The following is a 72,089-nucleotide window of genomic DNA, read 5'->3' as shown; positions in this document are numbered from 1 at the left end:
TGCTTTCATGTTCAACTTTCCAAAGTGTATCACTGCATACTTTTCCAAATTGAACTCAATCTGCCACATCTCAGCCCAGCTCTACACTGTAATCTACGAGAACCTTCTACACAATCCACACCACCAAACACTGTGTCATCTGTAAACACACTAACCCACCCATCTTCCTCCTCATCCAAGTCTTTTATAAAAATCACGAAGAGCAGGGGTCCCAGGACAGATCTCTGCAGAACACCACCGGTCACGGATCTCCAGGCAGAATATGCTCCATCTACTATGACCCTTTGCCTTCTATGGGCAAATACACAGAGCCGAGTTTCCCTGGATTCCAGGCCTGATTTTCTAAATGAGCCTACCATTTTGCATCTTGTTGAATGGCTTATTTAAAATCCATATACACCACATCCATTGCTATACCTTTATCAATTTGTTTCGTGACTTTCTTGAAGAGTTCAATCAGGTTCATGAGGCATTCCCTGCCTATCACAAAGACATGCTGACTAACCCTAATGAGACAATGCATCTCCAAATCTCGTAAATCCTGTTTTTAAGAGTCCTTTCCAATGGTTTCCCCACCACTAACTATAATTCCCAGGATTATTGCTATTAATTGTCTTGAACAAGAGAACAACATTTTCCACCCTCCAGTTCTTTTGTTTCTATCCCTGTGGCCAGTGAGGATGTAAAGTTCATCACCAAAGATTGGTGGCTTGATTGTCAGGATTGTTCAGTGAAGAAACCAGATTTGAAGAAATAACTTCTGACTATTCGGAAGCAGAAACATCTGCACAAGACTTTACATCAGGATAGTCTATACTTAGCCTGTTAAAGGGGACCTTATTCTTTGTTTTATAAACTTGTAACATTCTTTGAAACAGTTCACATTACTATATACATATATGATGGTCAATACTCAAGATCAGTATGCATACTTATCAATCATTACCAATTATTTACTAAATCATCTACCAATTATTTACTATCATTATTGAAGTTGTAACTTAACGGTTGCTCTAATATTGCAGTAACCCTATCCAAAACTTATCTCAATTTCCCAGTTAGAAGGAATTCTACTCGTGATTCCCATTGGAAATAGACACATGGCAATGTTGAGTAAAATGGATTGAACAGGTCTTTAATGTGTTTCTTTGAAGTTAAACCAGACTTTCTCAGCACTCAAACATGAAAAATAGCCACCTGAGTCACTATCAAGCCCAATACAAAATCCCTATGGAAATTGTCAAGAAAAGTATATATTGTTTCTAAATGGGCTAATATTCTTCTGTAATTACAACAGCATCAAGAGTCTGCAATATAAAATTGTTTCTAGCATTGGCAAAGAATTATTCTTGTTTTTAAAATTTGTACAGACTTGTAACCAGTGGGAGTGGCTCAGAATGAAATTTGATTAATATGCTTGATGGGACACAGAGAGATTAGAACATCTGGAGATTGTTGCTCATGTTTTATTCCAGACCTCGGCTCCCTGGCTTGAAAACAGAGTTAATATTGGTGGTACTGTTTTTTTTGGATGAGACAAAGTTTCATATATTTCACAAGTCGCTCGAAAATCCTTTAGGATTATTATGAAGAATATCAGGGGATTTATTGAATATCACTAAAATATTTTGGAAGCTCCTTTCAGGAAACTGCTATAGGACTATTCAAACAACTACTTCATGCCATTTTAAAAGTTTCTTCCCCCAGGCAGTTAATCTGATCAACCATTTTAGTTAGCATCCCCACACTCCTCTTCCTATTACCCCTATCACAGCACTGCACTGTAAACACCTTAAACCACGTTTTGTAATCTTCTTTACTGGCATTTATGTATTGATGTACATTTTATTCCATATCTGTACTTTACCCTTTAATTTTATCTTTTATGTAATTCCTTTTTCTTTATAATTGTTGAAAGCTGCTGTTTTTTGTTGCATGTTGCACCCTGACCGATACACTCAACAAATTCCTTAAACACATAAATGTATACAGTGAACAAAATTGATCCTTGATCCTTGAAATGGGTTATCTGGACAATATTAAGTTGCTTTTCTTTGGAGCTTGCTGTCAGTTTCTGTTGCTGAAGCTACACTTCAAGGTTTAGTACTGCCATATTTTGAAAGTACATTATTGACTGCAAAACACTTCCCAAATCTGAAATGAAAGCTGTTCAATAAATGAAAGTCATGTGTTCCTTATGTAATTGTTGTAATTTTAAAATCTAATTTTGCTTTGCTCATGAAAGAAAATAATGTTAACATTAATGGCACAAAATTTCCCCTAACCAGTAACTGCCAGAATCCTCTCAACTAATTCTGCTTTTATGTGGAGTTAGGTCCCTGTTGTGATCTAAGGGGAGGTGAATGAAGCTGAGTGATGGTGTGTATTTAATATTTCAGTAATATTGTAAATATATTATTTGATTAAACATTCGTGTTCATTTAAATAAATCTCTATGGGTTATATGTAAAAATGCGTGAAATGCACTTGTCGTGATGCTAACACATGATACGTGCACACCTTGCTAAAGTAAAAGGATGAACTAGGCTTCACAATTAAGTTAACATTTTTAAGTTACAAAACATAACATAACAAGTGACAGCAAGCTGAGTGAAGTTGAAGGATGTGCAGGACTTTCCAAGTGACATCTCCTCAAAATTCCTTTGACATTGACACCCATTTGGAAACTTTGAAAAATTATGTAAACTTAAATATACTGTCAAAAAAAATGGAAAAAATTAAAATTAAAACTTAGGGCTTTTGAAATTCATTAAAATAATTAAACCAATTTAAATGAAAGCAACTAAACAACGAAGAGAGTATATTTAATTTTGAATATATTTCTCCCTTGCAGCCATTCTTCTCCACACAAATGTTCCTATTACAAGATTTCATTGTTGATAAATATTCACATTCTACGCAATATTATAGCACAATTGGGAAACCCCAAATAGTCCCAAATTGCTGCAGAGGTTTCCTCAAGACTGTTGGCTTTTTAGCGGAAAGTTTAGTCCACTGTAAAAAACTTAAACCTCCTATCATCTTGCAATAAGGGGCCTATAATTTTGGCATCTGATCAAGAAACTATATTGTTTGTACCTCAGAATCAGGATTAATATTACTGGTATATGTTGTGAAATTTGTTGTTTTGTGGCAGCAGTACATTCCAATACATAATAATAAAAGACTATAAATTACAATAAGAACTATTTGTATATAAAAATTAAATTGAATAAGTAGTACAAATAGAGAGCAAAAAAATGTGCAGTAGTGTACATGGTTTCATTGCCCATTCAGAAATCCGATTGCAGAAGGAAACACTGTTCCTGAAATGTTGAGTGTGTTTCTTTCAGCTCCTGTACCTTCTTCTCAATGACAAAAATGAGAAGAGGGCATGTCCTGAGTGATGGGGGTCCTGAATGATGGAAAATATATATCCTGTATGTCAAAAATGATCTTGCACAAAGAATCTATGGGATTTGTCAAAAGATAAAGTCAATTCAATTTTCAGGCATTAAATCTGTGGTGAAATGGTTTCCTGTGCCTCTCCCCTATCATTTATGGCTGTTTGAACCTTGCAAGGTCATAGAGTTGGTCTCATTCATGTTAAAAATAGTCCCCAGGACACTGATATTTAAGCTGTGCTGAGAGTTAGTAATTGAATCACTTTACTTACATTAAAGCAAAAAGCAAAGGTAGGTAAATATCACCAAGACCAAGGAGATGGTGGTGGACTTTAGGAGATCTAGGCCTCATATGGAGCCAGTGATCATTAATGGAGAATGTGTGGAGCAGGTTAAGACCTACAAGTATCTGGGAGTGCAGTTAGACGAGAAGCTAGACTGGACTGCCAACACAGATGCCTTGTGCAGGACGACTGTTCCTTAGAAGGTTGGCGTCATTCAATGTCTGCAGTGAGATGCTGAAGATGTTCTATAGGTCAGTTGTTGAGAGCGCCCTCTTCTTTGTGGTGGCGTGTTGGCGAGGAAGCATTAAGAAGAGGGACGCCTCACGTCTTAATAAGCTGGTAAGGAAGGCGGGCTCTGTCGTGGGCAAAGTACTGGAGAGTTTAACATCGGTAGCTGAGCGAAGGGCGCTGAGTAGGCTACGGTCAATTATGGAAAACCCTGAACATCCTCTACATAGCACCATCCAGAGACAGAGAAGCAGTTTCAGCGACAGGTTACTGTCGATGCAATGCTCCTCAGACAGGATGAAGAGGTCAATACTCCCCAATGCCATTAGGCTTTACAATTCAACTGCCAGGACTTAAGAACTTTTTTAAAGCTATTATTAATGCTTTTTGAGTTAGTGATTTAGATGCATATCATATTATTACTGAGTTAAGTATTGTATGTAATGAGTTTTTGCTACAACAAGTGTATGGGACATTGGAAAAAATGTTGAATTTCCCCATGGGGATGAATAAAGTATCTATCTATCTATCTATCTAAAGCATGAAGATGCTTTAAGAGATGTTGAAACACATAGAGAAAGATTTTGATGGAAATCCCAAAGGCATGCTCGACTGGAAAATTAAAGATTATTACAATAATAGTAGCTTGGTTAATTGCAAGCCCTTTTATAGTCTATCATTTCATAGACTTTCAAATTAGAATAGACGAAAACCATATAATATTTGAAGTTCCACGTGACTAGTATTTCCCCCATTTTCCACCCTTCATCTGCATCACAGTTAATACAGGCACTTTCTCAAAGACACTCCCCTCCAATACCCCACAATGTTTTTCTGTTCCAGCTGTGCTTTATCCCTCCTTCTTTCAATTTATCCTGTTAGTTCAAGTTCTCCCCTGTCAGGTCTGCACAGGCAGGCACCTCCCAGTCTCCACCTGCCACTCATTTCTGCTGTTTTGTAACTTCGAAACTTTAAACTAATTCAAAGGAAGACATGGGAGTATAACTTTGAGTTTACTTTAAGCGAGGCGCACACGAATCACGTGGTAGTGTCGTGATGCATGCAATTCACGTATTTATGCATATAACCCATAATGAATTATTTAAATGAACAAGAACGTTTAATCAAACAATATAGATATATTTACAAGCCTACTCAAATATTATTGAACTATTAGATATACAACACTCCTCCCTGCTTAGTTATAAACTCCAACTCAATATAGAATGTATCTCAGCTATATATAATGCAACTACTTTACAGACGTTCAGAGTATAGTAAATTTTAAGTTGTCCCATTCATGCCTAAAGGTTTAATCACTTTTGAGGCTTTCCTACTCTTGTGGGATAACGTTCTTCTTGACAATGGAGGGTCACTCTGTTTGGCAGGTGAGACTTGTGACTGTGAAACAAGTTCTGTTTTTGGGGCATCCTTCCTGGTGGTCATAGGAGTTGTCTCTGGGACTGCGGGAGATGATTCTGACAGCAGTAGCCACCTTTCTTCTATTTCCTTTTTCTTCTTCCAGTTTGTGCATTATGACCTTGTGAAGGTCTATCTAGTTCACTGGAGTATTTTCTTATTAATCCTTCTACTGCTCCCTTTACGATCTGATCTCTCCTCTTGTTTTCCACATACACAACATTGTCTGACGAATCCTCGGTTTTTGTATCCCCATTGACTCTTTGCTATTTGGCCTTCCATTCATCTGCTGGGCTTTGGTCTTTGCGTCTACTTTTACAAGATGCTTTTTGTCTCTCACTTAATGTAAACAGAGTAGATCCTAGTTCTTTATATTCACAAAAGCCAAATGTTTGCAACTATCCTGAAGCTCCCTGAACTCTCTCCCAGCTTAAAACAAAGCCACATTTTGCAAGTAACACCCTAATTAACATACCAGAAGCTTTCTCAGATAGGTTGCCTACAAAAACTGTTGTAGTCAGACCACTGCTTTTGTCTCTTTCATGATTCTTCTGAGCAGCATAGTCCTTCCTTGGTCCAATATGCTTTCCGACCCGAGGCACAGGGGTTGGCACCAACACCTGTTTGTACTCTCTTGAGCAAATTTATGGTGTTTAGCATGGAGACCATTGTGGCATCATCCAGTACCTTCCTTAATTCGCTTTCAGTCACTCTATTGCAGGGATGGATCTCCAATCAAGTTGTAGCTGTCTTAGCCAAACATATCCCCACAATGCTGGTCCTCCTGTTTTTACGACATACAAACCCAAAGTTCCAAGTGCTCCTGCCACCTTTTGTCACCCTGCAACTTTACCCTTCAATCTCTTTGAATTATGGAGGACAGCATGTGTATAAATGTCTCTCTCCCGCAGACTTCATCATAATCATCATGACTCCAGTATTTCTACTATTTTTAACGTTTCTTAATTGTACATATTTTTTTTGTGTTCTGTCGCTGAGCAGCAGTGAACTGTCTGATTGGCCTATTAGTGTTCTCTTTGGGAACTAGTTGACTCGATCAGCATTTCCGATCTGGCTATTGTTCATGAATGCACTTAATAATAAAAAAAAAGTAGCTTGTTGGTTGTTGTATATCTCACAAGAATTATCTTTTCTCCAGTGTAAGTTCTTAGTTGGATATCTGCAGGCTTCAGTTTAGAGTCTTTGAAATACCATTCATACTTATTTTGTGAAATGACTGAGACAACTGAGCTACTGTCCAATTCCATTTTAATTAATTGCCATTTACTTCTGGCATCAGCAAGTTTGGTGAAGATCTGGGACACACGGGGTGTTTCAAATGCATTATCCATTAAGGGGAGGATGTAGCAGTTCTTAATGGTGATTTTATTGAGTTCATGGTAGTCCATACAGGGACAGAGATCCTCATCTTTCTTCTTGACAAGCAAAAATCCTGCACCGGCTGGGAACTGGGATGGTGGAATAAAGCTATACTGTGGTGCTTTGCTGATGTAGCCATTCACGGCTTGCGTCTCAGGAAGGGAGAGGGAGAACAGATGACATCAGGTAGGGGTGATGCCCAGGAGGAGGTCGATCGTGCAGTCATGGGGTTTGTAAGTTAGCAGGGTGCTGGCTCCCCTTTTACTGAAGGCTATGGCTAAGTTTTGGTATTCCTGTGGGAGTCTGGTGTGGTTGAGAGTTTCCTCTATTTCCTCGGATTTACGGAGTGAAGTCAACTGAGGTTGCGGGCGGGTGGTCCAGCAGGTCCTCAGTTCAGCTTTTCTATTGTTTTTCTATTGTTGCTTATTGCTTTTCTATTGTTAATTTTCACACTGTAAATTTCAAGGTCACACAGTCTGGTGTCATTCCCATTATTATCAGATTTTTCTTCAACAACATGACTTATTAGTTTTCTCACTTCCCTGAACAGTCCACTTATTTTTGTCTGACTGACATGTGTCCTACTTCGTTGCATTTTCTGCAAGTCTCACCTTTAAATCTGCATTGGTCTGGTGTACGTGAGCCGTGCGACAATGGGAACACAATTTGCTCAGTCAGGCTAGTTTCTATTTAAATGCTGCAATTTTTGCTCACTCTCACTTTCATTCCTGACTGCAACTCAACTGCATCTCTGTATGCAGTTTCTATAGGAACAGCAACTTCAACTGCTGTCGTAAATATGAGCTGTGCTTCAGTTTGGAGCTGTTTTTGATCACTTTCTTGTAAGGTTCCACAAACTAAATGATCTCTCAATGCATCATTAAGCCGATCACTGAACTGACAATATTCAGATAACCTGTTTAATTCAGCCACGTACGCTGAAATGGACTCCCCTTCTTTTTAATTCTGATTATGGAACCTAAGGTGTTCTGCAATCAACAACAACTTCAGTTCTAAATGTTCCTGCATTACTTAGACAATATCAGCAAAGCTCATATCTGCTGGTTTGGTTGGAGTAGTCAAACTTCAAAGCAAACTGTATGCCTTTGAACCCAACGAACTCAGCAAAGTTGGTACTTGATTCTCACTGGCTATTTCATTTGGTTCAAAATATTGCTGAATTAGCTCAGAATACATGAGCCACTTACCCGTTGTGTAATCAAACTGGTCACGCTTTCCGGTGTATCCAGCCATTTCTGATTTTTTAAAAATAATTATTATCACCCAATACTCGCTGTTTATTAACCCATGAATTCTTTAGTTTTCTGCCTTTTGTTTTATTAAAACTTGATCATGTCTTCATTTCCGAACAACACGTGCTGTGTTGCTTTTCTTTATCTCTACATTCTCTGCACCTGCTGGGCTGCGTTTTTTTAAAAAATTGACTTCTTCACTGTGCTGTTTTTTCAGTTCAAACATCTCACTGCACTTTGACAGGTCGATAACCAACTCGGTTTCATTTTAATAATACTTGGTCACCAATATTATATGTTGTAACTTCACAACATTAATCTAATTCAAAGGAAGACACAGGAGTCTGAAGTGTGGATCTAACTTTGAGTTTACTTTAAGCGAGGTGCACGCACATCACATGGTAGCATCCATTGAAATCTGGGAGGGTCAGAGTGTGCACACAGCCTGTGCACATGAGAATCAGAGAAGAGAGCACCACAAGTCCATCTAATTCCTTCTTATTGACTCACCCAACTCTCCTCTTTTCTTAGGTTACCCCTGGCTCTCCACTCACAACCCTAACTTCACCTCATCCTCTGATTCACTGCTGAACTGAGGACCTGCTGGACCACCTACCCGCACCCTCAGTTGACTTCACTCCATAAATCCGAGGAAATAGAGGAAACTCTCAACCACACCAGACTCCCACAGGAATACCAAAACTTAGCCATAGCCTTCAGTAAAAGGGGAGCCAGCACCCTGCTAACTTACAAACCCCATGACTGCACGATCGACCTCCTCCTGGGCATCACCCCTACCTGATGTCATCTGTTCTCCCTCTCCCTTCCTGAGACGCAAGCCGTGAATGGCTACATCAGCAAAGCACCACAGTATAGCTTTATTCCACCATCCCAGTTCCCAGCCGGTGCAGGATTTTTGCTTGTCAAGAAGAAAGATGAGGATCTCTGTCCCTGTATGGACTACCATGAACTCAATAAAATCACCATTAAGAACTGCTACACCCTCCCCTTGATGGATAATGCATTTGAAACACCCCGTGGGTCCCAGATCTTCACCAAACTGGATCTACAATCTAATATGCATTTGCCAGAGAGATGAATAGAAGATGGTGTTAACACTCACTGGCCACTACAAATACTTAGTGATGACTTTTGGACTTTCCAACAGCCCAGTCATTTTCCAAGCCTTCATAACTGAGATTCTTTCAGACATGTTGCACAGATATGTGTTTGTCTATCTTGATGACATCCTCATCTTCTCCGAAGACTATGTCTGTTCAATCCTTCATCATCTTCTTGAAAACCAACCATACTGCAAATTTGAGAAAGATCAGTTCCACACCATTTCCTCCCTGGTTTATATCCTTTCATCCCAAAGAATAACCATGGACCCAGCGAAAATGCATGTCATCATTGAATGTCCCTGACTGCATTCCCTCAAACAGCTACAGCACCTCTTAAGTTTCTCCAACTTCTACCGTTGTTTCATCAGAAACTGTAGTCAAATCGACTCTCCTCTCACCTTCCTCACTAGGTCACCTACCTCAACAGATAAACTGTCTGCAGTCACAGGGCAAACAGAGGAGGTCCTGTCTGCCAGTGCCTTGGTTCACCACAGCCGGCATATGTGAAAGAGGGCATGGAGGGCTATCCTAGCTCACCACTGTGCCCTACTGCTGCCACGCCAATTGCTGACCTGGGAACTGTGACAGGCTGACCATCTGAGATCTGCCCCTGCACACCCACTCCTGTAAGCTCTCACCTCAGTTCATTGGTCCCTTCAAGATTACCGTCGCATCAATCCAGTCACTTACTGTCTCCCAGCTGCCCCCACCCCTCAGGATCACACCTACCTGCCTCAAGCCCGCTGAGCTTCTCCAGGGTGGAGAAAGGTGGTCCAGTACACACGGTTCACCGGCTGATGGATTCATGTCATCATGGACGGGTTGAGCAGTACCTGACAGGCTGGAAATGGTAAGGCCCAGAGGAAAGGTCTTGGATACCCTCCAGTTTCACCTTGGATCCATCACACATCGAAGAGTTCAACCAGACCCATCCAGATTGTCCTAGGTTGTCAGGGACCCACCGTAGCGGAGGAAGTGGCTCCTCTCAGGCCTGCACAGGCAGGCACCTTCCAGTCTCCACCCAGCTAACTGGAGTCAGCTGCCACTTGTTTCCATCTTAGCGCTCATCCACAGTCTTTTTTCAGCCTTCAAACCAGCCAGCTTCTTCCAGCTGATTCTAGCCATCAGTTACCTTATTACCTGTGACATTTTGTGGACCCTCATGACTTGTTATGCTCCCAGTCTAGTATTAAATTTATCATTCACCACTGAGTCATCTCTGCTGCTCTGCTTTTGGGTCAATCCTCTTCTACATTTCCTAACATCTGCAACCAAGTTCCAGAGATTACTCTTCTGATCCTATTCACTTGGTTTCTTTCAGTCATTTTCAGCATTTCCTCTCAACATCCTTATACTAATCAGCTCTTTCACTAGCTCTCTTCCAGCATGTTAGAAATTTCGGTCATGCCCCATCACACCCATGGCTTTTCCATTTCTTCACACAAAAGTACTTCTGTTTTCCTTTATTTAACTTTCCATTTCCATTCTTGGCCATTTCTTTTTTTCATTATTCATTTTCTCTTTCTTCACTATTTAGTTCTCCTGCTCTTTCAATTCAGTCTATTTTTCAGTCATTCATCCTAATCCCTTTTATTTTGGTGCTGTAATATTATTGCTCATGAGTGTCATTCCAGATGCTCTGTAATCTATATTTCCTGCTCTTAGCAGAATTGCTTCCTGTAATGGATAGAACCGGGATTACCAAAATGATTCACAAACAGTACTGATCGTGGAAGTTGATGAGTCATCTAGATCTTTGTCAGCTGGAATCAATACGAAGCTGTTCCCCAAAATATTTCCAGTGCGAAATATGAACGAATAACTTGCCTACTTTATTAAATCATTGAATGTATTTCACCTAACAGTTATCATGCCCAGAAATGTGGAGCACATGATTTGAGTTTCAAAACTTTATTCTAAATTTTATTCATACATTTCTGTATATTTTGAATATTTATCTTTTATTCTTTTTCATTGTTTTCTATTTTATTTTAACCCTTGAAACTTTCATAAACATTTTTAAAAAATTCTTTAACTCAAGCTTTTCCCTCTGAAAACATATTTTCAATATTTCATTTTGCAGTTGTGACATCTGAAAAATGACCAGGTGAAGATCAGTATTCAGCTGTGTAGTGTGAGTGTGTGAACTGTGACTAGTAATATCACGTCAGTGTTTAAAGAAAGTTGACAATTCGGTCTTTATGAAAAATAATATATTCCTCTATAATTATTTATTTATTTTCTTGATCCACATTTTCTTCCTATTATGATATTTTTAATCATCTTAATTTAGTTTTTTCCATTAACATTACTGTTATTCTTACCGTTCAATCTAAAAATCCATTTTTCCACTTCCCACTTTACCATTTTCTAAGTTTTATCACCTACATCTAGTTTTCACTTCTATGACTTTTGAACCATACGGAAAATGTTTTCCCTTTATCTTGCGTAAACAGGCATGCAAACACCAAAGTCTAGATAATGGATCCACTTCTTATTTCAGTCAGTGTTAAAAATTACGTTATCCATGTTCAGAACCATTAGCAACTAGTTCTGATGCAATGTCTGTCCAACAGGAAATTAGACTGCACACAATGTGCCTTTATACAACGTCATCAAACTGCCCTACTTTCATTTCAGAAGAGGAGTAACATGTGCAAACTATGACCTTTGATTTTGACTTGCACAATAAACAAGACACAAATGCCATTGGCAAACTGTCAAGGAGACGGCAATTAAATAATTCTCACTGAAACATTAGTCTGCCGTCGTCTGTGTTTATTGCCACACATATTTTCGCACATCTTTGCTGGGTCTCTCACCACTTATTGCAGCCAAGCTCAGCTGAACAACACGGCTATCTCTGCAAAACATATTGGCTTAAGGCCACTCACACTGTCGAACTCCATCTGCTGCTGTGATTGCCTGAGAGAGGGGAGGATAGCTGGTGTGTACACATACTGAAGGTGTGTCCTCCTCATCCTCCTTTCCCCTATATCCTTGGCAGGCATTTCTATGCTACACTGGGTAACATGGAGACTGTTCCATTGGGCTCTGCCTGCCTTCCTATGGCAAATCTGCAGCAGCTGCAGTTCCTGTGAGCAAGTGTCACTGCGAACGCTAAAGGCAGTGTTTTAATGCATGACTCTAACACTTGAAAATAAAGTAAATTTATTATCAAGGTACATATAATGTCACCATATAATACCTTGAAATTCATTTTCTTGTGGGTATTCACAGTAAATACAAGAAACACAATAGAATATGTGAAAATCTGCACACAACAGGACGGACAAACAACTAATGTGCAAAAGACAACAAACTCTGCAAATACAAACATTAAAAAGCCAAAATAATAATAATAATAATAGATAAATAAGCAAAAAATATTGAGAGCAGAAGATGAAGATTCCTCGATAGTGAGTCCATTGTGAGAACAGTTCAGAATTGGGTGAGTGAAGTTGAGTGAAGTTATCCCCTCTGGTTCAAGAGCCTGATAGTGGAGCAGTAATAACTGTTCCTGAACCTGGTGGTGTGGGACCTGAGGCTCCTGTACCTCCTTCCTGATAGCAGCAGTGAGAAGGGAGCATGCTCTGTATGGTGGGCGTCCTTGAAGGTGGATGCTGCTCTCATGCAACACTGCTACTTGTAGATGTGCTTAATGATGGGGAGGACTTTACCTGGGCTGTATCCACTACTTTTTGTAGGCTCTTCCGCTTTTGGGCATTGATATTTCTGTACCATGCTTTGATGCAGCCAGTCGGTATACTCTCCATAGCACATCTATAGAGTTTGACAAAGTTTTAGATGACACGACAAATCTTTACAAACTTCTCGGAGAGATGCTGCCATGCATTCTTTGTAATGGCACTTGCGTACAGGACCCAAGACAGATCCTCTGAAATGATTATGCCAAGGATTTTAAAGTTGCTGACCCTCTTTACCTCTGATTCCCTGATGAAGACCTCAGGGATAAGATCCTCTGTTCCTAGGGTGAAAACTATCTGAACAAGTTTTGAAAAAAAACTTTTTTCCAACTTCATAACCTTTTCTTAGGGTATCACAAATGGACATTTTGTATGAAACACTGCATGTATTTACTAAGCCAAATAAAATCCAATTTATATAATGTTATCTTTAATGATACATTAGGTGGCTTCCATCAACAAAGTTGCTTTTCTGGGCTGTCAAAAAAGTGGTCTTCCTTTAAACATCAGACCTTTTGCACATTTGCTGAAACCCCTATAAAAAGCAATAAAGAAACTTAAGCAATAAGTGAATTTGCAGGAATAAGAGAAATCCTTTGCTCATTACAAGGATGCTGTCAATATTCACATTTGAGCTCATTTACAAGTCTGCATTTCAAATTTTAATAACTTGTTTAAAATGGATTTAACATTCTTTTCTCCAAATGCTTCTCCTTCAGACTCTCACAACCCCTATGCTATTAGTGATGCTCTAATATTTCTTCAGTTCTGATTCAGGTATTATTGTGGAATATTTATTAGCCCTTTGTTTTTGAATCAGTGAATTTCACAGTGTGAATATCATATTGTTGACAGAAGTTTCATATCCAACAAAGTATTCTGTGGTCAAACTATGTTCTAGTGCTTCTCTAATGAGCTTGATAGCCAATGTCCAATAATACAGGGAAAAGTTTGTAGGAATAACAGCCGTATACTATTTAGGGAGTTCCTAAGGATTTATGCTGTCTAATTCTCCAACTTGCTGTGTCGTATGGCATGGACGATCAAGGTCCTACCATGACCATGAGTGTTCTTGGAAAATTTTTCTACAGGAATGACTTGCCATTGCCTTCTTCCGGGCAGTGTCTTTACAATAACCCCAGCCATTGCCAATGTTCTTCAGAGATTGTCTGCTTGGCATCAGTGGTCCCAAAACCAGGACTAGTGATAATGCTTCATCTGCTCATACGACCATCCACCACCCGTTCCCATGACTTCACATGATCCTAATCGGGAGGGAGGGGACGGTCTAAGCAGGTGGTACACCTTGCCCAAGGGTGAACTGCAGGCTAGCAGAGAGAAGGAGGTGTCAGTGGTCCCATAACCAGGATTTGTGATATGCACCAGCTGCTCACACGACCATCCATCACCTACTCCCATGGCTTCACCTGATCGGAGGTGGTTGGGGGGGAGGGAATGGGGCTAACAGGTGCTACACCCTGCCCAAGGGTGACCTGCAAGCCAGCAGAGGGAAGGAGTGCCTTACACTTCCTTTTGTAGAGACATATCTCCACCCCACCACCCACAAAAACATATATTCTAATGAAATTCCATGCACCAATTCTTTTAAAAAATATTTTATAACAGAAAGTAGCTCAATTTACAAAGTACAGATTTTAGACCCTTTTTGTCAGTGTTTAAGTCTCCATACTGCACCTTAGACTACTGATTTTGTCTCAGCCATTACATAAGTGTGTGTGTGTGTGTGTGTGTGTGTGTGTGTGTGTGTGTGTGTGTGTGTGTGTGTGTGTGTGTGTGTGTGTGTATGTGTGTGTGTGTGTGTGTGTGTGTGTGTGTGTATACACACACACAGTGCCTATAACAAGTATTCAATTCCCCTTGGAAGTTTTCATGCTTTATAGTTTTACAACATTGAATCACAATGGGGTTTCATTTGGCTTTTTTTTACACTGATCAACAAGAAAAGACTTTTTCATGTCAAAGTGAACTAAATTAATTGCAAATATAAAACACAATAATATTTGATTCACATTTATTAATAATTATAATAAATATAGACCAATTTGTAGAAATTTCTTTTCTCTTTGACATGAAAAAAATCTTTTCTGTTGATCAGTATCTAAAAAGCCAAATTAAATCCACTGTGATTCAATGTAGCACTGTTTAGGCGCGCGCGTGTGTGTGTGTGTGTGTGTGTGTGTGTGTGTGTGTGTGTGTGTGTGTGTGTGTGTGTGTGTGTGTGTGTGTGTGTGTGTGTGTGTGTGTGTGTGTGTGTGTGTGTGTGTGTGTGTGTGTGTGTGTGTGTGTGTGGAGTCCTGACGAAGGGTCTCGGCCCGAAACATCGGCTGTACTTCTTCCTATAGATGCTGCCTGGCCTGCTGCGTTCCACCAGCATTTTGTGTGTGTTGCTTGAATTTCCAGCATCTGCTGATTTCCTCGTGTTTGCACTTCTGTTACAACTTTGAGAACATTGTTATGTCTCCAAGTGTACATGCTGCTGGAAAGTTTGACTCTGCATGCACTCAAAATATGTTGAAGTGTTCTCTTCTCGCCACAAGCAACACACCTGTCTTATCTTCATACCAGGAGCTGAGGTTGGCAGGTGTTGGGAGCAGGTTGTATGCTGCTCTGCATAGAAAAGAAATGCGGAGTGGTTCCATCTGCCACAGAACATTCCAAGATAGATGTCGTTGTTCAACACTTTCCCACCAGGTCCAAGCCCCTTGTTTGGTCAGGCCAGCTGTTTTAGCTAACCTCTTCTCCTCTTCTACCTCTCACATTTCTTGCATTACAAGCTCACGGTGCTCCTTACCTGTAGAAGATTACCACCACTTGTGGGTTGTCCATCTGAGTCCCTGGCGGCCAAGGTGGGTAGCCCCAACCGTCTCCTGGTGCTTCAGTCTAGACTCTGCCTCATCAACTGCTGCCCGGGCTGACCACTTCCTGCCTGATCTCACATCCGGCTGGGTGTTCTTGATGACAGAGTCTTTTGAGTCTCAAAGCATCAAGAATGATCCGACCTTGGCTACCTTGACCTCTTCAACAAAGGATTGCACTGGGATGGTAAGCTTTGTCCGGCTACTGTGGATTGCAATATTAGTGAGGCTGCTCGGTACTCCAAGCCACTTCTTCACATATTGTTGATTTTCCGTTCCATTGCCTCCACATGGGACATTACCACTTCGCAGACAATTAGTGGCCACATTATCCGTGACATCAGTCCGTACTGCAAGCACCACAACTTCAACTTGCCAGGCAAGCCACATTTGTCAACAGACATCAGACCTCTGCTGATCTGTTCTCCTGTCTCTTGAACCCTCTTGGTGTCTCTCAGTTCCTCTGTGTATCATCGCCCAAGGCTCTTAACTGGTTGGTCCTGAATGGATGGAATCTCCTCTCCACAAAGGGTGAAATGAAAGTCAACCAGCTTTCCTCTCCTAAGAACTTGAATTCTTGATCTTGAAGTTCATTCTTCCCCAATCTATTAGCTCCTCGAGTTGAACTAGTACACATTCCACTGCCTCTGTGCTAGGACCCAAAAGGGTGAGATCATCCATGAACGCACGTATTGGTGGCAACTCCCCTCCACCATCAAGTGCAACAGCTGGTCCCACTGATTCTGCAGCCCTCACAATGACCTCCATGGCTAACACAAAATGGATGGGTGAAATCGCACATCCCATTGGGATTCCAACATCCAAGCTCTGCCACCTGGTTGTAAACTGCTGAGTGGAAAACTTCATCTGGAAATCATTGTAGTACTGCATAACAATGTTCCTCACCTTAGCAGGAATCCATAGATATTCCATCGCAAACTCAATCAGGGCATGGGGAACAGAACCATACGCATTTGCAAGATCAAGCCAAACTACAGCCAGATTCCTTCTCAACCTTTCTGTCTCCTGGATAGTATGCCACATCATACTAGTATGTTCAAGGCATCCCGGGAAGACTGGTATTCCTGCATTCTACACAGATATCTTTACAAATCCATTCTCTATCACAAATGAAGATAGATGAGGGTAGTGCAGTGGATGTGATCTACATGGATTTTAGTAAGGCATTTGACAAGGTTCCACATGGTAGGCTTATTCAGAAAGTCAGAAGGCATGGGATCCAGGGAGGTTTGGCCAGGTGGATTCAGAATTGGCTTGCCTGCAGAAGGCAGCGGGTCGTGGTGGAGGGAGTACATTCAGATTGGAGGGTTGTGACTAGTGGTGTCCCACAAGGGACCTCTACTTTTTGTGATTTTTATTAATGACCTGGATGTGGGGGTAGAAGGGTGGGTTGGCAAGTTTGCAGACGACACAAAGGTTGTTGGTGTTGTAGATAGTGTAGAGGATTGTCGAAGGTTGCAGAGAGACATTGATAGGATGCAGAAGTGGCTGAGAAGTGGCAGATGGAGTTCAACCCGGAGAAGCGTGAGGTGGTACACTTTGGAAGGACAAACTCCAAGGCAAAGTAAATGGCAGGATACTTGGTAGTGTGGAGGAGTAGAGGGATCTGGGGGTACATGTCCACAGATCCATGAAAGTTGCCTCACAGGTAGATAGGGTAGTTAAGAAAGCTTATGGGGTGTTAGCTTTCATAAGTCGAGGGATAGAGTTTAAGAGTCACGATGTAATGATGCAGCTGTATAAAACTCTAGTTAGACCACACTTAGAGTACTGTGTCCAGTTCTGGTCGCCTCACTATAGGAATGATGTGGAAGCATTGGAAAGGGTACAGAGGAGATTTACCAGGATGCTGCCTGGTTTAGAGAGTATGGATTATGATCAGAGATTAAGGGAGCTAGGGCTTTACTCTTTGGAGAGAAGGAGGATAAGAGGAGACATGATAGAGGTGTACAAGATATTAAGAGGAATAGATAGAGTGGACAGCCAGCGCCTCTTCCCCAGGGCACCACTGCTCAGTACAAGAGGACATGGCTTTAAGGTAAGGGGAGGGAAGTTCAAGGGGGATATTAGAGGAAGGTTTTTCACTCAGAGAGTGGTTGGTGCGTGGAATGCACTGCCTGAATCAGTGGTGGAGGCAGATACACTAGTGAAGTTTAAGAGACTACTAGACAGGTATATGGAGGAATTTAAGGTGGGGGGTTATATGGGAGGCAGGGTTTTAAGGTCGGCACAACATTGTGGGCCAAAGGGCCTGTAATGGCTGTACTATTCTATGTTCTATATTCTTTCTGCTAGAATGCCAAACAATCTTCCCCTCTACATTCAGGAGTGAAATTGGTCAGAACTGATTCAATGTAATAGAAATCTCTTCCTTCGGGATGTATACTCCTTCAGCCTCACTCCATGACAAAAGAACAACACCTTGTCTCCACACCACCTTTAACAATCTCCACAAGTATTTCCTCAGCTCTTCACACTTCTTGAACACCTTCTATGGCACTCCATTAGGTCCTGGCACTGAACCTGACCTTGCCTTTTTGATGAACCGCTTGACTTCTGCCAGCTTGGGTTCTGACAGATCGAACTTCACTCCTGGCTCAGTAGGCTTTACAAGCCCAGAAATGTCAAGCAAAGGAGCCTCCCGCTGTTCGTTAGAGTAAGTGCTTGTCAGGTGATCCTCAAGTTCTTGTTGAGAGATGTTAAGCTGCCCACTCTTACTTTGTTCAAACAATTGCTTTGTGAACTGGTGAGGGTTCTCAAAGAACGATTTTCTTGCCTTCTCTTTCTTCCTTCTTTTTTTACGTTGTGACTCTGCACGACAGAGTGATGAAAAGACCACATCATCTGTGCTTGGTGAAGTAATTTCATCTTCATCCACCGAGATGGAATAGCATTTCAACTTTGCTTAGTGGACTCGTAAACCTCTAATGCTGGAAAACGCTTTCCCACACCAACACATTGGACACTCAGAGCCTCTTATCCTAGCTCTTGGTTATAGTCGTTCCCTGTAATTAACTGTACCGGTCCAACTGGCTCCATCATTCTCCCTCCGAGTTCTTCTTCCCTCCTTCAGAAGAAGAACTCCCTCTTCTGAGTTGGTGCCCGGACTGCCAATCCCGACACCACTGGTGCCAGTCTTTCCTGGCTGTTCACTGTCTCTCCACTCTGCCACCAGACTATTCCCGGTTTGCCAACCAGACTATTCCTGGTAGTCACTGGTATCCAGAACAAAAGAATTGAAAATACACTTGGACTAAGATGTTAACTGTCCTGTTCTATCACCAGTGGGATCATCAGTTGATCTGCCACCTGTCTTCAGGAGTTTCAGCCGCTTATGATCAAGACTCCCTCAAGGTGATGGGCCAGCAGTGCTAAAGCACCATCTCCCACTGATGAGCTTAACAACTTGGCATCTGCCTCTATCAGAGTTGTTGGTCGCTTCCATCCAACAGATAGGCTACTCTTCAGGTATCTATGCAGCTAGTGAAGGGTTTGCAAAAGATGGACACGCTGTCCGACTATCTGCCCCTCTGGACGTACTTGGTCCACACCCATGATGATCCTGTCTCTGTTGCCTCAGCTACAGCCCTGCTAGTTGACGAGAGAGAGAGAGAGAGAGATCTGTGTGTGCGTGGTTTCCCCCGCTATTCGAAGGTAGACGTTCCTATAAAATGGTTCGTAAGCTGGAATGCCGTAAAGTGAAGAAGCAATTACCCTTTATTTATATGGGAAATTTTTTTGAGCGTTCGCAGACCCAAAAAAAACCTACCAAATCATGCCAAATAACACATAAAACCTAAAATAACAGTAACATTTAGTAAAAGCAGGAATGATGTGATAAATACACAGCCTATATAAAGTAGGAATACTTTTCTGCAATCATTGCAGCACTGTCCACCATTAAGAAAATCTCACACAAGCGCTCTCGGCAGAAGCACTCTTTCCAGTAACCTTTCAGCTATGAAACTGCCAAATCATACCAAATAACACATAAAAATATACAGCCTACATAAAGTAGAAATAATGTATGTACAGTATAGTTTCACTTATCGGAATCAGGAAGACAGTAAGCACACTGATGATGGTGCGTTCGCCGGAGGTTGGGGTGCTGGGACACTGGGGTGTCATCTCATCGTTGTCGTCTTTCCATCAGGACAGGCAGGTCACCTTCTTCTATGTCTACCTGCCTCGATGTCGAAGGTCAAGGTTCGTCGTCTGCTGTGGCTGATGTGGAAGGCTTGAAAAACGACAGTATGCTTCACTGCTTAGCCTCGCGCATTTTTCTATCATTCAGTTCTTTGTAAACACTCAAACCATCCTGCAAATATGCCCTAAACCTAAGTACCATTTCAAAATTAAAGTCATACTTTTCTGCAATCATTGCAGCGTTGTCAATCGCAGCGAAAATCTCACGCAATTGCTTCATGTTCAGCTCCTCGACAACTTCACTTTTGGGCCGTTCGCTACTGCGTTCGGCTTCAATTGTTATCCTTTCCTCTACGTCAGATCTTCATCTGTCAGTTCTTGGTCATGGGATGCCAAAATCTCTTCAACATCATCTTCGTCAACTTCCACAAACCCTTAGCCAAACTCACTATGTCCTTACTTCGTTCACCACAATCAAAACGCTTAATTATGTCTAGTTTTACGCTAAGTGTAACACCCTTACACGCTCTTTTCGGCTTTTCTGATACCTTAGAACTCATCTTGCTAACGGATGCACAAAATAAATCGACATAAAGCACAGATGCTCACAGGCACGTGTTTGAGCAATGCCGGCTAGAATGCAGTTCCGGGGGAGGAGCTCGGCTGTTCGGCACGCTGCCTTTTTTCGTAACAGTGAAGACACCTTCTGTTAGCGAAAACCAGTAACTAATGTAGGTCTTTCGTAACAGCGAGTTGACATAAAGCGAACGTTCGAAAAACGGGGAGACACACACGTTGCTACACCTGAAAATTGTGAAATTCGGGATCTCAGCACATGACATCTCAACCAACCTTTATGGAAACAAGCGTGTGAAACAAGCTATTTACTGCATTTGAAGTGTTAGAAATATCATGTTATAAAGTTGATTTTAAGTGATTGAAATTTATCCAGATTGAGATGTGTGTATTATCTTTTCAGTCCCTTCTAAGCTGGAACAAAACTACAATTACATTTTTTATGGATCTCCACTTGATACTAAAGATGTTTTTGCTTTGTGATTTTCCATTTCCAGTCCATTGATTCAGTGTTTAGTGGATAATCATTAAAATCGACAGTTACTACAAAATACGTAAGTAGTGTGTGTAAAACAAATGCAAACATGCACTAATAACCAGAATGTAAATCACAGAAAAATTATAGATAGCAAAAGGATGAGAAAAACTATTAAGCCCAGAAGCATAGTAGTGGCTTAAATGCCAAAATCATACAACCGTGGCTGACAAGGGAAGTCAAATCTAATGTAAAAGCAAAAGAGAGGGCATACAACAAAGCAAAAATTAACTGGAAGGTAGAGGATTGGGAAGCTTTTAAAAACCTACAGAGAGCAACTAAAAGAATCATCAAAGGGAATAGATGAAATAAGAAAGTAAGCTAGCAAGCAATATCAAAGTAGATAGTAAAAGCTTTTGCACATGTAAAAAATAAATGAGAAATGAGGGTGGATATAGAACTGCTAGAAAATGAGGCTGAAGAAATAATAATGGGGGACAGGAGATGGCAGATGAACAAAGTGAATACTTTGCATCAGTCTTCACTGTGGAAGACACTAGCAGTGTGCCAGATGTTGAAGTGTGTGAGGGAAGAGAAGTGAGTGCAGTTACTGTTACAAGGGAGAAGGTGCTCAAACAGCTGAAAGACCTAAGGGTACATAAGTCAGCTGGACCAGATGAACTGCACCCTAGGGTTCTGAAAGAGGTTGCAGTAGAGATTGTGGAAGCATTAGTAATGATCTTTCAAAAATCATTGGACTCTGGCATGGTACCAGAGGACTGGAAAATCGCCAATGTCACTCAACTCTTTAAGAAAGGAGGAAGGCAGCAAAAAGGAAATTATAGACCAGTTAGCCTGACCTCAGTGGTTGGGACAATATCGGAGTGAACTGTTAGGATGAGATTAAGGAGTACTTGGTGACACAGGACAAGGTAGGACAAAGTCAGCATGGTTTCCTAAAGGGAAAATTTTGCCTGATGAACCTGCTGGAAATCTATGAGGAGATTACAAATAGGGTAGATAAAGAGGATGAAGTAGATGTTGTATACTTGGACTTTCAGAAGGCCTTTGACAAGGTACCACACATGAGGCTGCTTACCAAGTTAAGAGCCCATGGTGTTACAGGAACTGGCATGGTTAAAGCATTGGCTGATCGGTAGGAAGCAGTGAGTGGAAATAAAAGGATCCTTTTCTGATTGGATATCAGTGACTAGTGTTGTTCTGCAGGGGTCAGTGTTGGGATCGTTTCTTTTTATGCTGTATATCGATGATTTAGATGATGGAATATATGGGTTTTTTGCAAAGTTTGTAAATGATACAAGGATTGGTGGAAGGGCAGGTAGTGTTGAGGAAACAGGTAGGCTGCAGAAGGACTTAGGCAGATTAGGAAAATGGGCAAGAAAGTGGCAAATGAAATACAATGTTGGAAAATGCATGGTCATGCACTTTGGTATTAGAAATAAATGTGCAGGCTATTTTCTAAATGAGGAGAAAATCCAAATATCTGAGATACAACAGGACTTGGGAGTCCTTGTACAGAACACCCTGAAGGTTAACTTGCAGGTAGAGTTGGTGATGAGGAAGGCAAATGTCATGTTAGCATTCATTTCAAAAGGTTGAGAATACAAGGGCAGGGATGTGATACTGAGGCTTTATAAGGCACTGGTGAGGCCTCACCATAAGTATGGTGAACAGTTTTGGGCTCCTCGTGTAAGAAGAGATGTGCTGGCCTTGGGGAAGGTTCACAGGAGGTTCACAAGGATGATCCCGGGAATGCAAGGGTCATCATATGAGGACGTTTGATGGCTCTGGGTCTGAACTCGCTGGAATTTAGAAGGAATGGGGGTGATCTCATGGCAGCCTTTTGAATGTTGAAAGGCCTATACAGAACGTGGAAAGAATGTTTCCCATGGTTGGGGAGTCCAAGACAAGAGGGCACCGCCTCAGGATAAGAGAGGCAGCCATTTAAAACAGAGATGTGGAGAAATTTCTTTGGCCAGAGGGTGGTGAATTTTGGGAATTTGTTACCACAGGCAGCTGTGGAGGCAGGTCGTTGGCTTACTTAAGGCAGAGCTTGATCAGTTATTGTTTGGACATGGCATCAAAGGTTACGGGGAGAAGGCTGGGGAGTGGGTCTGAGGAGGGGAGAAAACGATCAGCCATCATTGAATGTTGGACCTATGTCTTATGGTCTTAAAGACTGACAAACAAAATAATATTTGACCTATATTTTGTGAATTGAATCATTTTATCTAAAAGAATGTTTCAATAATATAATCACTGGTGCACAAAATTTCATCAAAGTACAAATTTCAATAATATAAATGGCACACAAAAGGATAAATATATTCTGTGTAGAAGTAGATACACATCGCCGGTATCCCCATGAGTATGTGGATCACAAGCACGCATTGCACAACATAATGCCAGCCTTTCAATGCAATCATGTCCTCATTAGTATTCAAGTCAGATAGTAAGCCACTGTAAAATTGTTTCTTCAATTTTATCCAGGACTAGCAGTTTGATACTGGAAGATAATTCAGAAGCTCAGTTCCAATGAACATTGCTATATCTTTAATTAATACACTCCATTTAATTGAGGAAAACTAATTAAAAATCCAGGTAATAGGTAGAATCCAGAACCATTTCTGTTCTCTTTCCATTTGGTGAATTGTCAGGCCCAATTTACAGTGCAGACATCATATTGGTAGTAGAGTGGTGGTGAAATTGCATAAGTGAAATATTTCATAACCTCAGTAAATTCTATTATGAAATAGGTATTGCTTTGTACTTATTTCACTCGCAATCAAAGATTACCTTAATTCAGGTATTTGTGGTAAAAGAAAGCAAATTGACATGGTGCTGATTCTCTATCCCATAATCCATTCTATCACCATGGAAATGCTGCTGTGTTGGACAAAATTTGTATTCAGATGTGTATCTTTTTACATTATATGTGCTGCTACACACTGATCATAGTATCTGGTTTGCCAGGTAGTCATATGTCATGATAATACATCTGCACCCAGTTCTCATTCCTAGGTTGTGATAAATAACCTGAGGACTGTTGAGTAAATTATCATTAAATAAATGTAGCAGTCTCTATTTCTTGGTTATTGTTTAATCTTTTACAATCCACGTTTGTCATGTTCAAGTGATGTTAATACGAGAAACTTAAGGAAGCCATTCAGTGTCACTCATGTTTAAAGATATGAATATGCTGGCTACATTGTGTTCCTTTTGAGCATGCACAGCTCAGTTTAAGATCGCAATTGCAATCCTTCACTTCCTTCATCATCAGAGTCTTTAAGAAAATCAGTTGCTTGCCAGTTTCTGCAGGTTGCGTTGTTTAATTACCACCACCTGCCTATTAATACACTAGTTATGATTAGATGAATATTCTGCCTCTTTCATATTTAAAAACTGCATTCAAGTACTTGTTCAGTACTTTGTATTCCAGTTATCTTTTTCAGTTTCTTTTCTCCTAATTTTCTTTTGTCATCACCAATTTGCAAATATCACGCCATTATTCGAGAAAGGAAGAGGACAGAAAACCAGAACCTATCGGACTAACGCTGGTTAATGTAAAAATGCTGGAATTTATTATTAAGGAAGTCGTGGCAAGCCATTTAGAAAATAATATGTCAATCAAGCCAAGTTACCATGGTTTTACTAAAGGGGCATACTGTTTGACAAATTTGCTGGAGACTTTTGAGGATTAACAAATACATTGAATTAAGGAGTTACAGAAAATGTTAATAATATACCCCACAATAGATTGCTGCACAGAACGAATAGGGTATTAGCTAAACAACAGAAAATAGAGATTCAGGTAAAGGGTCATTTTGGGATTGGCAATCAATAACTCATGGAATGCCACAGGGATCACTGCTGTTGTGTCAACCTTCTACAGTTTGTATTAACGTCTTGGATGAAGAGATCAAGTGCACTGTAACTGTGCTTGTTGAAAATAGATGATTTTGCAGGATTTCAGGACAGAAAACCCCTACAAGAGAATGCTGATAGATTGACTGAGTAAGTGAGGGGTTATAGGATGGAATATAATGCTGGAAATTGTGAGGTCATCCACTCTCGAAAGAAGGACTGAAAAGTAAATTAGTATTTAAATGGAGCGAGGTGGCAGAATGTTGTGGTATGTTCAACCTTGGAACTCCCAATGCAAGTGTGGAAGAAAAATTACATTTTGAGTTAAATTTTGTTGTCAAGTTTGACTAGCTCAAGATTTGGGTCATGAGGGTGACAGGATAAGATGCAGATGCTGCCTTGCTTGTGTTAGCTAACAGTAGCTAGTAAAAGATAATACCAACGATTAGGTATTGTTAACATTTGTCCGAGACTATCTGGTAAATAGAGGAACTGAATGTGGACATGCAATTCTAATTTTGCGTGTCATGCGGAAACATTTGTAAACCAGCTGATACCTAATGAGTGCTTCTTGAAATCACTGACTAAGTATGTTTGGCTGTTGGCTATTGCCCAAAATTTACCATATAAATTTAAGATGTAACCTGATATTGGTGGAGTCGTAAGGCAAGGGCTCCTGTGATAACATATTAAAGGGTTAAACATACCAATGTCTGTGACTTTATATCTATTTGATAATGGGGTAAATTCTCATAAAGTAAAATATGGCAAAACAGGGTAGATTCTTCAACAGCAAGAGTGACTTCAGCATCAGTCTCATGTACTGTTAAATCTTCTGGAACTTTGATAAGTGTTTTAACTCCACTGACCTCCACCAGTTCAAAGGAAGCACAAGTTCAGGGAATTGTCTGAATATCTTTTGTAAAACAGAAGAAAATCTGCAGATGCTGGAGGTCCAAGGCAACACCCAGAAAATGCTGGAGGAGCTCAGCAGGTCAGGCAGCATCTATGGAAAAGAACAAATGACCAAGACCCTTCCTCAGGATCTTTTGTAGAAGTTTTCAGGGTAATCACGATCAGTGAATAATCATAGATTATTAAATTTCTGTACCTCTATTTATGAAACCCCGAATGTCATGTGATGCATTTATCCCTCTACATTTACATTTTTAGAGAATTATGTATGTGATCAACACAGTTCTCTTCATTCTTTCCTTCCCTTCACCATTTTTCCATTCCTGTTCTTCTGAAAATATAACTAGTTGAGTTCTATATCTACTTAAGAAGATTTCCTTTTAAAATGGGAAAATGATTCACATGCCATGTAGTTATTAGACTACAAGACCATAAGATATACATAGGAGCAGAAATAGGCCAGTTAGCCCATTGAGTCTGCTCCACCATTTCATCATGGCTGACCAAATTTTCCTCTCAGTCCCAATCTCCTGCCTTCTCCCCATATCCTTTCATGCCAATCAAAAACGTATCAGCCTCTGCCTTAAGTACACATAAAGATTTGGCCTCCACAGCTGCCTGTGGCAAAGAATTGCACTGATTCTCCACTCTCTGACTAAAGAAATTCCTCCTCATCTCGGTGATGAAAGGATGCCCCTTTATTCTGAGGCTGTGTCCTCTGGTCTTAGACTCTTCCACCATAGGAAACATCCTCCCACATCCACTCTATCAAGGCCTTTCACCATTTGATAGATTTCAATGAGTACGCCCCTTATTCTTCTGAATTCTAGTGAATGCAGGCCCAGAGCCAACAAACACTCTTCATATGACAAGCTATTCAATCCTGGAATCATTTTCAGGAACCCACTCCAGTTTCAGCACATTCTTTCTAAGATAAGGGGCTGAAAACTCCTCACAACACTCCAAGTGAGGCCTCACTGGTGCTTTATAAAGTCTCAGTAGTACATCCTTGCATTTATATTCTCATGCTCTTGAAATGAATGCTAACATCACACTTAACCATATAACAATTACAGCACAGAAACAGGCCATCTCAGCCCTTCTAGTCTGTGCCGGATGCTTACACTCACCTAGTCCCACTGGCCTGCACTCAGCCCATAACCCTCCATTCCTTTCCTGTCCGTATACCTATCCAATTTTACTTTAAATGACAATACTGAACCTGCCTCTACCACTTCTACTGGAAGCTCCTTCCACACAGCTACAACTCTCTGAGTAAAGAAATTCCCCCTCATGTTACCCTTAAACTTTTGCCCCCTAACTCTCAACTCATGTCCTCTTGTTTGAATCTCCCCTACTCTCAATGGAAAAAGCCTATCCATGTCAACTCTATCTATCCCCCTCATAATTTTAAATACCTCTATCAAGTCCTCCCTCAACCTTCTACGCTCCAAAGAATAAAGACCTAACTTGTTCAACCTTTGCCTGTAACTTAGGTGCTGAAACCCAGGTAACATTATAGTAAATCTTCTCTGTACTCTCTCTATTTTGTTGATATCTTTCCTATAATTGGGTGACCAGAACTGTACACAATACTCCAAATTCAGCCTTACCAATGCCTTGTACAATTTTAACATTACATCCCAACTCCTATACTCAATGCTCTGATTTATAAAGGCCAGCATACCAAAAGCTTTCTTCACCACCCTATCCACATGAGATTCCGCCTTCAGGGAGCTATGCACCATTATCCCTAGATCACTCTGTTCTACTGCATTCTTCAATGCCCTACCATTTACCATGTATGTCCTATTTGGATTATTCCTACCAAAATGTAGCACCTCACACTTATCAGCATTAAACTCCATCTGCCATTGTTCAGCCCATTCTTCTAACTGGCCTAAATCTCTCTGCAGGCTTTGAAAACCTACTTCATTATCCATAACACCACCTACCTTACCTTACCAAAAATTGCCTTCCTTATTACTGATTCAACCTGCAAATTAACCTTTAGGGAATCCTACACAAGGAATAGGCAAGTCTCTTTGCAGCTAAGTTTATTTGTATTTTCTATCCATTGGGAAAATAATCAACCCTTTCATTTCTTCTACCAATACGCATGACAGTGTATTCCATCTGCCACCTCTTTACCCAATCTCCTAACCTAGCCTCCCTACTTCCTCAAAACTACCTGCCCCTCCACCTATCTTCATATCATCTGCAAAAACTTAGCAACAAAGCCATCAATTCCATCATCCATATCATTGGTATATAACATAATAATCACTCCCAACATAGACCCCTGTGGAACACCACAAGCCATCAGCAGCCAACCAGAAAAGGCTCCCTTTAATCCCACTCTTTCCCTTCTGCCAATCAGCCACTACTTTATGCATGCTAGAATCTTTCCTGTAATACCACGGGCTCATAGCTTGTTAAGCAGCCTCATGAGTGGGATCTTGACAAAGGTCTTTTGAAAATCCGAGTACACAACATCAACCGATTCTCCTTTGTCGATCCTGCTTGTTATTTCTTCAAAAAATTGCAACAGGTTTGTCAGGCAAGATTTTCCCCTGAGGAAACCAGGACTACAGCCTATTTAATTATGTGTCTCCAAGAACCCTGAGACCTCATCCTTAATAATCGACTCCAACACCTTCCTACCACTGAAGTCAGACTAACTAGTCTGTAGTTTCCCTTCTTCTGCCTCCATCACTTCTTTGAGTGATTATATTGCAGAAAGAGGCCAACTGATTCATTAAGTCCACAGAGGGTGTTAGAACGATTCTAGGGTTTAGTAAATTTAGCAGGTAACTTCGGCCACCAGCTTTCAGATCTGAATATGGATTGCAGATTTGGTTTTAATGCAGCTTTGAACAAGAGGTTCACAGACCAGGCAGACAAGAAACAGGCACTCAGCTGATTGTCTGCATATGCACGAGTCCAATCAACATTCCAGTGCATGGATGCAACCTTAATTAACACTTGTTTGGGGTGTGATGGTGGTAAGATTGTAAATATGGATTTGTTGGATTTGTCCTGAATTTTCTTTGATCTTCAGCACATAAAATGTGTGTAGTGCTAGGCACAGGCAGACCTTTCGACCAAAAGCATCTCCATATGCTTTTGTATCTGGTTTTGTCAAATAAAGAAGCTGCTTCATACCTACCAGTGCTTTTCTCCAGTGACTTCATTCACACAACAATGGAGGGTATTTTAAAAAAAGAATGGGAAGATATTGTACAGATATTCATATTCAATATTGAATCATATTGCTAAGTCATTAAGTCATGTCTTAACTAGATACACCATGCGTCAATGGTTCTAAAATTTACAAGCATTTGTGAATGATACAGTAGAGGTAGGGCCTTGTACAATACTGTTGTTACTGCATGGTTGGGAAATCCAGGTTAGAAGTGATCTTAGGGTTATTTCATCCAAGATTGGGATTTCTCTATATTTTGGAAATGGCCTGGCAATTGTTTGAATGAAGTGGTGAGTTGGTTACCCTTGGCCTTGTTCACCATCTTGTTTCCCTAAAGTCTTTGAGCTGTCCCAGCTGTTTCCCCAAAATTTAGTTTTGCATGTCCGTGCCCAATCCAAGTTCAAACAGTCTCCCAACAACATAGGACTGGAGGAAACCTAACACTGGTCCCTGGAGGTCGCTGCTTCAAACTCAAAATCTGAGCAACTTCCTTCCACCATAATGACTTATTTTCTGTCCTAAACATATTTCTACCTGGATTGTTCTGTGACCAAAGGCCTCCTCACAAACACCATCCAACTGACAACATTACCTTTATTTGTACAATTAGTGATTTATTAAAACGGCTATTGTTCACGTTTGTAGTACTACCTGATGTTAGCAGCCTCAATTTCAGCACAAAGGCTGGTCATTGACTGCAGGAAGTGGGGCAGGCACATGCTCCTGTTTTCATCAACAGGCTGAGGTTGAGAGGGATGAGAGCTTCAAGCTCCTAGGAGTGAACATCACCAATACCCTGTCCTGGTTCAACCGTGTAGATGCAACAGCCAAAGAAGATCACTAGTCACTCTACTTCCTTAGGAGGCTAAAGAAATTTTGTATGTCCCTGTTGATCCATAGCAATTCTTACTGACACACAGAGAGAGTACTCTATGTGAATGCAGCATGGCTTTGTATGGCCACTCCTCAGCCTGTGACTGCCACAAACTCAAGAGTAGTGGACACAGCTCAGCACATCATGAAAACCAGGCGCCCTCTGTGGGCTCTGTCTATACCTCTCACTGCCTTATTAAAACAGCCAGTACAATCAAAGACCCCCCTCACCCTGGACTTCCTCCCTTCTCCCCTCTCCCATTGGACAGAAAATACAGAAGCCTGAAAGCACATAACACCAGGCTTAAGGACAACTTCTACCCCGCTGTTGAAAGATGATTGAACAGTTCCCTCATAAGATGGACTCTTGACCTCACAATCTGTCTCCTTATGATCTTGGACCTTATTGTCTACCTGCACTGCACTTTCTCTGTAGGTACTGCTTAGCACTGAATTCTGCACTCTGTCATTGTTTTACCCTGCACCTCGTCTATGCACTGTGTAACCATCTGAACGTTATAAACAGAGTGGAAGACAAACCTTTCACAGTACTTTGGCACATGAGACAATATTAAACCAATTTCAATTCCTTTTGCCACTGTCTTTCCCAAATACTCCTTAGATTATGAATTCTACGAACCTATCAACAACACTTCAGCCAGACTTGACTAGTTTACCAGGTCTACCCTTCTCTCTCTTGCTGAATAAATATATGACATTTGCTACATAAACACAGCCATTGTACCATGGATTTGAAAATTGTGGCCTCCTTAGGTTGCTTTTCAGCAGTAGGACAGAACCTGCTGTCAAGGTCAGCATCTTGCTGTTCTTTTCAGAACCAATCCCTGTTCCAGACTTCCGCATCCAAGCAGTGTCTGGTTCACAGAAATGATGAACAATTAACCTACTAATTTGGTGAAGCAATTATAGAAACAGACCAGAAGATACCTAATGTAAAATTGTTCAGCTAGGAAAAACACATTTTGGTGATTTAAGAAGAGATCCAAAACAGGTATGGTATGGTGCAGAAGTCTTGGGCCCATAAATATATATATAAAACTAGGTGCCTAAGACTTTTGCATAGTACTTTATTTATCAATGTGGAATGGAGAGTGAGTTTGTAAATCTGGCTGGAGCAAACAATGTTAGGAATGGCGAGTGTGGAGTGCCGTGGGAGGGAAGTGGGACATGTGGCAGAGAAGGAGTGCCAGGACCAGGGGGTGGCACAGATGCAGACACATCCAGCCCTGATATACCAGGCAAAGTGACTTGAATACAAACAATTGGTTTATTGATCATTACAGAATGTCTCTCTGGTGCATCTCACTCCCTCTCCCTTCCCCTTTTCCCAAACATGATTCCCCTCTCCCTGCTCCCTTCCCACTCTCAGTCCACAATAGAGACCCATATCAGAATCAGGTTTATCATCACTCTCACATGTCAAGAAATCTGTTGATTTTTTTTTGTGACATCAGTACATTGCAATGCATAAAATTACTTCAGTACTGTGCTGAAGAGTACTGTGTGAAGATGCACAGAAGAGTCATCAAAAATATCATGAAGTTAAAACATCCAGGTAACAGTGAAATCTCCAATTTTGATATCAGGATTCAAATGCAAAGCATGTTTACTGGAAAGTAGAAAGGCTTTTTTTCACATTAGCCAAGATTTTAATAACTCACCAATTTTCCTTGTAAAATTCCTGAAGCACTTTAGTGAAATTATTTTGTGATATGTTGATTATTCTGTAAATGTTATATACTCACGTTGAAACTAAACGATTAAGTAAAAGCTGAAGAAATTGAGCAATTTACTGTCTGGATTTGTTATTCTCCACTTAATTTTCTGTTACGCAATGAGATTTGACAGTTTTGTTCTGCCGCACCCTCCAAAAGGACCACAACCTTGTCATAGGGTTTGGAGGCTCATGTGCCCCAATACCCTGGAGTCGGGGGCTTTGTGCTTTGACTCTTGATAGGGTTACCCATGCCAAACAGGCCCAAGAGTAGTGGCCAGTCTAAGAGTGGTGTACTGATCCTTCAGGTTCAGGGGTTCAGCCCAACCCTGACTGGTCAAAAAACAGTTGTTACAGAAACAGCAATGAAGAATTCTTCTATATTTGCGTGCAGTGGAATGGCCGAGGACACACAGAGATGGAGGACCTTCATTGCTGTTCTTACCACCAGCGGCATAACGGGCAGTAAGTAAGTTCTGCTGTACAGGTCATCTTATCTGGTGGAAACATTCCTTCCGCCATCATTAGGAAAACTACTATTAATGGTTACACAAAGGATTTCTACTTTCTTTATGGCAGATCCTAATTCAACAAAACAGCTTTTAATTTATTCACATTCAGTCTATGAAAAACTAGGTTGGTATTTTGTTGAAGTTCTAGTGCAGACCATCTATTTCCTTTAACGTATGAAGAGGGGCAAGGTTCTGAAAATCCTCTGCGTAAATCGCAAGAGCTAATTAATTAAACCGCAAATAAAGAAAGGGGAACACTAACTTCTAAATATCAACGTTATGGCCTAATCACTTTATTTCTATTAGATGTCCTGGAAGTTACTTTATCCAATGGAATTTCAGAGAACGTAAATTACTTCATCAGAGAAATAGAGATGGGGAAGTATCCTAATTTGAACTGCATGGAAAGTAAATATGAGTAAATTAATCATGGTTAAATGAAGTAAAGGTGGTCTAGTGGCATCGGCTGGTGGATGGTGCTGAGTTCCAATCCGGCCAGGGTCCCAACCTGGGCATCAGCAGTATCTGTGCAGAAGTAAGGCCTGGCAATCTCGCCATGAAAACCCAATGGACAACTATCTTAACCATAGGGTCGCCACGAGTCGATGGCACTCAACAACAACAAACGAAGTAAAACAAAAGGAAAAGCAATAGTGGTTCAGGATCAGATCTGAGGTTCCAGTTTCAATCTGTCCAGGAATACAATGGAAACTTTAAAAGTTTTTTTTTTGAAATACTATGTTTCTCTAATTCTAGACATAATAATTGTCTCAAGTCTTAGATTAGTTACGTGGATGGTTGAGACTTGTGAAAAAGCTTGTCTGGATGAAATTTTAGTTGTTAAGTATAGAGGACAAAGATAGGAATCATTAAAATGGTAATTGTTGTTTTGATTGGCTAGAAATATGGAGAAATCCAAAGAAAAGCTTAAGTGAGTGAGCAAACTTGCTGACAGTTTTTAGAAGATACAAGCTTGTAAGAGGGCTTGTCTATGACATACCTTAAATTCCTGCTGAAAAAACTGGCAAAAATAAAACACAGGGTTTCTAAACAAGTCTGCGTAAATGGCAAACTTTATATATTATTTTAGTGAGTTATGATGAAGATATCTCCAATGTACTCTCTTTAGAATTGATTCTCTTTAATTACTGAGCAAAATTGCATTGGTTTCGGTCCGGCTGAAGTCTGCTGTTGTCCTCCTTTGAGCTTAATTCATTTCCACGTTTCACACCATCTAAAACGTTAATATTGTGCCTCATTCCTGTCATCGGAGTCCAACACTCAGTCCACCTGCCATTCTTCTCCGCTTTTCAGCTTTCAACCATCATGGCCACTGGGTCCTTAACCCTATGAGGTTTGCTCTTCACTGACATCTGTGTAGCGATTACTCGAAAACAAACCAAAGCCACTGAGAGACCGAGTACGGGAGTTGACACTCTATGATGTGCTTCCAAATAACAGAGTTCTAAGCCGAAAAAATTGCGTTCAATCCTTCATTAGGAAACCAGCAAAGACAAATGATCTCATAGTGATAAAAAAACAAAGAAACTAAATTAGTGATATAGTGAAATAATAGTAATTAGTATTCAAATTAGCATGATTATGCGGTCAACATATATTTTTAAAAAATCACACCCCCTGGTTCACTCTCTCTCTCAACCAAATTAACTTAACTAATGGGTAGTATTGTGGCTTTCTAAATATTTACATAAAAATTGCTGTGTAGGCCTAATTGTTTAATGCTATTGTATAGTGACGTTGACACTAAAACTGGATCAGGCTTGTATTTATACTAAGATATGGTTTGTTTTATGAGTTTGTATTTTAAAGCAAGACTTTGGTGAATGATGTTTGCCACTTGATTGTGCCTGTGTAAGTGATCAGATTGAGTTAAACTGCAACAGGATCCTGCAATGTGTTGGATTGTTTCTGGTTAATATTATTATTTATTTTTTCTCAGCTCAAGCTGGTAAAGCCTGAGGTACGGGCATAGCCAAGCACACTCATTTATCAATTGCTAGGAATTTTTGGACTATTCTAGTGGCTTTCTGAAGATTTACATAGGTATTGCTGTTACTCTAATTGCTTAATGCTATTATAAAGTGCCTTTGGAATAATACCAGTTGTAGATATTAATATTGGGACAATGTATACCTTGTTTGTGTTCCAAAGTCTTTCAATTTCATCTTTTAATTCAGCATATTTCTGGTGTTTTCTCTTATTGCTTTCTGTAACCTGTGTGTGTTTGGAATGGCTATATCTATTAGATAAGTTGTTCTTGCTTGTTATTATATCCATTCAGTTATTATGGATTGTCCTATCTATAACAACTGATCAGTCATAATATAATTTTTGGTATTCTGACTCTGAAACTGGATCAGGCTTATATTTATAGTAAGGTGTGATTTCACTTATGACTTTGTATTTTAAAGCATGATTTTGATGAATGACGATTGATTGTGTCTGTGAAGGAACCCTAGATTGTTTTAAACTGCTACAGGGATGCTGCAATCAATGAGAGTTAGATTGTTTTGGGGGGGTTTTCTTGACATTTTCTACATTTACCATCTTGAATTTGTTGGTCTTTTATTATTTATTTTTGATAATTTTATTTGTTAACCACCTGGTCCTGCATTGCCACAAGGAGCCCTTCTATTTCTATTATTATTATTTCTTTTTTTACTTCCTTTTTGTATTTTCAGTTTGTTGTCTTTTGAAGACTTTTTTTATCTGTGCTGTTGAGTGTGGCCTTTCATTAATTCTAATATGTTTATTGTATTTACTGTGAATGCCCACAAGAAAATGAATCTCCTGGTTGTATATGGTGACATAAATGTACTTCGATAAAGGGTTAAACCTGAAGCCTTATAAACAATGTGACTTCTCACATCTTTACCCTGGGATGCCATAAAAATGAATTAAAAGGGTATTGATAGAATGACATCCAGTACGGTGGAAAAGGGCCAGTTCAACACTGAAGTGTGAGTGTTTTTGATTAACAGGGTTTGACTGTAATATACTACCCTCTGGTGGATAGGAAGGAAATAGCAACCTTCGTGTCGCAAACAGCAAAACTGCATTGAAATTGAATTTACCCCTTTGTGTTGTGCTAACATGTTCTGCATAAAACATTGACACTCAATCAACACCCCTGCAAAAGCTCATGAAACAGTAAAAAAGTGCTAAATACACAACTATCCTGGCTCGTTCTCAGTATCATGCAATAAAATGGGACTTCCACAGTTACCTTCTGGGGCAGGCTCAGTGACCTGATACTGGGGGAGGGAAGGGAGCGAGGGAGAGAGGTGTGTGTGTGTGTGTGTGTGTGTGTGTGTGTGTGTGTGTGTGTGTGTGTGTGTGTGTGTGTGTGTGTGTGTGTGTGTGTGTGTGTGTCTAATGGAGCAGTGGGAGGGAACCTATCACATTAGGAACATCTCAAATTCTCACCATACAGGTTAACGCTACGAGGATTACTTTGTCTGTCAGGGACAAAGGTATAGATAAAATAGGTCCATTAGAACAACCACAGGGAGATATTGGCAGTAATTCTGCTACCTCCTCCAAATGAATGAACCCCATTAAGTCAAGTGGTGCATAATAATTTTCATGCCCTCAGAATGTACATGAAGGTGAACTGAATGCTACTGAAGACAGATGCCCAGGCCAATTTGTGAATGGATTCCTTGAGAAGGAACAGATGAGGGAATATTACATATCAATAAGGGGATGCTTCGCTGATTAAGTATGAACTATATCAGAGTTAATCTGTTCATAAACAAGAGAAAACCTGCAGATACTGGAAATCCAAGCAACACACACAAAATGCATCTTCACTGTGCAGTTGTCCCAGTGTTGAGTGAGGAGCCAATGAAATGGCATCTGCTGTTGACCTGTTGTGACGGTTGGCAAATTGGAGCAGATCCAAGTCACTTCCCAGACAGGAGTTGATATGTTTCATCACCAGCCTCTCAAAACACTTCATCACAGTGGATGTAAGTGCTACTCGATAATAGTCATTGAGGCAGGTTACCAGTTTTTCTTAGGCATTGTATAATTGCTACAAGAACAATTACAAACACCACTGAAGGCTCTTGGGCTGAAATGTCATCTGTACTCTTTTCCATAGAAGCCACCTGGCCTGCTGAGTTCCCACAGCATTTTGTGTGTATCAGTGTTAAATATCCTAATAGGGACTGTGGTTTAGCAGGCTCCTTATGGAAATAGGAGTTAATAAGGAGTTGCTGGGAGATAAGGCTTACAATGTTTCACTGGGTATAACACATCACTGTAATGTCTGCTGTTCTTCAGCCTCTGTCTCATACCCCCTCTGGTCCATACCTGAACACTGACCTTCCTCTGGCACCAGTTGCTGCTTTTAGATCACTAGCTTGTGCAGTGTGCAAAACAGGAGAAGAAACTCTGCACTTGGTGGACATACCCGGGTGGGCACCCCAGCACGGAAACTTCATCTGTCTTTTAAAAAATCGCCCTCTCCACAACGAGTCTGAAAATCTTACCGTTCTTGTTGCGGGGGGTATTCGCCGGCTGCAGTAGGAGTGTGGATCGGTATCAGGAACCAGGGGAGGCTGAGGGCAGCCCTCGTCCATTGTCTCACTTCAGAAAAGAAGCCACAGAATTTACAGGCAAGGGGTTGATGCCCGAGTGGAGCATCTGCTTCTAGATTGACTGCCAACCCGTTGAACAGGCTACAGAGTCATCAGCCAACGAAACATCACGAGTTGCTGCTCTGGGGAGGAGGGTCAGAGCAGGGTGTCAAATCTGAAGCATGCCGCAGAGTGAACTTAAATAACTCATGGCTTCCATAATAGCATCGAAGTACATGATACAGGTGGATTGATTTTCAAAGGAGTTTTGAAAGTACAGTAATACTCAGATAATCTGCTATCAAATGATTTAAAAATCCTGATGGTGCAGCATCTGGCTTGTTGGATTATGTTTTCTCAATGTGTATTCCTATGGGAACCCATTTTGCATGCCATCTTTCAACTCACTGTGCCTTGAAACTCTCATGTGTGTTTCAATTCATGGGGATGCCAGTTCCTATGCACCCTTTAAACCCAGAGGATTAACTGCAAAATGTATTATTAAAAAAATTAATTTCCTTAAAAGTAAGCTGGGATATTAATGCTAATAATACCCAATACTCCTGAAAATCTGCTAATCCATCACCAATGTGTTAAGATTATCAGAGATTACTGTACTTATGTGGTAATTGTAGTTGTACTTGTAGCAATTATACAATGCCTAAGAAGAATGTGGTAACCTGTCTCAATGACTATTATCGAGTAGCACTTACATCCAATGTGATTAAGTGTTTTCAGAGGCTGGTGATGAAATATATCAACTCCTGTCTGGGAAGTGACTTGGATCTGCTCCAATTTGCCTACCATCACAACAGGTCAACAGCAGATGGTATTTCATTGGCTCCTCCCTCAACACTGGGACAACTGCACAGTGAAGATGCATACATCAGGATGCTCGTCATTGATTACAGCTTGGCATTCAATATTATCATCCCCTCAAAACTAATCAAAAAGCTTCAAGATCTTGGCCTCAATACCTCCTTGTGCAACTGGATCTATCACATATAAAGCCCTCCCCTCCACTGAGCACTGTTGTGGGAAGCCAGCATCCATCATAACTACCCATGTCATCCTCTCTTCTTGCTGCTGACAGCAGGAAGAAAGTATAGGAGTCTTAGGACTCACATTACCAGGTTCAGGAACAGTTATTACCCCTCAACTATTGAACCAGTGGAGATAACTTCATTAAAAACTTCTCTTGTCCCATCACTGAACTGTTCCCAAAACCTGTGGACTTAATTTCAAGGACTCTTCATCTCATGTTCTCGATCTCTATCGCTTGCTTGCTTATTTATCTATCTAACATTGAGATATGTATGTTCTCTCTTTTGTATTTTCAGTTTGTTAGCTTAAGCACATTGGTTGTTTGTCCACCATTAGGTGTGGTCATTCATTGATTCTGTTATAGCTCTTGGATTTACTGAGTATTCCTGCAAGAAAATGAATCTCAGGATTGTATAGGGTGATATATGTACTTTGATAATAAATTTACTTCGAACTTTTGAATTATTTTTTGTATAACCTGGTCAAACTACAAAACTATTCACAGAACTAATGATGCTGCGTTTGATTTTGCAACTAAAGAACAGAAGCACAAAAATACTGCTGGATCACAGTCATCCTCATGCACTGACAATGCCAATGAAGTGAGAGACACAACTCCCAAGAAACTTTAACTTTACTGAAGCTATGAAAAATATGCTTCAGATCAAAGCACTCACTACATTATTCATATTAATTTGCAGAAGAACATAGTTTTCAACAAAATACTAGTGCTTATGACTAGGTGGAATTTGTCATTACAAAACATCTCTCTCACTCTGAAGACGCAATGAAGGCTATAAACTGCAAATCTGTATAAACGATAACAGTATGTGCACACCAGAAGGCAGAAACTTGCTTCACTAAATTGTGAAATTAGTACACGTCAATTGCACCATTATGAATATGACAGTAAAGAAAATCTTTTAGCAATGGTGCAAAGAAAATCAAATGCCATACATTACAGCTCAGGGCATCAGAGTTTGGAGTTCAATGCCGATGCCAGCTGTAAGTGTAAATGTTCTCCTAGACCCAATCCAACCTAAGCAGTTCCTTAAAGTTGTTATAGCCGGGGAAGGTTAGGTGGGTGTTGGTAATGGGAAAAGCTCCCACTACCTATTAAATGCTCCCAATGGATTGTGAATTAAATACCTTCTGATAACCAAGTCCAGCTCCTAACCTTCACATGTGGCTTAGCTACTAAGCCTGGCAGAATTGTTTCTAGTACAGGAAAAGAGGCAACTGGCTCCTTGAAACTAGTTGCTTTGGCAAATGGGGCCCATCAGCTGTGGTTGGCAGCTCATCTAAGAGAAGGAAAAATCTGATCCCATGGCATTCGGTGCGCTATGGCTATACCCACTCATGGGGAAGGCTTTGGGGAAAAATCCAGAGCTGGAGTCCCTAAGGCTGTCTTACAACACTGGCTGGCAACTCCTGCAACGCCGCTGGTGCCAAACCGTCTCGGTCTCTGCTGTTCCTTTGGATTCTTCAGCTGCACGGGGAGGGGGGTGCCTCTGCATGGGAACAGCTTGCTCTCCACATCGTACTGCCTGCCTCGCATATCACATGGACAGCTAGGACACAATATCCATTGTTGACCCTGACCAACACTCACTGCTAAGCTTGTCCAAGCAGAATCATTTTTCTCTGCAAAGGAGGAGGATTGAGAAGCTTAGGGTGAGGATTAAGGAGCTAACTTAGGCAGGTCTGGCTCCAGGTTAGACTTAGAGTCAGAGAGAGAGCATAGAAATGGGCCCTGTAGCCCAACTCATCCATGATGACAAAGATAGCCATCTAAACTAGTCCCATTCACTCACACGTTCCATTTCTCTCAATTGTTAATGTACTTGCCTCAACCACTTCCTGTGGCAGCTTGTCCTGTATATGCACCACCCCTCTGCATGAAAAAAGGGCCCCTCGCGTTCCTATTAAATCTTTCTCCTCTCACCGTATGCTATATAAGCTTTTGACTCCCATTCCCTTGGAAAAAGCGTGTCCACATAATTGGCCTGACGTTAGGAAGCCTCACAAAGTCCAATGCTATATTCCCGTCGTGAGAGGCGGAAACGGGTAAGGCTGGCCAACAAGGATCTGGTGAAGCTGTACAGGCCAATCCCCTGTAGGGTAATTGGTCATTGTAAATTATCCTGTGATTAGGGTAGGGTTAAATCAGCTGTTACTGGGCAGCACGTCTCAAAGGGCCAGGAGGGCCTAGTCAATATGCCAATACTGACTATGCCAATAAACATAAAAATATTCTCGTTTAAAAAAGCTGATTATATAACCCTTTTTAAGATGTTCATTGAAATTTGCTGATTGACAAGAACACCATGTCTTTTATTGTATTCCACCATCTCTGGCTTCTTGATCAGCCCAACTTCAGATATCCCGCCAAAAGCAACCATACTTCAACAGGCAACATATTAAACTCTGGTCCCAAAACAGTGCTGCCTCATTATCACCCCTTTCCTAATCCAAGTCCCTTTAAAACCTTAGGAGTTGGTCATCTCTCCTCTAATACATCTTTTTATACATCACTGTCAAATTATGTTTGATAACATTCTTACAAAACAGCTCAGATTGTCTTACTATTCTCAATTTTTTAAATTTACTTTTGCACAAAGAGAGGTGGGTGACTGGAATAGGCTGCCTTGGGTTGTGGAGGAGGCAGACACATTAAGGACTGCCTTTTGGGAACTTCAGCTCCGGGTTTTTTCCACGAGGTTACTCGTGAAGCTTTCTCCCCAAGTGTATGTAACAGCAAAGCAGTGGAAATTTGAGATCCGCGTTTTCCTTCTCGCCCCGCCTGGCGAGGCCCATTTGCACGAAGTGACTGATTTTAAGGCTGCAGTAACCCGCCTTTATAAAGGGTTCTTATGAAGCGTCTCGGCCCGAAACGTCGATTCTATAGATGCCGCCAGGCCTGCTGAGTTCCTTCAGCATTTTGTGTGTAAAATTGCTTGGATTTCCAGCATATGCAGATTTTCTCTTGCTAGTAACCCGCCTTTGCCCCTTCTCCTGACAAGTAGAAACGGTTCTGCCGGGCGTGGCAGCTAACCTACATGTAAAGGCCTGGAGCTGGACTTGATTGTCAGAGGCAATTTGAGACACGCAGCATTTAATAGGTAACCCCCCCCTCCCCCATATCAACCTTAAATAACTGTTTCGCTGTAGTACGTAAGGTAAACGGCGCTCTTGTATTCAAGAAAAATGAGAGCGCATTTATAAATATGCACAAAGACGAGACAATCTGCAGATGCTGGAAATCCAACCAACACTTGCGTTGCTTATGAATATGCTGTTACTCTCCTTCCCCTACACCCCCACCACTCCAGTTCTGACTGAACGCTCACATATCAACGCTACCTGTTGGAATTTACCATTAACACAAGGGAGGTTGAGGCAGCCTGTTGATCGTGTACTGGATTATACGCTCAGTGCGGTATCACAGGTCTTGTGCAATATACTCTTCAGAGATGCTCAAAGGCAACTGTAAATTTAAACAGAATAAGGATCGTTTTTGTTAGGCGCGGGAATGGCATGAGCGCTAGAGGTCCCCTCTTCGCTGACGGCCCCGGAGTTGGGTGTAGGGAGAAAGTTTGAGCGTCTTTCTGCTGCCGGGAGAGGGTCGAGCGCTCCGGGCGAAACTGGCAACAAAATGTTGAGTGAGCTCAAGCAAAGGAGAAAGGCCGCGGGTGGCAGCAAGCAAGGCGATTCCGCCAGGGAGCAGGAAGCGAAAGAGAAGACATCGGAGGAGCCGGGGAAGAAAGCGAAGCCTGGGCCGGGCAGGGAAGACAGCCGGGCGATAGACGTGAGGAGCGCCCTGTGTCTGCTCTCGCTGTTGGCCAGCGCGGCGCTCGCAGGGTGAGTGGACGGACAGGGGCGCTCGTTAGTTGTCCCCGTTTATAGGATGTTTCCCCCCCCCCCCAACAACAACTTCGGGGGGGGGGGATGACTTGATCCAGTAGATGGGAAAACGATAAGATTTCGTTCTGCGCAAAGTCAAACATTTGAATGTTTTAATCAGACGAAGGCTCTGTGGTTTTCTGTTGATCCAAAAATATTAAAAATTCTCCGTGTGTTTCTCTGCGTGTGGACTCTGTGTCGACCACTTTGCCGAGTCACGGAATATAAATCCTGAGTTTTATTTTGGCAACTCCCCTGACAGAAGAGTTTTACTGGCGCCGAGAGCTGGCTGCCGGGAGCGAGTGGGAGCACCAGCTCTCGGAGCGGAGCGGTTTCACTTGGCTCGTTATACGAGGGAACAATGCGTGCATTGTGAGCCGTGGAGCTCCCTAAACTCCGCTGCTGTCAGTGTGTCTCTATTCGCTCGGCGTAGTTTTATTTTTAATAAGACTCGGGGAATATGGTTTACGAGTGTCTCGGGAGCAAGAGAAAATGGGCAGATGCTGAAAATCAAAGTGCTGGAGGAACTCGGGCAGCATCTATGGAAAAGAGTTAAACCGTGGACGTTTCGGGCTGAGACCCTTCATCGGGACGAGAAAAATGAGGTCGGAATGAGAAAATTGGGCGGGGGGGGGAGAGGAAGAAGTAGTAGGAGGTGGTAGGGAGGGTGGGGTGAAGTCAGGAGCTGGGAAGTTGATTGGCGAAAGAGATACAGGGCTGGAGAAGGGGGAATCTGATAGGAGAGGGTAGAAGACCATGGAAGAAAGGGAAGTGGAGGAGCACCAGAGGGAGGTGTTGGGCAGGTAAGCAGATAAGGTGAGAGACGGAAATGGGAATGGTGCAGGAGAAGGGGGACAGTTACCTGAAGGTCAAGGAATTGATGTTCATGCCATCAGGTTGGAGGCTACCCAGATGGAATACAAGGTGTTGTTCCTCGAACCTGAGTGTGGCTTCATCGCAGCAGTCCATGGCCTCCTCTACCGCTGCATTGAGTCCACTCTCAGGTTGGAGAGGCAACACGTTATATTCCATCTGGGTATGCTCCAGCCTGATGGCATGAACATCGATTTCTCAAACTTACGGTAATTGCCCCCCCCCCCCATTCCTCTTCACCACTTTCCTCTCTCACCTTATTTCCTTACCTGCCCATCACCTCCATCTGGTGTTCCTCCTTCCCTTTCTTCCTCGATCTCCTGTCAGATTCCCCCTTCTCCTGCCCCTTATCTCTGTCACCAATCAACTTACCAGCATTTTACCTCTCCCAGTTCCAATTTCACCTATCAACTACCACCTTGTATTTCTTCCTCCCCTCCCTCCAAGTTCTTACTCTGACTTCTCATCTTTCTTTTCCAGCCCTGACAAAGGGTCTCAGTCCGAAATGATGACTGTTTACTCTTTTCCATAGATGCTGCCTGGCCTGCTGAGTTCCTCCAGCATTTTGTGTGTGTTGATTAGATCTTCAGCGTCTGCAGATTTTCTCATGTATGTGATTTGCCACTTGCTGTTACATTATCAACCCATCAGCAAAAATGGAACTTTGATGTCTGATGCCTGATTCCAGTGACCTTTTAATGTGATTGGCTAGATTGTTAATTGAAAATAAACAAAGTTGAATTAAATCTGAATTGCTGATAAAATCTTTTGACAGGTTTTTCCTTTGTCTAAAGTGTACTTGTATTGAAGTTCGTTTGTAACCTACATATTGTTGCGACAATCTTCTGTGGCAGCAGAGAGTACAGTGGATGTCTCACAGAATGTCAGAGGAGTCCTTCCCACCCTGTCTCCTGTAAAAATGCTATTCTTTTTTCTCATTCGCTTTGTCTCTGCTCCACCTGTTCCCAGGATGGGGCTTTTTTTTCCCCAGGCAACATTGCTGGAAGGAAATGGACTAATGAAATTGCAGTTTGGGACCCTACCTTGACTGTTTATTCCACACCATAGATGCAGCGTGACCTGCTGAATTCTTCTGGCATTTTGTGTGTGTTCTTCTAAATTTCTGCACCTGCCGAATCTCTTGTGTCACATTTTCTGAGACCAAGGTTCAATTCTGACCTGGTACTGGCTGTGTGCAGTTTGCATTTTCTCCCTCTGATTGCATGCATTTCCTCTCTTGTCCCAAAGAGATGCAAGTTGGTGGGTTAATTGGCCATTGGAGAATCCTTGGGAGCTAATGGGAATTTGGGAAAAATTTGATGTGAGTGCAGATGCTATAGTATGGAGCAGCAGACAATCTCCTGGAAGAGTTCAGTGGGCTAGAAAGATATTCGCTATGCAGTAGTTTAGGTTGATAGCCCTTCATCAGGAGTTTATTGCCGATGTTGCTTGTTGAGTAGTATAGAAGACACAGTCTTTGTGCTGTGTAACTATGATCCATGAGATGCTTTCCATCACAAGCTCAAATATAACAGTTCCAGTTCAACAAGAGCAATGGCAAGTTATTTTTCTGCCATTGTGTCAGATCTTAATCCCATGTGCCTGCTGTAACATGGTCATCCCTTGTCTGAACTTCTCTGATCAAATGTAGAGGCTTGGCCCTGTTGATCTGAAGCACCCTGGACTTTAGCGATGCTCAAGCAGCAACAAGATCTTAGGTAGTGAACCACAGAAGCCCTATTCAAAGAAGAAGATCCCTGAACACTATGCTTTACCTGCGTCCTTTCTGGTTGTCTGAACTCTCAGGATTTCTGAATCATTCTGACAAATGGAAACATTAACATTTTTAAAAGTGAAAATTAGCTGATAACACATAAAATTAACTTTAAGAAAAACTGAAATAATTTAAAGTAAGTAATTTAATTTTCCCTTGCCCCTCAATCCTTGTGACCCTACAATCCCAATGACTGAGATCATTGGGATCATGAACCCTGGCACATGATTTCCCACTCTCCGTCTCTCCCACTCACCCCCCCCCCCCCCCCCCATCCACATGTAACCCAGGTTAATTAAACCCAAAGATGTAAAGTTAGAAAGTTCCACTTGCGGAGGGATGAAAACGAGGTTTACTGATTTTTTAAAAAAGAGAACTTGAAAAAAATGCGCTGTGGGAGAGGAGGCGTGGCTGACACAGTCACAGACAAGAAGAGAAACACAGCAACGATTAGAGCTGAAGACATGAACCGTTAAGAGTGGAATTAGTAGTGAGTATCTTTACCCTAACAAAATTCTCAGGGGGAAACCCGTGGAGGAGAGGCAATAGCGATAAAAGATTTGTTGAAGCTATGGCAATAACACGCAGCAACTTTAACCAGACAATATCGGCAGAGACAAGTGTCCGAGATCCTTATCATATAGTCGGGAATTAATTCTGTAAAGTCATACCAAGTTTTTGTACAAGGTTGTGAACTGACTTGCTGTGGATGATAAACTATTTCATTCCAATGAACTAAGAAAGAAGATGGTGAGCTACCCAAGATTCAATGAACCAGCACGGGAACAAAATGTGTAATGATGCAAAGGATATAATTCGGTTGGATGTATAAGTTATTTTCATTCAAAGAATACTCATCTGATTTTCTGACTGATTATTTTTGTAAAGACTTTGATAAGTTACTGATGAGATTTACTTTGTTAAAAGTTGTGATGTTGGAGAATTGTCGTGAAGGGAGTTAAACTGTGTATATATAATTTTTGAATTTGAATTTAAACTTGTAGATTTACTGCCTGGAACTGAAACTGCAGTTACTATAATACTTGAGAATAGGAATTATATTTGGTTTTCTAACTAACGAAAGGTAAGTAAAAAAGGGAAAGGTTAGTCTGTAAGCCTTTAAATAGGGAATAACACTAGATCGAACTAGTTAGAGAAATTGGGGTAACAAAGGTTATTCTAAGGAATCTCACTGATTCTATTTAAAAAGGAATCTGTTTTGGAACCTAAACAAAATGTTGGAATATTGAATTGTTCTTGCTCATGTACATATTTTTTTCTTATAAACAAACCATATCTCTAGAAGTGTGAGGTTTCTATTCACTGCCTCCTTTCAATACGTAGAATCTTCTGATGGCCTACTGGCACCTAGTATAATTTGATTTTCTCAAAGAGTGCGGCGACTAGTCACACAATAAGACTGGTGCTACACAGGTGTTACACGCAGCTCCCCTTTCAGTGGATTGAGCTACAGGATTAAACACTAATAAAGTTCAAAGTACATTTATCTAAGTGCGTATAGGTCATCATATACAAACCTGAGATTCAATTTCCTGAGGATGTACTCAGCAAATCTATAGAATAGTGACTTTAACACAATCAATGAAAGATGAACTAGAGTGCAGAAGACAGCAACTGTGCAAATGCAAATATAAATAAATAGTAATAAATAACAAGAACATGAAATAGCAAGATAAAAAGTCCTTAAAGTGAGATAATTGGTTGCGGGAACATCTCTAAAGTAAGATGTAGTAATTGCCTTTGTTCAAGAGCCTGATGGTCAAATTCTTATGGGAATTTATTATTTATTTGAAGCAATGAAGTGTATTCGAATGTTAGGTTCCAGAAACTTTCTGTAGTTTAGAATTTCCACACTTGATTACACATTACAGAAGTCCTAATCTTGCTGGCATTTAACTGGATAAATTATCAGAAAATTTGGCATTGTTTTAGGATTAGAGTTAGCATTTTATTTCTACATTCATCTCACATGAGGGAGTAAAAATCTTTACGTTGCATCTCCATCGCTATGTACAAGCAATAAGGAAGGGAAACGTGGGAGGATATTGCCCAAACACTAAGATTATATACATAATTATCTTGTATACTCATATGTACTGTTAGATGTGCAAAATCAATGCAGGTGCTTTTCCATTTAAAGAGCAGCTATTCAACAGCTGCAAAGAAATATAAAACTTGGTGGCTACATGTTTCTGTTTCTTTCAAAGTGGTACTTATGAGAAACTTTTAGTTGAAACTTAGAACTTTTGAAGATCTGATCTCATATGTGCTTACGCTATTATTATCTAGTATGGTTCCCAACCTGGCATAAAAGAAGTTGGGAACCCCTGATCTAGAAGTTACAGATGCAGGATCATAAATGCCAGATTTCTTTTTTGCAGGGTTATGTTTCAGCAGTCAGCTAACTTTGCTGATTTGGAGCAGAAGTACCAGCAACTCTATACGAAACTTCAAGTTGCCCAGGCCTTGGAAGATGAAGTTAGCAAAGTTTCAAAAAAGGTAAATATAATGAAGGTACCTTGCAATAAAAAAAAACATGTAAAATATACGGTTCTGTAAAAATCATGATAAAATTGTTCATATTTCGGATAAAATACAGTAACCAATTTTGGTACACAATTTCAATGGACAGAATTCTGGGAACCAACAAATCATCATATCAGGTCCTGATGAAATTTGCAATTGAATTCAATAAAGATAACTTTGTGAGCTAAAATCAGAAACTTAACATTATAGTTGATAATTTGGTTTCATTAGGAGATGATAATCTGACATCAATTCAGCAGTCCACACTTAATAATTATTGCTGTCTGTTTGTTTATTAAAATATTGACAAAATCGTCCATTGTTGTTTAGGGCCATTTGGGATTGGCCAGTGAATGTGGTCATGCCAGATTTCCCTCATTCACAGAAGAAATCAAGAAAATAGTTTAATAATCCAAAACTGAAACCTACAAATTAAGCACTTAGGTGTTACTAAAAGCTATGGACACAGCTTTTATTTAGATCTCTTGTCCCAGTTCAAAGTAAATATATTAACAAGGTACATATATGTCACCAAATACAATCCTGATATTCATTTTCTTGCGGGCATACTCAGTAAATCCAATAACCATAATTGAATCATTAAAAGACTGCACCCAATAGGGTGGGCAACCAGTGTGCAAAAGATAAACTACAAATAGAAAAGAAAAAAAGAAGTAGAAATAAATAGATAGATAAATAAATAAGAAATAACTATCAAAAACATTAGATGAAGAGTCCTTGAAAGTGAGTCCATCAGTTGTGGAAACAGTTCAATGATGGGGCAAGTGAAGTTTAGTAATATTCTCAAGGAATGAGATAATATTTTGTATATTGCACATTTAAAAATTATAAACAATAGTTTTATCAATTTTTTAAAAAAAAATGTTTTGTCACTTTGTTTTCATGAGCATCTATTTTCTTATGATTATTTTATATTGGAATATTTTAAGCATAAGCTTGCATGTCTACATACCAGAAATATTTTAAAGCACTCAACCTATGAGATTTGATTTGAGTTTCCATGCGTAACAGATTTGTCAAACTTGTATCTTCCCTCAGTGTTCTAATGGCATGAAATTCAATTTGCATGCAAGTTAATTTTAAGTGGCATATTTAATGCATATTAAGGTTGATTAATCATATTTGTAAAACTATTGCATAGTTTGGGGTTACGCAGTGCACAATATATAGCTTACCCAAAGGGTGAGGAAGTTATTTTCAGTGCCAAAGCGGATGATGTTTTGATTTCTTAGAACAGGAAAAGATGAACACGCTTTGTACAAGAGCACATTCAATTTTGATAAGGCTGTATTTCAAATAAGCTGTGTACAGCATAGAGGTCTTGGTCTCATCAGCACTGATTTAACTCATGAACAACTCTAGATACGTTTCCAAAATCATCATGGATAATTTTCAAAGTAAGCAAAGGTATTGATTTAATATTAAAATAGATTGGTAAGTGGGAGGCCTTCAAAGGAGAAATTTTGAGAGTGCAGAGTTTGTATGTTCCGGTCAGTGTTAAAGGTAAAATGAAAAAGAATAAGGAACCTTGGTTCTCGAGAGATATTGGAACTCTGATAAAGAAGAAGAGAGAGATGTATAACATGTATAGGCAACAGGGAGGAAATAATGCTTGAGGAGTATAAAAAGTGTAAGAAAATACTTAAGAAATAAATCAGGAGGACTAAAAGAAGAGATGAGGTTGCCTTGGCAGTCAGGGTGAAGGATAATCCTAAGAGCTTCTACAGGTATGTTAAGAGCAAAAGGATAGTAAGGGATCAAATTGGTCCTCTTGAAGATCAGAGTGGTCGGCTAAGTATGGAACCAAAAGAAATGGGAGAGATATTAAATGGGTTTTTTGCATCTGTATTTACTAAGAAAACCGGAATGGAGTCTATGGAAACAAGGCAAACAAGTAGGGAGGTCATGGAACTTATACAGATTAAAGAGGAAGAGGTGCTTGCTGTCTTGAGGCAAATTAGAGTAGATAAATCCCCAGGACCTGACAGGGTATTCCCTCGGACCTTGAAGGAGACTAGTGCTGAAATTGCAGGGGCCCTGGCAGAAATATTTAAAATGTCAATATCCACGGGTCAGGTGCCGGAGGATTGGAGGATAGCTCATGTAGTTCCATTGTTTAAAAAAGGCTCAAAAAGTAAGCTGGGAAATTATAGGCCTGTAAGTTTGACATTGGTAGTAGGTAAATTATTGGAAGGAATACTAAGAGATAGGATCTACAAGTATTTGGATAGACAGGGACTTATTAGAAAAAGTCAGCATGGTTTTGTGCGTGGTAGGTTATGTTTAACCAGTCTATTAGAGTTTTTTGAGGAAGTTACCAGGAAAGTGGAAGAAGGGAAGGCAGTGGATGTTGTATTCATGGACTTAGTAAGGCCTTTGACAAGATCCCGCATGGGAGGTTATTTAGGAAGATTCAGTGGCTAGGTATACATGAAGAGGTAGTAAATTGGATTAGACATTGGCTCAGTGGAAGAAGCCAGAGAGTGGTAGTGGAGGATTGCTACTCTGAGTGGAGGCCTGTGACTAGTGGTGTGCCACAGGGATCAGTGCTGAGTCCATTGTTATTTGTCATCTATATCAATGATCTGGATGATAATGTGGCAAATTGGATCAGCAAATTTGCTGATGATACGAAGATTGGAGGTGTAGTGGACAGTGAGGAAGGTTTTCAAAGCTTGCAGAGGGATTTGGACCAGTTGGAGGAATGGGCTAAAAAATGGCAGCTGGAGTTTAATGCGGACAAGTGTGAGGTATTGCACTTTGAAAGGTCAGACCAAGGTGGAACATACAAGGTAAATGGTAGGACACTGAGGAGTGCAGTAGAACAAAGGGATCTGGGAGTACAGGTACATAATTCCCTAAAAGTGGCTTCACAAGTAGATAGGGTAGTAAAGAAAGCTTTTGGTACATTGGCCTTTATAAATCAAAGTATTGAGTATAAGAATTAGAATGTCATGGTGAGGTTGTATAAGACAATGGTGAGACTGAATTTGGGGTATTATGTGCAGTATTGGTCACCTAATTACAGGAAGGATATTAATAAGGTTGAAAGAGTGCAGAGAAGGTTTACAAGGATGTTGCCGGGACTTGAGAAACTGAGTTACAGAGAAAGGTTGAATAGGTTAGGACTTTATTCCCTGGAGCATAGGAGAATGAGGGGTGATTTGATAGAGGTGTATAAAATTATGCTGGGTATAGATAGAGTGAATGCAAGCAGGCTTTTTCCACTGAGGCCAGGGGAGAAAAAAACCAGAGGACATGGGTTAAGGGTGAAGGGGGAAAAGTTTAAAGGGAACATTGGGGGGGGCTTCTTCACGCAGAGAGTGGTGGGAATGTGGAATGAGCTGCCAGATGAAGTGGTGAATGCGGGCTCACTTTTGACATTTAAGAAAAACCTGGACAGGTATATGGATGAAAGGGTTTGGAGGGATATGGCCCAGGTGCAAGTCAGTGGGACTAGGCAGAAAAATGGTTCGGCACAGCCAAGAAGGGCCAAAAGGCCTGTGTCTGTGCTGTAATGTTCTATGGTTCCAGAGAACTTAAGATTAAAATTTACATTGTCAGGCACCATCTTTGTCCTTTTAACAGCAAAGTTTTGAGTTCCTTTGCAGTTTCTTAGGAACTTCTGTAATCTTTAAATGTCTGGTTTCTGCTGTCATTATCTAGGCTTTCCAACGGTCCTTCTGCAACACCATTAGTGGGAAAATTGTGTAAATTCCTAAATATGTAATTTCTGCATATTTTTTGACTCAACTATAAATAGCATGTTATGAAAACTGGCAGAGATGCTACTGATAAATTTCTCTCATTTCATTGCCCAGGAGGTCCTTATTATAATATTATCTGCAGTGAGCAGAGATTTTTGATGGGTATTTTTATTAATTTATGTTACCTTAATAATTGGCAATTTATATCAGAAGCCTCTGATGGTTCTGAAAGGTCATAAATGTGCTGAAGCAGTCAAGTCTTTTCATCAGCCGTGTTATAAACGATCTGTCCAGACTTGCTTCAGCTTTATTAACTTTGCACTTCACTTTAAAATTGTGCCACAATTGGTCAAAGGTAGCAAATCCCTTCCTTGGATGTAGGCATAATGAAAGTAATATTTTTTTCTGCTCAATCGAATACTGTACAAGTGAAAATCCTGTTTGGAATTTTGCTACCAACAAAGAATCAAAGGAAATCTTTTACTGTCTCAGTGATCTACTATCTTTTGTCAAAGATACCCTCCAGTGGAATGAAATGCTTTGAAGTTTTTGTGCACAGCTGGATTTCTGGAATAATCTCTGATAATTGCTATGACGGCTAGATATAGTATTTGGTATGTGTTACCTTTCTTCATTCATAATAAGAGTATATGTGGATTTGTTTTAATAGTTTCTATAATTTGCCAGATCTGCTGGTCCAGGCAAGTAATGGGATTTCAGCTGAAGTTACAGAAGTCAGTTGGGGGACTTTTAAAGAAGTTCCCTGCAATATAGATCTGAAGAGCTGCACTCTACCCCATGCTCCATGAAAAAAAATCTTTACTCCTGTACTTGAGCTGTTGTAATAAATTTGCCTGTAAAGTACTTTGCTTGGCCTTTGGGTCAGAATAAATATAAAGGCATAGAGTCATAGAGCACCACAGCACCGAAACAGGCCTTTTGGCCCATCTAGTCTGTGCTGCACTGTTATTCTGCCACACACGTGGACCATAGCCCCCCCATCTCTCTTTCTTCCATGTACTTATCCAAACTTCTCTTAAGTGTGGCTCATTCCATACTTGAGCCACCCTCTGAGTGAAGAAGATTCCCCGTGTGTTCCCTCAAACATTTCACCTTTCAATCTTAACCTGTTAGCTTTAGTTCCAGTTTCACCCAACGTCTGGGAAAAGCTTGCATTTACCCCATCTATACCCCACTTAATTTTTTTACACCTCTATCAAATCTCCCCTCATTCTCTTCTGCTCGCTCCAAGGAATAAAGTTCCAAGCAATTCCATCTTTCCCTATAACTCAGGTCCTCAAGTCCCGACAACATCCCTGTAAATTTTCTCTACAGTCTTTCAACTTTATTGATATCTTTCTTGGGTAGGTGACCAGAATTGCACACAATGCTCCAAATTTGGCCTCATCAACATTTTATACAACTTCAACCCAACATCCCAACTTCTGTACTCAGTGCTCTGATTTATGAAGGCCAATGTGCCGAAAGTTCTCTTTATTACCCTATCTGCCTGTGATACCACTCTATATTTCCATGTCCCTTTTGTCCTTGCGCTCTTCAGTATCCTAGCATCACTCTGCAAGGCCTACCCTGGTTTGTCCTCTCAAAGTATATTACAGTTTGCCTGCATTAAAGTCCATCTGCCATTTTTCAAGGTAATCCAGATCCCACTGCAAGTTCTGATAGCCTTCTTCAATGTCCACCACACCATTAATTTTGGTGTTATCGCACATTTGTTTATCCTGTTTACCACATTATCATCCAAATTATTAATATGGATAACACGGCACCGAGCCCTGCGGCACACCACTAGTCGTAAGACTCCATCAGAGAGGCAACTATCTACTACCAGAATCTGAGTTCTCCCACTAAGCCAATGTTAGATCCAATTTACTGCTTCATCCTCAATGCCAAGTGACTGAACCTTCTAGATCAGCCTTCTATGTGGGACTTTGTCAAAGGTCCTTTGAAAGTCTGTGCAGACAATGTTTCCTGCCTTTCCTTCATCAATTTTCTTGGTAACCTCCTTAAAAAAAGGCACAATTGGCTAGACATGATATACCATGCACAAAGCTATGTTGACTATCCCTAATCAGGCCCTATGATATGTTCCTTAAAATATCTTCCAATAATTTATCCACTACTGGTGTTAGGCTCGTTGGTCTATAATTTTCTGGCTTATTCTTGGAGCCTTTCTTGAATAACAGAACATTGTCTGGCCTCTGGTTTGCTCACACCTCGACTTGGCTCAGGATGTTTCAAATACCTTCTTTATTTATTTATTGAGATGCAGCACAGAGTAGGCCCTTTCACGCCCTTGAACTGCGCCACCCAGCAACCCCCGATTTAACCCTCACCTAATCATGGGGCAATTTACAATGACCAATTAACCTAGCAACCGGTATGTGTTTGGACCGTGGAGCATCCGCAGAAAACCCACACAGTCACGAGGAAAATATACAAATTCCTCACAGGCAGTGGTGGGAATTGAACCCGGTCACTGGTGCTATAAAGCGTTGTGCTAAGCACTACGCTACCATGCCACCCTGTGTTATCTCTGCCAGGGCCTCTGTAGTTTCTGCACTACCCTCCCTCAAGGTCCAAGGGGACCTACGCACCCTAATTCGCCTCGAGACAGCAAAGCACCTTCTCTTCTGTAATCTCGGTATGGTCATGAACTCTACCCTTATGCTTTAGTTCTGTAGACCCTGTGACCGTCTTTTGAGTAAAAACTCTATTAAGGATCTTCCACATCTCTTTCAGTTCCATGCATAGATGGCCACGTTGATCTATAAGTTGTCCAATTTGTCCCTTGCTATCCTTTCTGCTTTTAATATATCTGTAGAAGCTTTTGGGCGTCTCTTTCACCTTGTTTGCCAAAACAACCTCATGCCTTCTTATAACCTTCCTAATTTCCCTGTGAAGTGTTTAAGTGTCATAATTTAAAACATTAATCTCTGTTTGAGAGGTGGTTCAACTCTGTGGGTCACTATTCTTGCTTTGATCGTTATAGTCTGATATAATTCTTTCTCTCTTCAGGTTTTCAACTGTAGTTAAGACTTTTGCTGGATTCTTTATAATATAATCATTTTTTAAATACAGGCAGTCCCCGAGTTACGAACGTCTGACGTACGAACAACTTGTACTTACAAATGGCCTGCCATAAAGCCTATTATATTAAAAATTTGTCAGCGTCTGCCATTTTAAGTCAGATCACGTTGCCATTAACACTGTGTTGAGTGTGTAACTTTGCATTTGGCTTAAATTTTTCTTAGCAAGGTTCACCCTGATCCCCCTTTTCCAGTCAGCACTGACCCCACTTGTCCCATTTAATCTGTCTCAGTGCGGGTGGACTTTAGGACCCGGGGGAGCTTGGGACCCGCTGCCCGCGGCTGCTGCTGAATCCGCAGTGTTTCTGTTCCGTTGACAGAAAACGAACACAATTGAAAATAAAGTGGAAGTAATAAAGCGATCGGAAAGAGGTGAAACACCATCGGTCATTGGAAAAGCGTTAGGCTACAGTCAGAAAACGATCGGAACAATTTTAAAGGATAAAGGATAAAGTGAGAATAATGGAGCATGTGAAAGGCCCTACCCTGATGTAAGCTACAATTATTACTAAGCAACGCAGTGGTTTAATTATTGAAATACATACATTTCTTAAGTGTTTTATATGCATAGAAAGGTAAAATATATACTATATACTAAGACAAACATTTGACTACCTGATGCTAAATAATACTGGATGTACCTGTTCCGACCTACGTACAAATCCGACGTAAAGACGGACTCAGGAACGGAACTCATTCGTAACCCTGGGACTGCCTGTACTCTGATTTAACCTTAAACAACCAAAAAAAACTGTTCGGTTTTTACCATGGATGTCTAGTCTCTATGTACCTGTATCTCTCACTGAGAAGGCCTAAAGCTCTCCACTTCTTTCTCGACAAAAAACCCAACAGATCCACCACCACCCTCTTCCATTTGGTGAAACTAGTTCTCACCCTCAACAATTTCTCCTTCAGCTCCTCCTACTTTTTCTAAACTCAAGGGTAGCCATGGGTATCCACATGGGTCCATGCCTGCCTTTTCATTGGCTATGGGCAACAATCCATGTGCTAAGCCTTCCCTGGTAATGCTCCCCAACTCTTTCTGTGCTACGTAGACAATTCTATTGGTGCTGCTTCATGCACGCATGCTAACCTTGTCAATTTCATCAACCTTGCCTCCAACTTCCACCCTGCCCTTATATTCACTTGCTCCATTTCTGATACCTCACTCCCCTTTCTAGATCTCTCGCCCTCCATCTCTGGAGATAAACTGTCTACCAACATATTTTATTAACCTACTGATTACCCTGGCTACCTCTTCCCACCCTGTCTCCTGTAAAAATGCCATTCCCTTTTCTCAGTTACTTTGTCTCTGCTGCATCTATTCCCAGGATGAAGTTTTCCTTTCCAGAACAACAGAGATATCTTCCTTCTTCAAAGAACAGAGTTTCTCTTTCTCTACCATTCATGCAGCCCTCACCTGCATTTACTCCATTCATGCTCACCTGTCTTCCTGATGCCTTAATAGGGATAGAGCTCCTGCTGTCATCACCCACCAGCCCATCAGCCTCTGCATCCAGAGCTCTACTTCGCCTGTCATCTAACTTCTCATCTTTTTTCCGGTCCTGATGAAGAGTCTCAGCCTGAAACGTCAACTGTACTCTTTTCCATAGATGCTACCTAGCCTGCTGAGTTCCTCCAGCATTTTGTGTGCTTGCCCCTGACAATCTAGCTTGCCCTCCTTCCTCTCTCCACCATTTTATTCCGGCATCTTCCCCCTTCCTTTCCAGTCACGATGAGGGGTGTTGGCCTGACATGTCAACTGTTTATTAATTTCCATAGATGCTGATTGACCTGCTGAGTACCTCCAGTGTTTTATGTGTGTTGCTGTACAATTCTGTTTTCTTTTACAGTATTTCCATGCAACAAACATGTTACTGCTGGTTTTCTTATGCTGTAAGCCAAGATTTTCTTCATGTTCTAAAGATAATTTTCCAGTAGCCTGTATTAAGATAGATGACTATGGCACCTTTGGAATTTAATTCAAGGAAAAGGCTTTTTTCAATAACTATATCATTCTACAGATTATAGTAAACCCATATAGTTCACTCATATCATTCAGGGATGGAAATCTATTTGGTCTGCATACACGTAACTTCAGACAGATCTGAGTATGGTGTTGATTCTAAAATGGCTGAAGAAGCTTTTTTGCTTGGGGTTAGTAATGGATGGACAATAAGTGGATGGGGGTGGCACGGCAGTGTAGTACACTACACTTTACTGTGCAGATGACCAGGATTAATTCCTGCCGCTGCCTGTAAGGAGTTTGTGCGATCTCCCCATAACCACTCCGATCTCTAACCACAGTCCAAAGGTTGGTAGGTTGGTAGGTCCAAAGACGCACTGGTTGGTCATTGTAAATTGTCCCGGGATTAGGCTAGGATTAAATTGGAGGATTGCTGGGTGGCATGGCTCGAAGGCCGGAAGGGCCTACTCCTCCCTGTATCTCAGTAAACGGACAGATAAATAAATAAATAAATTGTCACCTCACCAGTGAACAAACAAATAAAATGATTTTGCAATAGTATTTATTTATGCAAAATTGTATGATCTTTTTTCTCCAAATATTAGGTCAGGAGCCTTCTGTGGACAACAGCACTCTGTTACAGCTTTCCCCTGGATTACTTCTCATTGTAGACTTACATAGATTTTGTGAGCATTGCAGTCTTTATTCTATAGATCACTGCTTCAAAAATCGTATGGTGACTTATTAAATGAATACACAACAACTTGGAGTACAATGTGTTACCTGCACATTGGTATCATGTTGATAAAATGATGTTCAAAGGGAGCTGTGTGTCTTTGTACAGAAGTCATTGAAAACTAAAATACAGACAGAGCAGATTATTTTAAAAAAGGCAAACTGATACGGTGCTAGTTGATTTGAGTAAAAGAGTAAAGAGTACAATTATCTGGGGCATTTAGTGAAACCACTCCCTAAGAATTGTGTCAAAGTTTGGACTTTTACCTTTTAACAGAAAGTTATTTTAGATCAGGGGTTCCCAACCTTTTTTATGCCATGGACCCTTACCATTCCACGAAAGGTCTGTGGACCTCAAGTTGGGAGCCCCTGTTTTAGAGATAGTGTAGTGAAGAATCAGCAGACTGTTTTCTGGGGTGACAGGTCTATCACATGAGGGAGATTCAGTAGATGAGGCTTCTGTTCTTTTGAAGGTAGAAGACTGAGAAGTGATCTCCTTCTTAGAGTATTTGTGGAGTGTGCTGCTCCTGTTAAGACGTCTAGAACATCAGGTCACAGTCTCAAATTAAGGGGTAGGTCATGTGGGACCAAAATTAAGGGAAATTTCTTCAGTTAAACATGGTAAATCTTTAAATGACCCAGTCATTGATAGCATGCAAAACAGTGATTGAAAAAATTCTGGATTTAATAGAATCAAGTGATAAAAGGACAGGAAAGGGAAATGGTCATGATCTTGTGGAAAAACAGAGGAAGTTCAAAGGACTATATGGCCTATTCCCACCACTAATGTTCATCCATTTAAAAATTCTCGGCACTAAAACTATGCTCATTCTTTTTGGTGTGTACATTTATTGATTATGTATTGCTTGAAGCTACTATGAAAAGCTCAAGAACTGTTCTCTTACCTACTTGCACATGTGACTCGCTATTAACCAGCTTTTGCCCCTCATCCAGTTATCCTAGGATCTACCTGAGGGTTGTTGCTGGAGTGAGGTAGCTTGCCTATCTTAGACATCAGAAGACTGTTGTTCACCTGAATTATGGAGATAAGACAATTCTACATTTCAAACTTCTAGTGTATTCTTAAAATTCATGAACCTCAATGAATTTCTTAACTGATATCATGCATTCCACTTTAAAAAATAATTTTCTTTTTGAAATAGTGGCATGGAGATTGACTATATGTGCACTTACTAATTATTTGAGAGTGATGTTGGCCAAACTTGTACGGATGATTAAGCAGATTTGCACTTGTTTTGTGTTGTGGATGCAGCTGGAATTATCAGAAGAAGTCCTGCAGAAAGCCCTGTCATCTAGTTCGGTCGTGACTTTCTTTGAACAGGAGATGTCAGAGTTGCGAGGCAGTATGAATAGCTTACAAAATAAAGAACAGACAATAGCAAGAAAAATGCAGAACGTCAACAAAAACTTCCAAAATATTTCAGATACTTGGAAACGAAGCTTAAATGAAATAAACAGCGAGATTGCAAACCTGAAGTCAGAGTCAAAGAACATGCACAATAACATTAAATTGGAAATTAATACTGTTGAACAAGGCATGAAGGAACTCAATGAAAAGGTGGAAGAATTAGAAGTTAGTACTTTGGGAAATACAAGAGCAATCAAAGAACAAGAGGAAGAAGATTTGGGTGGCCTGGACGAAGAAGCAAGCTGGAATACAAAGAGTATCGAGGGCCTAGCTGAACAACAGCAGAGTCTGATCTCAAAGGATATGGAGTTCATGGAAAAACTGACTGAATTTGAAACAAAGTTTAAGGAATGCGAAGAAGCACTTCCAATAATTGATAATGGGGTCCACTCTCTCCTCAAGGTGTCCAGAGACCTTCTAACCACAGAAAAGAAAATGGATGACATGACCGTTCAGATGTTTAATTTGGAAGACAATATGCTCAAAGTCATAACTGAGATACTAGATATGAAAAAACAACTGGAAGTATTGCAGTCTGACTCTACTTCTTAAAGCTCAATAATGCTGTGAAGGATTCTGTCATAGAATGTAACAAGATGTGAGAAAGAAGAATCGTTCCACAGTTAAATTTAATGTTGCACTTTGAGCAGGAAAGCAATATTCTGTCAATGCAAACTTAATCATCTTTGCTATGTGCTGTTAAATGGTCATCATTTGCTGATAACTGAAAGGACAAACCATTCCTGTTTTCCACAAGATGAACAACATTATGTTCCATGTTTGCTTAGCGTACAAATGAAGATTGCACCCGACTTCTGCAAATAATCAACAGGAGACAGTATTGATGTTCATTGTCTTTGAACCCATAATTAAAGATCATGCAGTCATTAAGGTTTTTAAATTATATTTTTGATTGAGAAGCATTACAGTCGAAGGTTATGGACATGAATGGTTGATTCTGCTTCACTTACTGCAGATGCTATCTATCAGACTTGTTTTTTACAGAAAAGTTTGTTTTTGGGAAAGAATGCAAAAGGAATGTTGTATATAATGATGGAGGGGTGGCCGCAGTGAGTCAGAGCTGCTATGATTAACATATCTTTGTGGTGCACTTTAGGCCACTTGTTTTGTTTTTTCACTTCCAGTGTTAGATGCTCTGCACAAGTAATTAACAAAAATGCTTTCACACACAATAAAAAGTGTGAGGAACGACCTGGTATTCGGACGATTTAAATGCCAGGCCAGGTGGATTGAAAAGGCAGGTTGTTGGGACCAGAGGTGAGGGTTCGACTGGGGTTCAGCTTGGTGCTTGGCAACGTTTACTCAGCTCTGCGCCGAACTGAGGCCAAGGCTGTGGCCTGCTGTGGCTGCTCGGGGCTTCCTGTCTACAGACTCACTTTTGTTCTGAATGCTGTTTGCTTACTTTTATTGCTTGTACGATTTGATTTTTCTCTCTGCACATTGGGTCTTCTTTTTTTTAATGGGTTTTTTTGAGCTTCTTTGTTTTGTGGCTGCCTGTAAGGAGACCAATCTCAAGGTTATATAATGTATACATATTTTGATAATAAATGTGCTTTGAACTTTGAATAGATTCTGTATCAGTGATCATCTATCAGTGATAATGTTCTTGCATTTGAATATTATATGCCTTTTTTAACTCATAACTCACTCGAAGTTGCAGCCTTTCACACAACACAGGAGGATGAGCGACATCAGTGGTGGGAAAGGAATTTTCAGCGTTTCGGTTCGAGGTCCTGCAGCAGGACTGAGGGTGGAGCAGGAAGATAGTGTAAAGAGCAAAGTGAAAGGTGTGAGTCGGGCTATTAGGTGAAAGTTAGATCAAGAAGGGGTGTAAGGATGACAGGCAGATAAAGGCAAATGGGAGAGGGAAGGGGTGAAGTTGGGGGACACAGGAAGGTGGGTGACAGGTGGACGCAGATAAGGGGAAATACGGTGGGAGGCAGATAGAGCTAGGTGGAGTACTAAGGTAGAGAAAGTTTGGATAGTGATGAGTGTAATCAAAAGGAGTACATGTGCAAGAATCTGATCAATAAACTTTAATTTTTCATCTCATTCTTTTACACTCCTTTATCTAAGAGACTCTAATTCAGGCACTTGGATGAAAGAAAAATGGAAGGCTGTGTGGGAGGAAAGTTTTGGCCAGGAGTATGCTACCTTTTTTTTATGCCATAGGCCCCTACCATTAACCAAGGTGTCAGCAGTCCCCAAGTTGGGAATCCCTGGGTCAGATTAATCTTGGAATAAGTTAATATATTGACACATCATGATGGGCTGAAGGGCCTGTACTCTGTTCCAAGTTTTTTCTGACTTAACCAGCCTCCTATCCTCTTCCAACCATGTGCTTTTCAGCATTCTGGGGCTTAATATCAATTACAATAATTGCACATAATTGGGATTTCAGACATTTTACTTTTAGAGATATGGTAATTGCTGCATTTACGTATCCCTGGAAACTTGAGACAACACTCTTACCTTCCACTCTCATTTGTTTTATCATTCAGCCCTTTATGCTATGTCAGACTTACCCCTTTAGGTCTCCACTCGCTCCCCATTTTTTCTGCCATCTGAAGATTGCCTTCTGTCAGATAAAAGATCACTGATTTGAACGGTTAATGCTTTTCTTGCCTTGGAGATTCTATTTTAATTGCTGATTCGTTTCCAGCATTTTCTGGATTTATTTAAGATTTCCAACATCAGCAGTATCTTGTTTTTGTATATCTCGACCTGCAACCATGATTTTTGTGAAATTGAGAAACAGAGATCTGCCACGGATGAAGCTGGATTTGATAGATTCTTCACCTATATTCGATTGGAACATTTCCAGTATTGATAAAATAGAATAAAAATCTCAAATTTCTTAAATCCCTCATAGATTCTCTTTCAAATGGAAGGTGCTAAACAGGTTTTATCATAATAATGATATTTTGGGTAATATTTACTCTGTAACCGATTAAGAAAGAAAATTGTAGTCCTTGGATATTTGAAAAAATGTGCTTTTAAACACAATGGGTTTAGTCATTGACCTGAGCTGGTGAATCTTCTACACTCTGCCCCTTTGTAACGTGCTGAGTGTTCCTGATATTTCTTTTATATTAAAAAGAATTTAACTCTGGAGTAAGTGACTATGATTTTTCACTGAAAAAACTATTAAATTTCTTTCTGTCTTCATAAAAGATCATGGATCGATGATTCTGCATGCCTCACACTGAACTAATTTTGAATTAGAAATGAGTACGGTAATCTTTTTTATTGCTCTTTTAAATTAAGGAAACAATTTAGTAATCTTAATGTCAGATTTCATAAACATTGGTAATGAACCAAAATATGGCAGGTATATTACTTGCAATTGATCACTTTGTTGCACTCTAGTTTTGTCATTTCTGTCCAACCTTTCTTAAAAAATGTATTAATTTACTTCTCATTATCAATATTATAATAAAAAAATAATTAATTTGACATGACAAGCAATGTTTTTTTTTAATGGCATAAATTAGTAAGAATTCCTGGAGAAGACACATAGAAAACTTTCTTTATTGTCTGGGTACATTACAGAGTCAGTATAGAGTTGTCTGTTGTGTTTCTGCGCCCCCCCCCCCCCACTCCCTCTCCCCATTGCTATTTATACTGGCGTTACAATAATATGGTGACATTCTTCGTGCCAGTGTGAGGGATCTTCTAACTAATCACTAAGTAAAGTTGTTGTCACGAGCTAATTCCACCTAGTAAAGTTTTAAAAAGAGTTGAACTGGAATAATGTTTTTTGAGGCCCTCCACTGGTCATGGTCAACCACGGATGTTGCATCCTAGCTGTCTACAGTACACGATATGCAAACCCATGCAGTACAATATGGAGAGCAAGCTGTTGCCCATGTCACAGGCTCCCCCTCTCCACGCAACTGGTGAATCCAAAGGAACAACAGAGACCGATGCACTGTGGCACCAGCAGCATTGCAGAAGTTGTCAGGCAGCATTGAACTCAATGTTGGACTTCCTTAGGGACTGCTGCCCCAGATTTTTCCTGTGGGTTTATTCCCAAAACCTTCCCCATCAGTGGGCAAGGCAATGAAGGTTTCAGATCAGAGTTTTCCTTCTCCTAGATGAGCAGCCAACCACAGCTGCAGATTCCCATCCGCCTGAGTAGATTAATATCATTTTGAAACGTAGGCAGCATGAACAATAGTTGAGCAGATTTCATAGTAATAATTTGTGATAGTACAAATTGCTTTGTTTATTTAGTAATGAAACTTGCATCCAAATCAGTATAGATTTTTAAAAGATCTACAGAGGCTGAAATTCTAGAGCAACACCCACATACTGCTGGTGGAGATAGACAGGTCAGCCAGCATCCATGGAAATGAATAAGCGGTCAACATCTTGGCCTGAGACCCTTCATAAGTGCTGGGAAGGAAGGGGGAAAGATGCCAGAATAAGAAGGTGGGGTAGGGGAAGGAGACAAGTGAAAAGTGAAGCCAGGTGGGTGGGGAAGGGGGGGGGGTGAAATAAGAATCTGGGAATAATACTTGGAAATAGTAAAGGGCTGGAGAAGAAAGAATCTGACAGGAGAGTAGATCATGGGAGAAAGAGAAGGAGAAGGGGTACTGGGGGGAGGTGATGGCAGGTGAGGAGAAAATGTAAGATGCCAGAGGGGGGAATTGAAGAAGAGGAAAAGGGGGAGAGTGAAAAAAATTACATAGTTGGAGAAATCAATACTTATTCCCATCAGGTTGGAGGCTACCTAGACAGATTATGAAGTGTTGCCCCTTCACCCTAAGAATGGCCTTGTAGTGGCAGAAGGGCAGGCCATGGACTGACATGGATAGGAATTAAAATGGTTGGCCTCCAGGAAATTCCGTTTTTTGTGGATGGAGATGAGGTGCTTGACAAAGCTGTCCCCCAATCTACGTCGGGTCTCACCAATGTAGAGGAAGCCACATCGGGAGGACTGCATACAGTGACTGACCCCAACAGGTTCTGAGGTGAAGTGTTGCCTCACTTTGGGGCCTTGAGTGGAAGTGAGGGAGCAGGTGAATGGACAGGTATTGCACTTCTGCCGCTTGAAGGGTTAGGCGCCAGGAGGGAGAATAGCAGGGAGGGATGAGTGGGACAAGGGAATCACAGAGGGAGTGATCTGCTGTGGAAAATGTAGAGTGCTAAAATTCTGATGAAGGGTACTCAACCTGAAAAGTTAAACCTGTTTCTCTTTCTACAGATGTAGCCTCACCTGCAGAGTACTTCCAGTTTTTACATGTCCACTATAAATGTCTAAATATAGATTTATCCAGGTTGTTCTCTAGAGGAATATTTATTGCCTTATTAGTTATGGCTGATGCCGCTATAATTATTTATTCAAACTGGACAATTTAGTCTATAAATGATATTGTCTGTTTTAGAGAGGTTCGTCCATAATGCCATGCTTTTAAACACCCTTTAATGGCATGGCTTTGCTACTGCACTGTATGACCCATGAAAAGCTTCGTCTGTAACTATTATAAACTTGATATTAAAAAATCTTGCCTGTAGAGTCTCTTAACACAAGACACAGTAGAATAGCAAATTCTCTTAAATTTTTAGTTTCTAAGAAATTGGTAAATTTATTATTGTAAGATCACAGTTGCTAGTGTGCTAAATGAAATCCAGTATTAAATATAATTGTTAATGTTTGCAATCTAGAATTAATATTCAGTTTTAATTGTTGCATTTGGTCACCTTCACAAGTAAATACAGGGTTATAGATACAATCAGCATAGCAGTTCATTGATCTGGAACTGAACCAAAACATAGCCTCCTCCTTCCAGAATGCAGGAGAGGTGGAAAATACACTTTAGCATTATACACTGGATTTCAGTGCTTGTAAATTAAAAATAAAAGTGCAGATCCTGACTACTAAACTTCCACTGTACCTTGATAACAAGATTATTATTAGTTCATTACTGGACTTGCTCTGTATAATGCACAAGCTTAGCACAATCCTACAGAATTATTACCACAGTTGTAAGCAGTTCCTAGTTAACCTACAAACTGCCATTTCAACAATCAACTACATTACAATCCCCCATGTATATATTGAGAGGGAAAATATTATAGAAAACGTGATAGTTTAAATAAAAACTGCAGCGATGTTTGAGTTAGTGGATATTTCTAGATTACTTCAATTATCTGCATTAATGTGTTTATGCACAACACAAATATTGTGTATTTAATATTTCAGTAATATTTGAGTAATCTTGTTTATAAATATATTATTTGATTAAGCGTTCTTGTTGGTTTAAATAATTAATTATGGGATGTATACAGTATAAAAATATATGAATTGCATTCATCATCATACTACCGCGTGATACATTCACAAACGACTTGCTTAAAGTAAATTTGAACTTACACCTGCATTTTGGACTCCTGTGTTTTTGTTTGAATTAGTTTGATGTTTTGAAGTTAGAAAACATAACAGGTATAACAATGAAAATCTATCCTCCATTAAGATGCATTGACTAAATTTAAACAGAAGATAGATTTGACTTGATGCCTGTTTTCCATTCAGTCACACTTTAACTAAATAGCAACTGAAATAGACACCAGTGAGTGATAAATAAAATGTCAGTGTTTCTATATTTATGTTATCACCAGGTATATTCTTTGGAGCTCCAAGAGTAACATAAAGTTAATTTTCATTTGTAAATCTTATAAACTAACTTGGGGTTAAGTGCTGATGGTGAGTTGTCTAAGCAGCTGCGTAGTTCTCACCTAAGTATGGTCAGAAAATTGTGTTCTGTGCATTTGTAAGCATTCTGAGAAAAAATAGATTAATTCAATAGAGAAAACATCTGCAAATAGATTTTTAAAAAGAACATGTGAGACTGCAGACTAGAATCAAGAGTAAAAACAAGCATCCTGCATCGCGGAGATAGAGAGGAGAGAGGAAGTGGCGAGGCAGGGGCCTGCAGACAATAGCTGGAAGCAGGTGAGGAGGGAGGTGATGGACAGCTGGAGCCAGGTGGGGGAGGGGAGGGGAGGGATGGAATCAGGAGACAGCCACTGGTGCGTGAAAAGTAGAGGAATTAAATGATACTGAAGGAAGTACAATGGAAATCTAATCTCTATTGTATGCGGCATTCAGTTTCCCCCAGCAAGATGCCACAGACCTTAATGTGATAATGGCCAACTTTAATTGAGGGATTATTGTTGACAAGAGCTCACAGAAAAAACCTCCTTGGACTAATGCCATGAGATGTTTCTTTCATTGGAGTAGGCAGGGGTTTGGTTTCATGATTCATCCCAAGAGTATTATCTCAGACTCTCTTCATACAGTGGGGAGCCATCTCCACTGCACATCCATCTGATACTGAATGGTATGACATGAAATGGAATCAAAAGTCAAAGGTTTTTCAATTTTATTGGGTTTCTAGTTTGCCCTGGTGAGGAAAATGGTCAGGAATCCAAACTGGTGCTCATGAGCTCTATTTTATTCCTTGATTTGGGGTTTGGATGTTGTGCTTGGACATATGGAGTTCTTCAATTTAATAGCCAAGTGTAATATGTCATATCCTCCAGAAGGGAGTGACAGTAATGTTAATGTTGTAAATTGATGTAAGTTTACTTTTTGCAGCCGATTAATAGATCATTTCCGTTCCTTAAAATGACTAAAGATTAGCATCTACTGAAGCAGCTTTCTGATAGTCCCTTATATTCATGACAACTATTTTTATGACATTATTATAGGCAAAATAATACCTTAAAGCACAGGATGAGGTTTTTCAGCCAATTGAGGTCACACTGGCTTTAGGTTGTTTGGAGAATTTAGGAGTCCCTTCAACAGCTCTTTCCTCTGTAACACTGCAGATACTTTCCCTTTACATGTTGACTTTCTTTTCACAATTCGAATTTTCTTTCACCATAAATTCAGAATTACAACATGAATATTTGGGGGGTTTTTTCTCCTACCTCTCGTGCTGGGGATTCTTGGCCCATTTTGTCATTTAGTGACTAGACGATAGTTCCATAAATGACGAAGATGATTCAGATTGAAAGCAGAATGTTCTCATTTTTTAGAGTTTACTCCTACTCAAAGTTCAAATTTATTTTTAATTTTATTTATTCAGTGAGATTTACAGGAAGATGTTTCCAGCTTGACATTGCTGCCTGCCTCACCTCCAGCAGTGCCCTTAAGTCAACTGCAGGAGACCACCACTCATTGATGTTTCACTCCCCTAGCCCAGGTACATCAACTAAAAATCCTAGCCTGCCTGACTAATAACTTGCAATTTCACATTGAAATCATGGAGATGGAAACTGATAGTTTACTGAAAATGCTGGTACTGTGTAACAAAAAGTACGATTAAAAGCTATGTTGATATTCCCAATTACCAGTGGAACACTGTAGGAGTGTTTTCAATTTTTCCATTTCTAAATAGTGATAGAATTGTTTATACAATTGTATGTTATACAATTATTTAAATGAAAAATCAATGTGATTTGTTCTGAGTTATAATTCTTTACAAAGGGCAAAGAATAACAAAACATGATTCAACATAATTTGTTTATTTTTTTGCTAACAGTATCCTATTTATATGTTGAATATGTGGCAGCTTCTATCATTTAGCCCTATTGTCTTTGAGCTGGGTGTGTGGTATCTCTTTCCAAATCGCCACACTTTGCAGTTTCAGCTCAACCACATCCCAAAATTTTTCAGAATTTGCTGTCTGTATTGGTAATTCTTTCTCTCGCTTTCTTACTTTCTGCCTTCAAAGTCAATGGTGGCAGTAGTTATGCTACATTCTTATTTTTCTCTCTCTCTCTCTCTCCCCCCCCCCCCTCACAGTCTCACTCACTCTCTCTCACATAGACCCTCTCCCCAACTGTTGTCCTCTACTAACTACCAACAGGTTGCAGAGACAATACAGTTGACTTGGAGTGGCAAGGAATCTGAAGTGTTCAAATAAATCATTAGTGACCCCAGTTTTAACTAAAACAAGAGCATGTATCCATTTGAATGGGAAACTTCCTCCATGTGAAGTTTGTTGACATTCTGTAACCTAGGAATATTATGACCTAAAACAAGCTTTCATTGTGACTTAAAACTGCCTAAAAAATAGATGAGAATGGAAAATGGCTTGTTTAGAATTTTGTGATTTTTTTCCCACTGCATTTATATTTTACATACATTTGAACAAATGTATGCTTTAAAATCCTGTTCAGAAATATGCTTGAATTGGTCTTTCCAGAATTAATATCACTCAACCCACAAAGGTAACTACAGATTGTAATATATGTTGTTAACTAATTATTTGCTAGCTAGAGACCATTTATATAAGTAGAATCTATGAATCAGCCAGCCCTTTCTCCTTAGACCTGAGTGTGTAATCTAGTACTGTACGGGTGCTGCAATTATGTCCTTGAGGTCAGATGCCATCCACCAGGTGAAGTTAAAGACTGATTATCTGAGAACAAGCAAGGTGTCCTGAATACGGTCATGCATTAATCCAGCAATAAACTAATTAATTTTTTATCTTATTTTATTATTGTATATGGGAACTATGTGGCAAGAATGATTGTTGGTGTTGTGAAAATAATAATTAGTACCATGTATTTGAATGCAAGAATGTTTCTGAGAGACATGATGGTGTATATTCTTAGTGTTTACATAAAAGAAAAATACTTTAAGTTAGTGATTTTTAGATTTAATTTTTGCCACTGAAATGGCTTGCTTCTCTATCTGTAGTGTGAAAGTGCACAGGAAGTTATGGACAAACTGAAAGACCATTCCCTGCTAAAACAAGTGGAAAATCTGCAGACGGAGATGACAAAAATGAAGATTTGGTCAGCCACCATCACTGAGAAGAGAAATGAGTTGGATGAGAAATTAGTTTCTCTTTCTGATACCATAGAAAGGATAGAAAAGAGTACAATTCAGATATCAAATGATGTCACCACAAAACTCTCAGGTGTCAGAACTGATATTCGGCGAATATCTGGTCTGGATTCAGATATCAGTTCACTGAGAGATTCTTTGCAAGAATTGGAAAGCAAAGTGACAAGTATAGAGAAGACAGCCATCCACAACATTGGGGACTTAATTGCATCCAGTGTTGAAAGAGTCACACAACTGAAGAATTTGGTCTCTGGAAATACGGACAAAATTGGGTTTCTGCAGAAGAAGTTGACTGAATTAAAAGCCGAAGATGATAAACTGTCCGACAAACTTTTTAGTTTGGAAAATAGTCGAGCCAAACTTCTTAAAGCAATTATGTTTGCCAATGATCTGAAACCTAAAGTTTTCAATTTAAAAAAGGATTTCTCTCTCCTAGAACCACAAATGAATGATCTCATTGGAAGAATTGGTCAAATTTCTTCTGATTTACAGGAAAGAAATGAGGAAATTGCCAACTTGAGAAAAGAAATAGCTAACTGCACTGCAAATTCAGATGAAAATCAGGGGGCAAAAGATCGACAAAGTCAGTTTACTGCTATGGGTCAATGATTGTATTTTTTATAGCAGGAGGCTAAGTTACAGAATTACTTGAATTTGTAGTTTGCATTGTTGACAAAGCTTTTGTTTTTCTTTTATTACTGAAAATATGCTGATATCTGGCAGATTTGGTTCATTTTCTACCATGTTAATGTATAATGATAAAAATCTCAGCGAAAACAATAAGTATGCAACATTGTTACAGACATTGATATTCGTATGGATACATTTCTGAATAAAATATGTTTCTTTAAAATGTATTATTTTATACTATCATTTTGTTTATCCTAGATTATTATTTGGTGATAATTAAGCATTTTTAGTAAGTATATTTTGACATTTGATTTAGAAATTATACATGTGTTGTGGCATCATAAAAACAAAACCATGAGGTACTGGCATAAACATTCACAATCAGACTCAGAATCGAGTTTAATATCACTGGCATATGTCATGAAATTTTATGTTTTGTGGCAGCAGTACAATGCAATTCTTTACAATTTAAAAAGCTATAAATATATATACACATATATATATATATTGAAATAAGTGTGCAAAGAGAGATAGAGAGAATAAAAAATAATGAGGTGGTGTACATGGGTTCATTGTCCATTCCAAAATCTGATGGCTGAGATGGAGGAGATATTCCTAAAACATTGAATGTCTTCAGGCTCATGTAACTTAATGGTAGCAATAAGAAAGTCATATCCTGCATGACGTGGTCCTTAATGATGGACGCTGGCTTTTCGAGGCATCACCCTTTGAAGGTGTTCTCAATACTGGGAAGGCTAGCGCCCTTGATGGTGCTGGCCGAGTTTACAATTTTCTGCAGCTTTTCCTGATCCTGATCCTGTGCAGTGACCCCTCCATAGCAAACGTTGATGCAACCACTTAGGATAATTTGTAAGAGTATTTGGTGGTATACCAAATCTCCTCAAACTCTGACTGAAATTCCTCTTTATTCCTGAATCTTCTCTTCTGTTATAATAACATAAAAGGTTGTTATGTTAAAGAAATAATAGTAGCATTAGCGTTAAAACTGTAGGGAGAAGATATAGACAAAAGAGTTTGACGTCCGCAGCAAGCAGGATTTCCCTATGGCTAACCATTTAAATTCCAAAACCATTCTGACATGTCGGTCCATGGCCTCCTTTACTGCCAAGATGAGGCTACTCTCCAGTTGGAGGAGCAACACTTCATATTCCATCTGTGAAGCCTCCAATCTGATGGCATGAACATCGATTTCAACGACTTCCAGTAATTTTTATCCCCTACCCTTTCTATTCCCTGTTCTGGCTGCCTGTTACCTCTTCTCCTTTACTCACCTGCCTATCACCTCTCTCTGACACCCCTCCTTCCCTTTCTCACATGATCCAGTCTCCTATCAAATTCATTCTCCTTCAGCCCTTTACCTTTTCCACCTATCATCTCCCAGCTACTCACTTCAACCCTCTTCCCCTAAACACCTACCTTTCCCCCCCCACCTGGTTTCACCTATCACCTGCCAGCTTGTACTCCTTCCCCTCGCCTCACCTTGCCTTCTTGCTCTGGCGTCTTCTGGCGAGAAGGGTCTCAGCCCAAAATGTTGACTGTTTATTCCTTTCCATAGATGCTACTTGACTTGCTGAGTTCCTCCAGCATTTTGTGTGTGTTGCTCTAGATTTCCACCACCTGCAGAATCTCTTGTGATTATATGTTTGATTTCTGTGTGCTTGGAACTTCATAGAGTAGCTTCTGCACCCAGGGTTGTTAATGATTGTGTCTTAACTTATTACAGTGGTTGGATTTTTACCATCCTTCATCATCCATTTCATTAAGAAATATGAAAGCATGAGTGTTCACTTAGTCCTCGATGTGCTCTTGTAGTAAAATGCCCAAAGTTGTTTTATTTTCTCAGTGTGATTTTGCTAAATGCTGGATCCCAGCAGGTGAAGAACTGTAAATCTAAGTGCTGATGGATGACCTGTCGCACGCTTCTGGTAATATTGATCTAAACTGCCCTATATTCTTTGACAAATCATGGCACAGTTATTGCCTGTACTATCGTTCAAAAAATATGTAATTTAGTATACACTTGTTTAAGTGCAGCTGCTAAAACTGATATATTCAATCTCATATTTAATTGTTTGAGTACTTAAACCTGAAAAGAGTATCTTTTAATGCATTTAATTTAATGTAATTGAAAAAATATTGCAGTCATTGTATATCTGGTATTTTCACAAAGGGAAAGTTAATTATATATTTGATAAAGCTGTTATGAAGTGCCTTGGAAATTTTTCTATCTTAAAAATACTCTCCATGTAAAGGTTGTTGATGTTTCCTCAGTAGTAATAATTTTCATTCTTCTAAACTCCTTAGACTACAGCATATTCTCCCAACCCTCATTATCAACAGCCCTTTCTTGTGAATCTTCCATACTTTTACTTTTTAGGCACAAGAAAATCAAAAATGGACGCAGTACTGCAAATTTAACTTTTATATAAATATAGCAAAGTTTCTCAGCCATATTTATTTACTTACTTGGAAATACAACCTGGAACAGGCCCCTTGCCCATGGCGCCCCAGCAACCCCCATCAACCCTGATTTAACCATAACCTATATGGGACAATTTACAATGACCAATTAACCTACCTACCTGATACATCTTTAGACTGTGGGATGAAACTGGAGCACCTGGAGGAAACCCACACATAGCATGGGGAGGACATAGAGATCCCTACAGAGGATGCCAGGGTTGAACTCCGAACTCCAATGGCCTGAGCTGTAATAGATACTCATTACCCACGACGCTACCAAGACGTCCAATGATACTACAGTCCTCTCACAAAGAAAACTAATTAGCCATTGCTTCCATAATTACTGGCTGGAGCTACTGCTTATGGGTGGTTTTTGTATCAAGGGCAGTACACATATTCACAAGTCCTTTTGGTTTCCTTTAGAAATCATTCTGCTTTTCAGCTCCTTCAATAAAGTCATCAACTTCACACTTCTTCCAAAGGCACTGCCAATTTCTTGACTTTGGGGTGCCCACAAGAGGTCAGATGTCAGAGCACCTGACTTCACAGCCACTGTAACCATCACCGAGGATTTCTGCAGATCTCAACCCCTCCCCATCCCATCTTTAAGCAGTTTCAATGAAGTCACTGATCTTCCTGAAAAAGTGGCAAGTTTTGGTTTTGTTTCTTTATTTCTCAATATATTTATGTTTTACTTCAGGGTATTATAATGTGCCTTTAACTCAATAAGACTTCCAGAACTTTTTTTAAAATTACTTTAATTCATTTTGACCTTTTAAGTATCTAAGTAGGAACACCTTGAAACAGTGAACATGATTTTGGAGTCAGTGAGCCTTATCAAGGGATGACAGGGCAGGTTGTAGTGGTTACAACTCAGTCCAATTTCAGCTGCAGGAACTGAATACATTTGACAGGTTAGGCAAGAGCAATCCAGCCAATATTTGTGATTCATCTTTGCGATGCAAATTACAAATGGCAGATACTTAATCCCTGACCAAATCAACACCTTACTATTTTCAAAATGCTACCCTGAAAATGACTGGACTATTTTTTTTGGAAGCCTCTAATGGACAAGTTTAGGAAGGATGACAAATATAGAGAAAGGACAATATATCCCCCCACTTAATTGAGATGCTAATGTTAGTAATCTACTTTTCATTTTAATTTCAGCATTTCTGTATATTATACACTTTATCTTTTAGGACAGTACTTACTGCCCGTTACACTGCTGGCATTTAGGGCTGCAATGAAGGTCCTCCATCTCTGATGGCGTTCAGGGCTTCCTTCTTCATATCAGTAGCTTCCTGTCGGTTTTCACTACTGTCAGTCATGCAAGACCCGGGTGGAATCTCAGGAAT

The 72,089-nt window shown here is 40.2% G+C and overlaps 1 protein-coding gene across 2 annotated transcripts; it reads left to right on the top strand.

The window, feature by feature from the left end:
- The first annotated feature begins 41,060 nt into the window (after positions 1 to 41,060).
- Positions 41,061 to 68,474, top strand: LOC140738669 (inhibitor of nuclear factor kappa-B kinase-interacting protein-like). 2 transcript variants are annotated; one of them, XM_073066319.1, is made up of 3 exons: positions 41,061 to 41,527; positions 46,619 to 46,736; positions 57,576 to 60,874. In XM_073066319.1, exons 1-3 carry the CDS (start codon positions 41,322 to 41,324, stop codon positions 58,281 to 58,283), a joined length of 1,032 nt encoding a protein of 343 aa, XP_072922420.1. In that variant the 5' UTR covers positions 41,061 to 41,321; the 3' UTR covers positions 58,284 to 60,874. The 2 variants fall into 2 exon arrangements, with proteins under 2 accessions (XP_072922420.1, XP_072922418.1); XM_073066317.1 differs by lacking the exon at positions 57,576 to 60,874 and adding an exon at positions 67,468 to 68,474 and having other exon boundaries at positions 41,062 to 41,527.
- The last annotated feature ends 3,615 nt before the right edge of the window (positions 68,475 to 72,089 follow it).

Source organism: Hemitrygon akajei, chromosome 14, assembly GCF_048418815.1.
Source record: "Hemitrygon akajei chromosome 14, sHemAka1.3, whole genome shotgun sequence".
Taxonomy (NCBI): Eukaryota; Metazoa; Chordata; class Chondrichthyes; order Myliobatiformes; family Dasyatidae; genus Hemitrygon; species Hemitrygon akajei.
This window is presented reverse-complemented; position numbering and strand designations above follow the sequence as displayed.

Bases quoted from the DNA above. Each gene is read 5' to 3' on its own strand.
- LOC140738669 (XM_073066317.1), top strand. From the start codon at position 41,322: ATGTTGAGTGAGCTCAAGCAAAGGAGAAAGGCCGCGGGTGGCAGCAAG. The intron at 41,528-46,618 runs GTGAGTGGACGG...TCTTTTTTGCAG, and splicing joins GCCAGCGCGGCGCTCGCAGG to GGTTATGTTTCAGCAGTCAG. The intron at 46,737-67,467 runs GTAAATATAATG...CTCTATCTGTAG, and splicing joins TTAGCAAAGTTTCAAAAAAG to TGTGAAAGTGCACAGGAAGT.